This window comes from Chrysoperla carnea, chromosome 4 (assembly GCF_905475395.1).
Source record: "Chrysoperla carnea chromosome 4, inChrCarn1.1, whole genome shotgun sequence".
NCBI lineage: Eukaryota > Metazoa > Arthropoda > Insecta > Neuroptera > Chrysopidae > Chrysoperla > Chrysoperla carnea.
The window spans coordinates 65,492,536-65,550,168 of record NC_058340.1 but is presented as its reverse complement, the minus strand read 5'-3'; the positions used below and the strand labels follow the sequence as shown (position 1 = coordinate 65,550,168).

General features: G+C 28.4%; 1 protein-coding gene and 1 long non-coding RNA gene across 4 annotated transcripts; both read right to left on the bottom strand.

Moving 5' to 3' along the window:
• Nucleotides 1–8,850: 8,850 nt before the first annotated feature.
• LOC123298538 lies at nt 8,851–9,686 on the bottom strand. The gene is made up of 3 exons (XR_006535277.1): nt 9,527–9,686; nt 9,362–9,459; nt 8,851–8,993 (listed from the first exon to the last, which is right to left on the bottom strand). It is a non-coding gene; the product is annotated as an uncharacterized LOC123298538 (long non-coding RNA).
• A 573-nt stretch (nt 9,687–10,259) lies between these two features.
• On the bottom strand, nt 10,260–57,097 carry LOC123298500 (ELKS/Rab6-interacting/CAST family member 1). Of its 3 annotated transcripts, XM_044880522.1 has the most exons (15): nt 56,744–57,097; nt 56,079–56,686; nt 47,023–47,172; nt 41,409–41,505; nt 40,997–41,052; nt 19,341–19,508; nt 18,006–18,173; nt 16,641–17,597; nt 15,848–16,000; nt 15,453–15,781; nt 11,758–13,975; nt 10,911–11,165; nt 10,646–10,851; nt 10,510–10,582; nt 10,260–10,388 (listed from the first exon to the last, which is right to left on the bottom strand). In XM_044880522.1, exons 1-15 carry the CDS (start codon nt 56,892–56,894, stop codon nt 10,353–10,355), a joined length of 5,625 nt encoding a protein of 1,874 aa, XP_044736457.1. In that variant the 5' UTR covers nt 56,895–57,097; the 3' UTR covers nt 10,260–10,352. The 3 variants fall into 3 exon arrangements, with proteins under 3 accessions (XP_044736457.1, XP_044736455.1, XP_044736456.1); XM_044880520.1 differs by having other exon boundaries at nt 56,079–57,097; XM_044880521.1 differs by having other exon boundaries at nt 11,758–13,954; nt 56,079–57,097.
• Between the last annotated feature and the right edge of the window lie 536 nt (nt 57,098–57,633).

Here is a 57,633-nt window from a genome sequence, read left to right as displayed (position 1 = left end):
AGCAAGCAACATATTTCACCTGTAGAGTCAGCGAGCACTATGGGCTAAATTTTATTTTCAAAAAAATTAGGGTTCCGTTTCAAAAAATTAAAATTCATAAAATTGTGGATAGCAGCTAGCGCCTTATGATCGAAATTTGAAATGAGGAAATTTAAGGTTGTTGTCTCGCTATGGACATAGTATCAGAAAATTTTATATATTAATTTTTGTACTTTTTAAGGATATTATACAATTGCAATAAAAACCTGAAATTAATTGACTGTCTCTAAATCGAAATAAACTTAATTAAAGTTTGGATAATTAGCCTATAGAGTATAGGAGGGGTTGTATTTTTAACAGGTTTTTTAACTCTAGAAAAAAACTAACCTTTAGATATTTGTTGTAAGATAAAAAAAAAAAAAAAACAAAACAAAACAAAATTATTGACCGTTTCATTACTGAGATATAATTAGTTAGTTTCATTACTAAAATATAATCAATTTTATTGTTGAACAGAAACGACTATCGTTAGAGTATTGTAGTTAAAGAGAGGTAACTATATAAGAGAATTTTAAACAACACTTCGTACACTATAGTAGCAGGGAGATAAACACCGTAATAAATAAATTAGAAAATGATATTTTGGAAAATGTTTTATTTAAACATGAATCAACTAATTTTTTTATATAATCTATATATATAATATATATTACAAACTTTGATATTCTCTATAATACATATTATATATATTACAGAGATATTTATAAAATTATTAATATAATTAATTATTCATAGGCAGATTGAATTTTACAATGGCCATAACAATGAACTTAACTGGTAACAATAATTAATTTAATTATGAACGTAATTGTTTTGTTGTTGTTGAACCACGGTTATAACACAAATCTAATTTATAAATATTGTATAATATATTTTTTTTATATATTTATTTATATATTAATTAATTACTTATTTATCTTCTATAATACATAATTATATACGTATGTATTTATACTTTAAGTGTAATTATTGTGCTTCAATCAATATTTGCTTTTTTTCTTTTTAATTATATTAATTTAATAACATTTATTCGATTTGCTCTTGGATATTTTTTTATAATACAATATTTTAAATAGTTTTTTATATATTGATTTTTTTTTATAATTTTTTATTAATCTATTGATATATATCAACAATTGTTAAAAAGTTTTGTCCATAAAATAGCATAATTATATCACTTAATATTTTTCAACTCTTGTTTTGAACCGGATAACAAATACGATTTCTAACATTCTTATAGTAAATTATTCTCTTTAACATTTAATTTAATTAGTTACTAATGTTTAAGTTGGATTCCTAGATGGAATTCATTCCAGGAATTTAAAAGCATACTTTTGTTGCTGACCGATTTGAACTTACCCTAAACTCATTTGAAGATATCAAAGTAATTATCCTTCTAAAAAATACGACAGAACATGAAAGAAGGATTTCCGCACTTGTATTGGATAATGACCTCATTAAAGATACAAGCTTTAAGGTTTCCATAGATGTGCGAGCGACTGACACGAATTTAGACTTTGTTTTTTATCGATTATAATGTCCTAAATTACGCAATTCTCAGATTTTCTTTCTTAAGTTATAGTCATACTCACTTTGCAGGACAATTTCCTTTTATTTTATTTAGAACCTTGATCCATTGATTTAGAGCTTTTGTAGATACAATACATTTAATTAAAATGTAAAAATTAATCATCGAACTTCAGCTTTTTAATGAATGGGCTTAGCATTTGACACACAGCCCTATAACTCCCGCTGTTTGTGTGAGTTCATCAATGTGTCGAATTCAACAAACTCGAGGCTCAAACCACAAAGAACTTATGGAAAAAGACACACATATTCAGTTTGGAAACAAGCAAACATGAATAGTTTCATGGGAAATCTAAAAACGTTAAAAAAAGAGGATCCATCTAAGAATCCAACTATTGGGATTTAAATCTTAATAATGCAGATTAAAAAGACAGAAAAGTAACATTGAGATCATTTGGATTGTTTTGTGTTTTTTTTTTTTTTTTTTTAAATAACATTTTTTGTTTTCTAATATTTTTGTCTTTTGTTCAACATGCCAATAACACTTTTTTCTACATTATTGTGTTTTTTTATAAACGATTCTAAAAATATTTTTAGGTACAATTTACACATGTGATGTATTTTGCATACAAAAAATGAGAAACAATATACACAAATATTACAGCAATAGTTTTTTTTTTTTTTTTTTTTAAATCTTCAGTTTACTCTCTTTTTTTTGGTACTTATATTTTTAATATGAATTTTTACATATTATTTGGTCAGTTCATCAATATAATATTGGTCTATTTTTTTGTAATAAAAAGATAAATTTTTATTAACTTTTTTTTTATAAATAACTCATATAAAAAGTTAAATAATATTTATATAATATATACAATATGTTTTTTTAGAATCAATTTTTTTTCTATATACTAATAAATTTCTTATATTTTGCCTTCTCAAAATGTTTAGCTAGATTAGAAACTTTTGTAGAAAGAAAAATTAAAATAATAATTCCAGCGTCAAAACGGATATTAAGTGTAATACTTATTTAAAACTCTTTTGTGCATTTCTTTTCAGATTCTAATTCACGCTGGTTACTGTTTCCATTTGTCTGCGCTTTTACCTAATTAAAGGTGGAGAATGATTCAAGAAAACCGCAGAGCTTTGAAACGCACTGATTGTACGCCAATCACGTAATGAAGCCTAAAACCTTAATCAAAGTGAAATTTATTAGAAATAACCCTAAAATGTTAGAATATAGAGAATATACCATAAGAGATCGAATAAGCTTTATGGAACCAATGAAAAATGTTAGGTCTGTTGGTAAGTGCAAATCGTGTTGGGTCACACTATGGCGTGCATGTATTTATGTACAGAGGTGTTATGAAAATGCCCCAAAATCAAAGTTTTGGTGTATTTTATTTATTTATTTTTTCAATTTGTCCTTATAATATTTGCATGAAATACTATAATGTCTCTGGACATATTTAGGTTATGTCTGTTTCACATTAAAAAAACACTTTGTAGAATAGAAAATATAATTATTTGTGGAACAAAAATGGTTATTAGCATAAAAAAAATTCATACTAAAAAATTTGAATATATATATTATTTATACAAATAAAAAATGTATTTATTTTGCGTATGAAAGTTAAAATTACATGCAATTTACAATTACACAGAAGTCGAAATCGATTAAAAATTTGCTTAGCTCTTTGTATGTATTCTTTTCTATTGTAATAAGTGAAAAATGAGATTGAGAATTTTGTATGGCCTAAAATTAATTTCTTATTTGTAATAATGCTAAAATTAAAAGATTATTATTAACCTTTTTTAAAAATGTTGGCAGAACTTTACGGGACAGATATTTGATTGACAGTGTATATTGAGAAAAATTGCTTGTTACTAATATGGCTAATAAAAAAACTTATCAGACGAAATAATTTCTAATACTGACGGATTAGATTACGAAAACTAGACTTTCATTTTAACTTATCTAAAGTGATTTTAGGAAACTTTAAAACTGCTCTATATATTAATTTTTTATTCGTAGGTAAGTCGTAAATTTGTTGTGGTTTGAAACTTGCTGAGCATTATTTAGACAGGTGAGTTTTTTTAAAAAATATTTAATACTGTTATAAGAGTATTTAGTTTGGGAATGTATAAAAGAAGCTTTAGGTAATTGGAGTTAACGAACTTGGAAGTTTTTTTTTTATCAAGGAGAGTAGTCTGTTAAATTTCATTAAGGAATTAAAATTTTTTCCTTGACCTAATTTACCTTTACGTCGAAATAAATATTTTTGGGTTTATCCTTGATCATAAAAAAATCTTTGGGATTCAAAATTAAACAACCATGTAGCTTTACGTTATCAAAATGACACGGAGTAACTAAGAATGGACAGAATATTAATGTCAATAGGCATCTTAAAAGAAAGTTGTCATTTTCAAAATACTCTTGATAGGTTTAGTACTTTTCAACAAATTATTTACATTGCATGTATTGAATTAAAGTCTTTTTTTTAAACTAGAATATGTTAATCACTTATTAAAGTTAAGAAAGAGTTTTAATTTATTACATAATCTCAGAGTATTGCCTATTTTCAAATGCCTATAAAGGTAATCATTATCCACAGAAGTATACGTACGCTGTTTATGTATATTGTTAATGAATTTTACAAAATATTTAATTAATTAATATTATTAAAATTAGTTTATTTTATCAATACGACATGTAAGAATTTATAGACGAAAATATGATTTCATTTCTTTAATAGAAAATACACGAACACGCACAATTATTGGGAGATACTTAAGGTACCACTCAATAGTATTTTTTATAGTAATAACATTTCCAAGCACCAATTGATAGATATCATTTTTTTTATATATAAAACGAGGACGCTAAAGAAGATATGAAAATAGGTAACTACATATGATTTTATACTAAGCGAATTTCAATAAGACTATCAAGGCCAATACTTTCGCCAAATTGTTAATTTGACATTTAAAAATTTTTAAATAAAAGCAAATTGGCTAGATAGCTCTATAACAATATGTATGAAATTTACAAGATCTTTACAATAAGGAGTAAGAACAATCTAACTACCAAGTAATTTATACACTTTAGAATTTTGTGGATTAATTGTTATGTTAGACATCAAGTATTCGATTATAATAATGAGCTATAGTTTATGAATAATAGTCAATGTTTATTCAAACACTTTTCATGTAAAATGTACCTAATTTAGAAAGCTTTTATCCAATCTCAAATGACATGACAATGAATATAACAAGATGGCAGTCTTATTAAAAAAAGACATTAAAGAACGCACCCTTTTTAAATCCATAGACCAATGAAAATATGTTACATTTTGAATAGAGTTACAACTTAGATGAACGATAGTACCTTTGCTCTAAAAAAAGCTGATGGATGACGGTACTATTAATTATTTATTAATTAAAAAATGTGTTTAAATAAACAATTCTTATCATTATTATAATTTTTGAGACTGTATCTCTAACAAATGAAAGCTAACGAAATGAAGAATTTTTTTTATTTGATTGTAACTTAATTTTTAAGATTTATTTATTTAATGTAAATTTGTGTTATATTAAGCCGTTATTTATGAAAAATCTAACGTATATCTTTTTTTTTTTACTCAGTTATTAAATTATTTATAATTATGTAATGTAGTATAAAATATATGCTTATTTTACAATTTTCGTATTCTTATCCAACTGATATGTAATGGCACAGTTATGGCAGTTTGATGATACGCTCTTTTTCCATGCACTTTTCTGTACAATTTTAATCAATAATTATTAACAGAATTTTATTTGGGGGTTAAATAATGATCAGATTTATTTCTTTTGATTTAAATATTCAAAAGGATTAAAAATCCCTATCTTATCATGATTGATGCTAGACTCTTCAAGACTTTGGTGTTAATACACCACAGTTAAGAAGATCTAAAGTGTCCCCGAGCGTCAACATGAAGATATACTCGAACGTTTTCGAATTTAGTTCAGATTTAAGAAACAGTTTTCAAAATGAGGTTAAATTTTCCATTTCTTAATCAAATCTATCAGTAATTTCTTAATTCCATTTCTACCTTATCATCATTCTAACGTAATTAAAAATTGTAAACTGATTCAAAGCGATATGTTTTTGAATTTAATTAAATTCTTCAATTCTTACATAATAAAAGTGATATTAATTATAAAATTTTTTAAAGAAATCAGACCAGAATAGTTGAAAGTATCTGTTCCCGCCCTTTTTTAGTATTTCCTGAAGTTATATGAAGATTAAAAATGTCGTAAATAACTACTTAAGTTTTTAGTTTAAAAATTGTCTACTGAAAAACTGGCTTAAATAATTCGTTTTGAGTTTTTATGTTGAAAAATTCGCCACCTACTCATATGGTCCTTTGTTTTGAAATTTCATTGATAAATTAATGAGGTAATAACCTTCGTTGCATTCCATTTTAAGTTTCTAAGGGCAGAACAGTATACTTTCCAGCAGAATTTAGTCTTCGATTCCATATTCGTGTTTGAATTTAGAATTTTTTGTTTGTTCATGAAAATCTAAATATTACTAGGTTTTATTGTACTAGCAGATTTTGGGAGGAATATATTTTTACATTTTCTTGAATTTATTGATGGTAGGATTTTGTGTTTGTCATAATTTTAGGAATTTTGGTTTAATATTCATAGAGACTAAAAAACTGCTTTGATGGGATATTACGAAGCAAAACACACAATTTGAATTACTATAAGAAATTTAGAAGTCAATAGCAAAATTGAAATATTGGGACGTAAAAATTTTCTGAAAATAATAACGTGACATTACATGTTTTTTTTAAATATTTATACTCATATTATGTAACTATATAATGTTGTTAAACATGAGACAATTATTATTTTTTAAATATTCTTTTTAAGTACATAAATAAAATTTGTTAACTTTTTAAATGTTTAACAAGAAAAGTAAGGCCAATTGAATAATATTTTTCTAAATGTTTCATTTATCTAAAGGGCATGATGATATAAAAAGTAATAATTTTGTATACGTTCTAAATTTATAATTACACATAGAATGAATATGATATTACACGAGTATTCATTATGTGGCGATGACGTTTGATACTTTAACATTTACTTAACATTTTATCTCGTTAGAACGCACTCCATTATTTTGGCGATAAAACCATTGATATCATATATTACTTCAAATATGTTATCTATGAGTGAAATTCTTTGAGTAAATGGATGGTATACGTACAGAAGTTTCAAGTTAAGATAAATGATTTCAAAAATGTAAATTTCCTTTGTTTACCCTTGAATATTGTAGACTCAAAGTTTGAATCCTTCAATATTTTTTTGAATTTATAACAAAAATAGCAGTGTAATGCTGTGCACTAAGCTATTTAAAAAACGATATGCTTAAAATCCAAAATCAAAACTTTTCAATATGAGACTTTTTTGTTATATAGTACGGATAGTAAGCGCCATCGAACTTGCAAATAATGATTGCGACATGCCGCTTTGAACGAATGTTCTATGGACTCAAATATTAATTTTCCCAAGCGGTGTCTGATGACAATCCCTGTTGGTGGGCAGGGGTGGATTTAACCCATGATTTTCAAGCTAGTTAGGTAGGGAAAAATAATTAATTTTTTTAATAGAAAATCCACCCGCTAGTCTCTGAAGAACCGTCATGGTGGCACCACCCCTAAAAATTAATGTTTGGGTCCATAGAATATCCGTACCAAGCGTCATCGCGGAATGCAGCATTGCTTTATTTTTTGGAGCTTATCATCCGTTTCAGTATACTTCCATAGGAGAAAAATAAATCTGAAAAAATCTCAAAAGAAGTGAAAACTCTTATGCATGAGAACGATATGATTTGATTTTTATCTTAAAATACTTGTTTACATTTAATAATTCGTCTTTACATAGACATACGATGACTTTTTGTAAGCATCTATACTTGTGACTTCAAATATAGCTATAAATTTTTACAGGAATATCTCATTTACACATTTATGCTTCATCAGGATTTTTTTAAAAATAGGGATAAGGAACATTGCGATAACATTTCTTGTGGCGTTCGAATTGTTTTTATCCCATTTTTAAGCTACCAAGCCATTTAAGCTTTCTAATTCTATCGTTATGTAAGTTAAATATTTAAAACTTTGTTTTGAATGGAGATGGTTGATCTTATGTTAACTTTTGTTTATTGCAAAATGAACATTCACTTACTTTTTACGAGGGGTCTATCTAAATTTATATACATTTTTAGGTTATATTATATTTGATTACAAACAGTGACGGATGAAAGCGGTGACTGTCAAAGTATGGAAAAATTATTTATAATTTTAAAATGTTTTGGCTAGGAATCATACATTTTAGTTGAATTTAGTAAATATAAAAGCGCTGTGTTCATTTATATTTACGTAAGTAATTTGATAGTCACCGCTTAATTTAGAATTTAAAAATGTATTGATTAATATTTCTTGATAATTAACCAATTTATCTAAACATAATATTAATTGGACTGAACAAAGGTAAAAGAGTAGCATAAATTTAATTATTTGACATTTTGACAAACAAAGTTTAGGTTATTACAAGAAGCTCAAAATACCTTCTAGGCCGTCTTGCAAGAAATCTTGCTTATATTTAAAAAGGCTTTTATTATGTTTAGATAGATTTTCCTTATTGGCTATTATTTGCAATGATGTTTATTGTGTTCAAATAACTATTGACTACTTTAACACAAGGACTACTTAAAGTGTATACCAATGGCAGATATTTTCATTCGCATACTGCTTGTGTAAGATTCTAATTTATACACTAGCTATTTACTAAATAAAGTGGTTGTCCATATTTACATGTAGACCAAGAAAACAAAATATAGTAATGACATTAATTTTCAATCATTTTTTCAAAATGCTTCCGTAGTATTTTTACAAAAATTAATTTTATCTTTTGGTTAATATTTGTAATGTTTTTATGCTACTCGAGTATGTTAGAAAATTGTAGCAACTTGTTCCAAAACACGCTCAGAGTGCGTTTTAAATTGAAGAAAATTTGTCGTGGACTATTTGTATATATAGATCTAATATTTGCAGCTAGATAATGAGTGATTTCTTACATAACAGTGACAATTTTAATTATATTTGAGCAAAATACAACTTAAAATATAGTTAGTATATAACATAAAAACCATACAAAAAGTCGTAAAATTTAATCAGAACTCAATATTAGAAGTCATACAATGTATTCATGTGTTCTTCTGTTTAATCTATACAGTTTACGCGAGAATAATATCAGGGAATGAATAATCATTTTTCTCCTCTAATTTTTCGAAGTCTTGAAATATTCTTGTTTCATTTTTGGTGTAAATTTCAGTAATCCATCCAGATAGAAGAGTAGTATGGTCCAGTCTATTAAAAAATAGAATAATTATTTGCCCATGATTTCAGTCTACTTTAAAAAGACTGCACATAACATTAAGGCTGTTATGGACAAATTTTTGATTTTGATTGCGTAAAACTTTATAATTTCTTTAAGAATCATCTTAAATATTCATTAGTGGAAAAAAAATTATAAAGAAAAGCGGTTTTCGAGATAAGAATGGTTAAAGTTACAATTTAATTTCAAGCACTCCTTTATTAGTTTTAATGTTATGCGCATATTTGTGTGCATATTGTATGCTCAAACTTATTGCCACTTATTAATTACTAATTTATACTCTCGAAAGCAGACGATTTATTTTCTCGAGCAAAAACTCCCTTAAATATTGTATACTTACTGAAATATGTTTAGAGGTTATGTATTAACAACATTTCCAAAGTATTTATTTTCCAATCCATTCTATCGTATTTATTGTCATTCCTAAGGCTATTAGTTCTAAAAATAAATATATTTTTAAATAACAGAAAGTAATCTATAAAAAGATCAAATACTACTAACTTACTTTAAGTATACACATTTCATTTAGCTTTTTATTCTGATAAATTTCGTAGCAAACATCCATTTTTATTTCAACCATTTTTAAAAATGGCTGCTGTACTGTGACAATCTGCTTGATACTTTCTCATTAGTATCCTTCATTGATAAGATTTATTTAACAAATTTTTTTTATTATTATTATAGTGGAAATTGTTTTAAAATACAAGAAAATGAAAGATCTTTGTGTTTAGAATTATTTATTGTGATATTTATAGGTTAAGTGTATGACTTAAATCACCTATATCGTGCCATTTGATCTTCATTTTTAATAATATTTTATTATAAGGATGATTTTGATGAAATGATTACGTAATGATGTTACGTGTGATTAGAATGTGAAATATTGTGAAATAACAGATAATAAAAAGAATGAACATCAATTAACAAAAAAAGAAATGATACATCAAAAATACGTACGGAAGCTACGAAAATGCATTCAACATTCTAAGCTACGTTTATATTCAAACGCTTCATACTTCTCTCCGCCATTTATGATTTAAACACTTAGCAATTCAGATTTTTTTTTATTAATTATTGAATTTGTCCTTATAATACTTGAGTGCTTATTTAACTATCATTTTAAAAAGAAGAAACGTAATCACATATTGTACTTTTACCTGTCACTTTACAGACAGGTTAGGAATGTTTTTATTTTTTTTTTTAAATTTTGTTTTTAAATCACCGTTTAATTAATTAAATTTATCATGAAAATTATTATTGTATGCGAATTATTATTAACTGAATCATCTACTGCATTGAATATATGAATATTCTGTGTTTGTGGAAATAATTTAAAAGAAGCTTTTTAAGAAACCAGCAGGTCCAGCCTTAGTAAGTGAATAAGTTATATACATTACATCATATTTGAAATCCAACGAAAATGTAAGCATGGTTTAAAAAAGATTTGATTAGTTCGAGTTTTAATGATATTGAAAAAAATGTACATACCTCCTCAGTTTTTCTCTGTTCAGTCATTTGTTGCTGTTGGCTTCGTAATTTAGCTTGCGCATTCTTAAGAGCTCTATAAATTTGGAAAAACATTAATTTCAAATGAGCCAAGACTGTACTTAGTGTAGGTACTTACTGTTGTAACTCCATAATCGTTTTCTCTTTACTATTCTGTTCTTCTTGACTCATTTGAACAAGTTGTAAGAGTCTTTCCATTTCAGTTGCTGAACGTTTGGCTTCTTCTTGAGCTTGTTGTAATTTTTGCCTGTGAGATTCAAGTTCTTTCTCTTGTTCGGTTAATTTCTTGTTTAATTCACTTGCAGCAGATGCAGCACCACCCACCTGTAATTACATAATCAGAAATCATACAAATCCAATAGAACAATAGAACATGTTATTACCTTTTTAAGTTGCTGCTCTAATTGGTCCATTTGTTCTTTACGTTTCTTTAATTGTGTATCTAATTCTGTAAGGGATTTTTCACGTTGCTCAACTTCTCTACGTTTATTTTCTACAGTTTTCCTTTGTTCGTCTAATTGTTTCTTTTGGGCATCTAATTGTTTCTTAATAGCGGTAGCTTCTTCGTTCTGTTTCGCGTTCATTGCTGTTCCAGCGTTCATCGATTGCATCTTCTTGGTGGCTTCGTGTAGATCGAGCTAATTTTAAATCGAAAAAAACATTAAAGTTTGTAGCTTATGACAAATGTTAAGTGATTAACAAAATGCTTAACGCTTACTGCATAGTGTGGCAAAGAAATCTAACAAAGTAAGTAAAAAATTGCCACAGTACGGTAAGTGAAATGAAATTTGCCACTAATAATGAAAAAATTATTTAATTAATAAGAAAAATGCTGATAGCTTTTTTAATTCACACAATAAATGCTGTTTTTTTTTCTATTTTAGATAAGAACTCCATAATGATTGGAATTTGAAAAATAAGCACATTGCTTTTTAAAGAAAACTCGAAGGCTAACTGTTTTTTGTGTGAAGTAGAGCCAACACGAAATATGAAAAAATAATAACAAAAAAAAATTTATGAATGATTGGACAACAAACATTGAACTACAGTGTGTTGGAGGATGCCCAAAAGAAATTTGATCACCAACATAAACAAAAACAAAGCTATAAAAATAAACATCGCGCAAAATAACATAACATGAACAACATAAGAAACACATGAACACATGACATTACTTTCTTTTTTTCAAAATACATAAAATATAATCTTGTGGGTGATCCTCCAACTAACCTGGTTCTTTTCCAGTTCTTGTACAAGCATTTCTAATTGTGCTTGCAGCCTTTCTTTTTCAACCGAACTATTCTTAAGATCGGCTAACGCTTTGTCTAGTTCTTTACGAAGTTTTTCGTCTTGACCTCCACCACCAGGTGGATGTATACCAGCTTGTTTCTGATATTGGGCCATTTGCTGAAGCTGTTGTTGTAATTGTTGTTGCTGTGCATGTAATTGTTTCTCCATGCCTTGTATATGTTTTTGTAATTCTGAAATAGTTTTTTCTGCCATATCAGCGCGATTTTTCTCTGTTTCAACAACTTTACGCCATTGTTCAAGTTCAGAATCACCACGGGCGCCAGTCTCTTGGAATTTCTTTTCAGCTTTTTCAGCTCTTTGCTTTTGTGTGTCACGCTCTCGTTGTAATGCTTGAATTTGTTGTTGAAGTTTAGATATTTCACGATCTCTATTTTCTAACATTTCTTTAGTACCACGTTCTACATCTTGTGTGATTCGACGTTGTTCGCCTTTTAGACTTCGAACTTCTTCGCGTTGTCTTTCAAGTTCTTGTTCGGATTGGGTAAGTTCTTGTTGGAAATTCATTAACATGTCTTGTGATTTCTCTAATTGCAAAACTAATTGATCTCGTTCCGTAGTTAATTTCTTAATATCGTTTTCATATTTCAAGAATTGTTTTTCAACGGAATCATCTTGTTTGTCACGTTTGTCAAGCATGGAAGCTAGTTTTTCACGATCGCGTACAGATTGAGCTAATTCTTGTTGAAGTTTAAGTAAGTTTTCTTGTGTTCGATGATCAACATTACGTTGTTGTTGCTCCACAACGCGTCGCATTTGTTGCAATTCTGCACGTAGTACATCACGTTCTTGTTCAATTGTTTTGGCATCAACCTGTAATCGTTCTGCCTTCTCTCGAGCACGTGTCAACTCAACATTTACTCTTTCAAGCTCTAATTTTAGAGTTTCGCTATTCTCAGCGGCCATATTAAGATTTTTATGTGCTTTTTCTAGTTCTTTAGCTAATCGACCAGCTTCCAATTCAGTTGCATCACGCGCTTGAATGGCTTTGTCTAAACGATCACGTAAGCGTTCAATCTCTAATTTATCATCACTCTTTGACTTATCAACAGAATTCATTTGTGTTTTGTATCTTTCAAACTGTCCAACATCTGCCTTCATTTTATCGAGCTCCTTTTCTACTTTTTCGTATTGTATTTTCAGTTTTTCATAACGATCGCGTACTTTTTCACATTCAATATGTGCACGCTCTGTTTCTAATCTTTGTTTTTCTTGCATACCAGTTAATTTTGCTATTTCTGCTTTGCTAATATCTAATTGCATATTTACCTCATGTAATTTATCTTCTAATTGTTGATTGCCTGTAAGTACTTTCTGTAATTCTTGTTGTAATTTTTCATTTTCAGCCTGAATTCGGCCAGTTTCAGCTGACCACTTATCATGCTCGTATTGATATTTACCTCGCATACTTTCGATCCGATCCAATTCAGAACGTAGACGATTTGCTTCTTGTTCAGATTTCCGTGCACGCTCTAATTCCAATGATGTTTTATCCAATCGATTCTGCAAACGTTCGACTTCTGCCTTTAACCGTTCATGCTCCTCTTTTGTACGTTCGTGTGTATCTTGATATTTGCCAAATCGTGATGCATAACGATCAGATTCTTCACGTAAATTGTCTGCTTCAGCTTTATAACGCTCTGCTTCGCTTTGCATCTTACGATATTCTATTTGTTGTTTATCTAGTTTGTCGTATAATTTTTCAATTTCAATTTGCATTCGAGCGTTCTCTTCTTGTGCTTTGTCATAGTTAGCTTGTGCCTTTTGCATTTGAGAATGTGCTCGTTCAACTTCAAATTCAAAACGTTCGCTTTCTGCTTGTAATTTCTCCTTATCGGATTGTATACGTCGTAATTCAATTTGAGTTTTGTCATATCGTTCACGAACCATTTCTAAATCAACAGATAATCGATCAATATCTTCTTTTGTTTTCTCTTCCATTTCTTTGGTACGACCTAATTGCATGGCTGAGCGATCATACATTTCCTGTAAGCGGGCAAGTTCTTCTTGTGTTTTACGTTGTTCCTCACGAGCCTTTGTTGCTAATAATTGTTGTTTTTCTACTTCTAACGCTAAACGATCCTTATCAGCTTCCAGTGTATCAATCTTGTTTTGTAATCTGTAGACATCATTTTGTGACCTATTTGTTAATAATAATAACAATAAACATTTAATTGACACTTAATTTAGACCTCATGTACAATAATGTCGTTTTGAATTTTGAATTTTGAAGTCGTCAAGCGGTTTTTATTAGAGTAGCAATTTTTTATGCCCCATTTAATAAGATACTAATAATAATACTAGTGAAAGGTAGGTCGAGGCTAGGCAAGTAGCCATTTCTTAGTTGCTTTTATAAAGCATTAAGAAACCCATCTCTCCAACCTCTCATATCCATCACCATACCTGGCTTAATGTCTCTAGCCATATGGTATGTCAAACCTATCTATCTCCTTTACGAATGACAATACAAAGTTTCACCCCAAATTAGTCTATTTTGGTACAGCCAACTGCAAGTTTCTCCTTTTGGGTGTGTGATGTTATTCAGCCAGAAGCTAAAAAGGCATTACCATTCGAGAAAATTTACGGATAAATTTCTAAGATTTTCGTATTTTTAATCAATTGGGTTAGCACTGAAAGTAAAAACACAATATTCTTGGCATCAACACCTGTCTTGAAATATAGACATCTTCGCGGGAAACGATCCCACGACCTCTTACATACCGAGCAAGTACATACTCCTTCTCTGAGCCACCAGATGATGGTGTATCTGAATCTCTTCAATCTATTTATTACTTTGTTTGAGTCTTTATGGAAGTCGAAAATGACAGTTCATGTTTTTAAGACAGAAGGTTAAATTTTGAGCAATCACGAAATGGTTTTCGTAGAAAAAGCCTCAAATCGTAGCGGTGAATTATCAGATTGTGCCTAAGTGCAGTGAGTATTTTGCCAAAATATACATCTGATAAGTTGAAATGCGACTTAATTGTAGACGAGGCCTTTTGACTGATATAATTATTTACTGAATTAAAACATTGTAGTTATCCACAACTGAGAACCATGGATTTTTTTTTAAATCATGGTTCTTTCGAATTCTTTTATTTAAACAACCCTAAAAGTTCAATCGATTTCAGTTCGTTCTGAAATTTATCGTAGTGATCCTTAAAATAGAAAATATTTTGTACTCAATGAAATCTGGTTTCTCGCAAACATTTACAAATTCAAATGATATGAAAGGAGATCTTATCATTCTCAAGAGCAGATCCAGAAACTTTTTTGGAGGATTCTATATTTTGCATAATACTTAAATTAAATGTTTAGACCTTTAGCATCAAAATGAGATGCTTTCGATTTGCATATTTTCATTAGAACTTGATATTGCATTATATTTCGAAAAAACGACCTTGATTTCGGATTTAGCGTAAAAAACTACGGCGAAAAGCATAAGTAGTTTCCGTGGAAGTCAATCGGTAACGAAAACCGGATCAGCGGCCGTATTAACAAAGATAAAACCGTTTAGAGATATTATTAAAACTAAAAGAAATGTTTTAATTCAGTAGGGACATGCTCACATAACATTCACAAACAACATCCAAACATTCCAAACACTCATCACATACCTATCATATTTCTCCAACATTTTTTCGAATTCTTTATTTGCCGTTTCTTTATCATCAATTGCTTTCTGTGATGCATAAATCGTTTTTTCAAGTTTATCTTTCAGTATATCAATTTCAGTATAAGCATCGTCACGTTCAATTTGTAATTTTTGATGAATAGCATGTGCTTTCTCCCAACGTTCTTTCAGCACATCCAATTCAGTTTGCATATCAGCACGCTCACGTTGTGCTTTCGATACATGACTTTGTTGTAATTCAATACGTTCTTGTAATTTCTCGCACTCTTCTTGGAATTGATCACGTTCCTTTTGAATTCGTGTTATCAAAATCTAATAAAAAAATAATAATATTAGATTTTCATAAATAGGGAGCCAATGATGTTTGTGAGATTGTACCTGTGATTTTTCGAATTTATCACGTAGTCTATCCGCTTCTAATTGAATGGCTTCTCTTTCTTTTTGCATTCTAGTAGCTTGACCTAGTGATTTATCTAATTGTGATTGTAGATTTTCATAATCGTAATTCTGTTTTTCTTTTTCTAATTGTATCTGGAAAATTTGAAACAATGAAATAAATTAAAGAATAAATTGGCTTAACAAATCTCAAAAAAGATGGATACTGTTTTTGGATTCCTAACACCTGTGCTATGAAAACCATCTTGAATACAGTCCGTCATCTAGGGCAGGTATGTCTATTGATGATAAGTTTCATTAGAGAGACGAAACTACAAATTTTATCTAGGCGAGGAAGGTACTCAAATTATGTAGGTGTTAGTTCAGTCGACATTGCGCGATCAAAAGACATTTCTCTGTTACACCCTTACCAATCATAGTCGCGGTAGTTACAGTTCTTAGTCTTACAGTTCAGTAGTCTAGTTATCCTCAACTTGAGAGAGTTTAAGTTGGCCTCTCTCGTGTCAGTTAGTCTGTCTAACGGGACAAAGTTACTGGATTGATGAAGTTTTTGAAGTTTTCTTGAACCAAGGAAGTATACACTTGCTACCATGTTAAGAAGATACTTTCTTGCAACTAGTACTTTCTTTGAAAATAGTGTATGCTATTAAATGCTATCTATAATTTAAGTTTTAAAAAACGAGAGCTAATTTGTATTGCTCTGAAAATTTGACCTTTTTAACCGCAGAACTTGAGTCCAACCTGTAAAATCAAGCTAACAAAGAAAATGTCTTACCTTTCTTAATTCGGCACAAACTTTATCGAATTTCTCTTGTAATTTATCAATTTCGGTTTGTGCTTTATCTAATGAATTTTGTAATTTATCTTGTTGTAATTGAGCTTTGCCAAGTGTTGCTTGTGTACGTTCTAATTCTTCTTTAGCCTTTTCTAATTCACTGATTGCTTTCTCTCGATCTGAATGTAATTTAGCAACATTCGATTGAGATTTCTCATATTCCATTCGCATACTTTCTGTTTCACCCTGTGCGTTTTCTAATCGTGCTTTCAATCTGTACACTTCGCCTTGTGATTTTTCTAATTTCTCTTGCAACGCTGCTGATTCGTTATGTGCACGCTCACAATCTGCTTGCGTTACACGTAACTCAGCTTGAGCTCGACGTAGCTCTGCTGCAGATTTATCAGCACGTTCTTGAATACGATCTAATTCTTGTGATGTCGATAGCGTACTTCGTCCGAATGTGGTTTGTGATCGTTCTAATTCATGTCGTAAACGTTCATTTTCTAATTCTAAACGCGCTAAACGTTGTTTAGCTTGTTCCCAATCAGCACCACTTCGACCCACTTCACTTGCTGCTTTGTCCAGTTCAGCTTTAGATTTGCCAAGTTCAGATTGTGAACTTTCTAATTTGGCTTCTAATCGATCCTTTTCTACTTGAGCTCGTTCAAGACGTGCACCCAATTTTTCAACTTCACTATCTAAAGCGTGTATTTTCATTTTGTATTCAGCTAGCTCACGTTCATGCAATTCACGTTCCTCTTGTTTTTCTTGTTCGGCTCGATCACGTTGTTCTCGTAATTGAGCCATTTGTTTTTCTTTATCGCCAATAGCTTCTTCGAGAGAAGATAATGCACCTTCGGAAGAACAGTGATGAGCTTGCATAGCAGTTAATCGTGCACGAGCCATATCGACTTGGTTGTCTTTTTCTTTTAATAAATCTTCAAGATTTTCAATCTGAAATGGAAATTGTCTTTTTATAATCTGTAAACACGCTTAATAATTTAATTTATTAAAAATTATTAATAATTATATAAATGAAATAATTAAAAATTTTGCTGAAGTGGAGTACACTGAGATTGGATGAGTAACTTTTCGAGAGTCATTGAGAAGATAAGCAAAGTTAATTTTAGGAATTTCTCGAGTAGCTTTTGGTATTGTTTTCTGCAAACAAAAATATTTCATGACAATCGAAAACATTTTCGACGGGAAATTCGTTATATAACAGGCACGTTACGCGTACCCAGGGCACTAAAACCCCTCTAGTAACAAGTTTGGAATCATTTTCATCACTATTAACCGAATTGTGCGACTATAAATATTATTCTCGAGAAATGACTGACCTGTCTTTTTGCTTGAACGTACCTTTCTTTGTAAAACATTGATTTTACGATCTTTGATATCCATATGATCTTTTAATTCGGTTAATTCGGTTTGCATACGATTTCGTTCTTGTGTTGCTTGCATTGCAATTTGTGTTTTCTTCTCAATATGACGATTTTTCTCTTCTAATCGTTGACGTAATTCTTCAACCTGTGAATAATAAATCAAAATATACTAACAAAATTAATACGAATTACAAAATAAATATATAAAATTAAGAATAAAAAAACATTCTACTTCGTGAATTTTCTTTACCTTTAGTTTATATGAAAAAAAAAATTAATCATATCTTACCAGATATCCAAATTGCTATCCGTTATTAAGAAAAAAATTTTATTAAGATACTGATTTTGGTATATTTCTACAGCTATTACCGTAGTTTTTTTGTTTGTAACATAAAGACAAAGACAAAACACCCAATTAAAAATAAAAAACGAATATCTTTTTGGAATCCAAAACAAAAAAAAAGTTTCTAAATCTAATAGACTGGGAAAATTCAGTTAGAAAACATACAAAAAAAATTGTGGAAGCGTTTGGAAGAGATATTATTAGTATTAATATTATATCAAGTAATATTTTTCCTTGCGTTTCCACCATTTATTTTGTAAGGGTCCAAAATCACTGTCAGTTTTTCCATCAGGTATGGCTTTAAATACATTCTGAAAGTACATTATACCGATGATATATATTACTTAGAAAAAAATAGAGAAACCCTTTGAAATTTCTCGTTTAATATAATAAAATGGGAAAATTATGCAAAATTATTTGCGATTTTAAGCAATGATAAAATGATTGCCTGGTAAAAACTCTCAGTGAATAATGAACCTAAAAGAATCTCACAGATAAATGTAAAATATTCGCTAATTTGATACTATGGCGGAAAATTGAAAAAAAATTGTTTTAAAATGAAATATTTTTCTGTGAAAAACTTTGAAAATATATCAACAACACTTGTAGAAGAGCTGAGAAGTTTAATATGAAAGCATAAATAAATATAATCTAGAGTGAATTCATTGTAAAATGACCGGAAATTGATTTTGATTTTTTCTAATAAAAAAAAAGTTAATTTTTGTATTTTTGATATATATTTAATTTTTTCTATGAAATTGGTTTTGAATCTGTTAAAAAAGGCCATATTGTAAAGTTATAAATATGTAGATATTATATCAAGATTCCACTTTCCAGCGCTTCCACATGTTACTCAACTTGTACATTGAAAAAAATTACAATAAAAGTAAAGTTTTATACGTACAAATTGTCACAGTAAAAACACAAAAATTTTTGTATGAAATCAATGTTAAAAAAAAATAAGCTTACATCAGCTTGAAGCATATTATAATGTTCTTCTTTAGCGCATAACGATTCTTTCAGCACAGCAATATGCCTTTGATAATCTTGATGTTGCTCCTCTAACGTTTTCATTTTAGCTGACATAGCCAATATCTCTTGATCACGACGTTGAATTTCCAATCGAAATTCATCCAACTAATCCATGTATGGTTTCAAACAAATGAAGCAGCCATTGATAAAGGTGTAATTGTAAAATTTTATTTCAATTCAAAAATAACAATGGCGTGCATTTTAGAAAAAAATCATAATTAAAACAAAATATTCTCATTCGGTTTCAAAAAATTTTTAATTTTTGTGTGTGTATATAAAATTTTTTCTGTATTAAAGGTTTTTTTTTTTTATATAAATTTTTTTTCGAAAATTCTAAGTGTTTTTAAAATAAAAATAATTTCGATCGAATACAAACGATTTTATTTCCATTGAAATAAAATATAACATTTTTACGGTCGTTGGTATTCTATCTAAGCTTAATAAATTTTAGAAAAAGTAAAATTTAATAAATTTTCTAAAACATTTACTTTTTCGTTGAGAAAAAAAATCAACAAACATTTAAAAAAAAAAGATTGCAATAAAATTGAAATAAAAAAACAGACAAAATCTATTTATACTCATTCACAATTAATTAAATTTTTGCACGCGAATAAATAATCGCATGTATCATAAACTGTTCATGTTCAAATCGAGAAAAAAATATTTAAAAAATGAAGCTTTTTAATAAATAAAATATATATAGAAGATATTTTTATTTTCGGGGATGAAAAGAAAATATAAAATATTTTAGTAAATACCATTCAAGTTTTTATTAAAATGTCTTTAAAAGAAAACAGCGCGTCCCGTAGGATGTTTAAGTAGACATTTGTTTCGTTTTCATTTGACAGTAATCCGACTTACTTCGAAAAATTAATACGTGAAATAGAAATAAAATTATCTTCTTTCAGTAAAATTAGTTACCATGCAATATCCTAGTATTTTTTGCCTTATACCAGTAATATGAAAATTTTTTTCGTTGTCAATAAAAAATGATTCTAAAAAAATTAAGTTAATAATTTTAATATTAAATTTTTTTAGTTTTTTTTTTGTACGACACAAAGTATGTCTGAAAATTCAGGGAATTTCATGCAAATAAATCACACAGCATGCAATAAACAAGTATGATTTTGATTTAACTGTTTAAGTTAATAAAATTTCGTAAATCCTACTAGATATTATTTTTATGGTTTTTAAGATATATATGAAAGTAAGGATGTTTGTTTGTTTGTTTGTTTTTGCGTTTTCACGCAAAAAATATCAAATGGATTTGAATGAAACTGTACAACAATGTATCATCATACATCAGAATAACACATGAGCTATATATTAAAAAAGAAAAATTTAATTTAATCTGATATTTTACTGCCCCGTCTATAATCATTATTTTGAACCGTAAATTAAAGATTTCTGTAAAAATATAAATAGTAAATGTAAAACAATTCATGGTCATCTTATCTGATATACCTACTCAATCAATTATGACTATTTTTAACTTCCAAACAAAAAAAGGGGTGTCTGCCTGTCTGTTAGAGTTTCGCATGATTGAAAAGGATGTATAAAAATTTCGCTTTCATTAGTTTTTAAAGGTTGTGTGAACTTGTTGCTAGAAGTGACTAGCGTCGTTCTCATCATGTTTAAGTTTAGAAGTGGTATGGTTTTTTATGCAATGATTTTAATGAGCAAATTTTTATTTACACCATAATATCTAGTAAGCTTTCGAATACAATTAACCTCGATTTTTTAAGTTTATTTTTTTAATAAAAACCATGCGAAAATAATTATTAATACTAAAAAAAAAAATTCACTAAAAAGGGTGTGAAAATATAGTATTTGTCAAATAAAATGAATACAACAGAAAAATATGCCAACATCTGTATTTTAAGATTTTAATAAAAGTTTTCGAGATTCATATTATATGATAAATACTATATTAGAAACAGACAAATATATATAAGAATCTATTAGCGAGAGAGAAATACATAAACAGAGTGTGTGAGATGGTGTTTTAATAAAAAATTTTATTAAAAACAAAACTGTAACAAAAAAATAACTAAGGTGGTTTTAATTAGTTAATATAATAATTATAAAAAAAATGATTAATATTCATAAAATAACAAATAAATTAATGAAATGCGAATTAAATTAATGTGTATAATGTGTGTTAATGTGTTTTTTAATAATTCATTAATATTTTTTGTAATAATTTTTTTTGATAATTTAGACTGTGTTCGTTTATTAAAGGGATCATGATACCATTACGATATGATGTCATCGAAATAATATGAAATTCATGGGAAAGAAAGATTCAACGCGTGTGACGGCATCATAATGCCATTAATAAACGAACGTAGCCTTAAATGTGTTTGAAAAAATATAATTTTGCGATTTGATAATGAAATAATGATTTTTGTGAAATGAAACCACATTGGGGAATGGTTCTAAATTATAATGCGTTGATATTCTTGGAGATTATTATTTGAAAAGTTTCGATCGTAGAAGCTCGAAAGAACATATGTTTGAAATAGTTTTAGAAGCTCGAAAGAACATATGTTTGAAATAGTTTTTTATAAAGTTATTAATTTATAAAGTTATACAAACATTTATTTATTTAGGCAAAGAGCCAAATCATTTTTGAAAAAATGCCAAAATGGGGTAGACAAGTCGACGCTTCTTTTGTGTCTTTAACAATAGTATTTTTCTTCACTTTTATTCCCTTATAAAAAATTTAATTAGCCATTTTGATCAACTCTTTTCTGGGTTATTTTTATATGGAATGAACGTTAAAATGGTAGAAACCCCAAGAAGAAAAAGAAAATTGGAATTTTATTATAATAGTTTAAAAAATACTGTTTCCCAGCGCTCTAAACGCAAACCTGTTTCATTAAATATTTGCTAACGTTAAGAATTATTCTTTCGAATTTTTACGAAAGAAATTATTTTAAAAAATAACCTCGACGATTATTTAAAATCATCCTGTATACAGTACAGTTTTCAATTTAAAAGAAAATCAACGAAATGATATAATGAAAATTTTTGAAAACTATACTAACTATATAGTTGCTAAATAAACTATTTAGAATTTATATTAAAAAAATGATTTCGAGAACTATTTTAATAATTTTTAAACGATTAAATGAATTTTAATGAAAATGATTCTGAAATTTGAGAAAAAAACGAAAATATTTACTTTTTTTTTTGATTTTTGATATTTTGAGATAAGTTTTCCAAAACTATAAAAACTTTTCTGGAAATAAATTCTAAAATAATATATATATGAGCTCCCAAAAAACAAAAGAACATTATTTCAGTTTTCATTAGATTGAATTTATTTTTCCATTTTCTTTTATCTATGTACAATTTTGATTTTCGACGAATTATTATTTATTATAAATAAATTAAATAGAGGTTTTATTTTTTTTATACAATTTAATAAAAATAATTAAAAATAAAATTAATAAAAAAATATTTTTGAAGCTAAATTCTTATCAAATTTAAGGTACTACATTCTAAAAAAATATTTTACGATTTTTTTTTTGGTTAAAAGTAATTTTCTCTTTATTAAATAGAAAAAAAGGATTTCTCCTTTTTTTTTTTAAAAATTTTTCTATTCAGGTACTTAATGATATATAGTGATTTGTGGAGTTTATTTTATATATAGGTTAGTTTTCAAAAGTGCAATTTTCAATGAATTTTTGTTGTTGCGATTTTTATATTTGGATTGTGTGGACGATTAATTAATAAATAAATATATATATTTTTGGGAATTAACAATATATAATTTTTTTCATCTGTTATATAAAATATTAATAGAATTTTTTCTTTATAGACTATATAAATTATTATTATTAATTGAAATTTTGTAAAACTTTAATCGAATTTTTATTGGGTTATTTTTGCAATATTTTTTCATTATGGGGTGTAACAGAAATTCAAAATTTTTTGCCGAAAAATGAAGGTTAATTTTAAACGATTTTTCCTGTTACATCCAATTTTTTTATGGAGAGGAGATAATTTTTAATTAAAAAAATGTTTTTATTGAAATTGGGTTTCAATTTTTTATGTAAAAAAATATTTTCTATACGTTTTTTTTAAAAAACTTTTTAATCCTAATACTAATTAATAACTTCTTTTTTTTCTTCAAATTAAGGTAGTTGTCGTGGTACAATATATATATAAATATTATGGAATATTCGCGATGTAAAAGTATACGAGCTTGTAGCTAAGTGATCCATAATATTTAAGCAAGAAGCCTGTACTCGTGGAGACGTTACACATACAATATTCATGTGTATTGGTGTCATAAAACACCAATTCTAACATTCTTCTGTCTGACTCGCTACTATGTATACTCGATACTACTTCTTTCTGTCTGACTCGCTACTATGTATACTTGCTTATAAATTGTTGAACTTTAAACCATTTTTTAAAAATAACTAGACGGTCAAAAATTTATTAAAATTTTTAAAAAAAATCGAAACAAATCAATTAATAGACTGTTAGTTTTTGGAAAATATCTGACAGTTAGTTTGTTTTTTATAAATTAATAACTGATGCAAAAGTATAAAGAGTGTATACCATACATGTTAAATATCGAACTTTTAATTAAATTTATCTCGGATTCTAGACAGTCAATTAGATTCAAATTTTAAGGGTAATTGTATAATCATGTCTTTAGTAAGTATACAAAAATTTAGAATTTTCTGACGCTACTCAAATATCGCGACAACAACCTTAAGCAAAAAAAAAGAACATTTACGAGATTTGAATTTTTACGGAGGCTTTAAAATTTGTTTATGTAAGAGAATTGAAAACCGTATTTTTATTATGTCATCGTTTTAAAATAAAATACGTTTCTTTTTATAGCGATATTATGAGAGTATTAAGAAAGAACGTGGGGATTTTTTCTTGAGTTTAAACGATGCCTATAAAAATAGTTACGTCATCGAAATGTATAAAACGGTGGTTTTTTTTTTGTTACTTATCGAAGATAGTGTGGTCCATAACCCATATATTCGTAATGGTATTATTTTTCTTTTGGTTTTGACACATTTATTGTGATTTATTTATTTTAAAACTATTGTTTGTGACCTTAATGTCTGAATCTCTGAATACTAAGATTTATTTATTTTTTTGTTATTGTTTTCTTGTACACATTTATTTTTGTTTGTTTATGTTAAATTTGCTTGTTTATTTCGAATTGTTTTCGAATTTTTTCCCGATATTGATTTCCTATTAAAAGCTTGAAGCCTCAGTATAGCTGTATGTTCCAAAACGATTGTATTGAACCAATTTTCGCAAGAGATTCACCCAGAAAATTTCCCAGGGACTGAATCTTTAATTAACTTGAAAAAAAAAAACGAAAATCTGGTTGATTTTTTCCATTAAACGACGAGTTTCTTAGATTTCGAATAGAATTGCTCTGGGATATCGCCCTTCAAATTATTTTTTTTTCAGCGATATTTATAAAAATACAAGTTGAAAGTTACTCTCTAGAAAATGATTTTAATCCGAATCAAGAACAAAATAATTTGTTGGTTACTCCTTAGAAAAAAAATTGAGGAAATTTTTTTTCGGAATTTTATGAAACTTGCTGTATAGCGTAATTAATTTCGGGTATTTACTACCTTTAAAGTAAAAAATTCGGGTCCATTTCATGATTATTCGAGTGGTTTTTGAGGTATTCTGATGAATTCTACCGGAACTTTAATTAATTAAGAGGCTTTGATTGCTGCACAATTTTTAGGAGAAGAACTCATTTTTTCTAACGAAAATGATTTTTTCCTGGTCGAAAATATGAGTGATTTGAAAAAGTTACTAATACATATAATTTTTCACCGTATACCGTACATTTATCATACTCAAATAAAATCCTTAAATCCCTTCATTTTGAAAGTTCGATATTTTCGACGTATTATGGATTATATTTACATTATATACATTTATGATGTATTATCGCTGATACAGACTGATTTAGTCACGATATATGAATTCTACGCAGTCTAAGAATGAGTTTTTAATTCGTTTCTCTTACCATACACCTTAATTACCTCCTTATTTCAATTCGAAGAAAAATTTCAAAATATATTTATGAATATTTTTTTTAAAATTTAATTTTAACAAAATTGGCATTATTTATTATTTTCAAAATGGCAGCGAATTGTTAATAAATATATATTTTCTATAGCTTTTTTTTAAAAAAGTAGTATAGCTTTTGAAAAATTCAGAGTTTATTTTTTTACGGAGTGTGCACTTTAGTAATGAAAGCTTTCTTTTTATATTTGAACATTTAATTAGTTTTAAGTTATTTAATTGGCATATATTAAATAATTGTTAATGTCTTCGAAGATAGCTTTTTAAGAAAGCATTTTTAATTGGATAACAGCGACGAAGATTTACTACTTTGAAAATAATCAAGAAAATCGTTAATTTTTTTTAAAGTTTAACTATGTTAAAGTTTAACTATATTAATTTTCTTTTATAACATTAAAATTTTCTCTTAAAGTGCAAATTATTTACGATTTTATGTGGTTTTTATCATTATTTTTGTCCATATATTTTTTTATTTAGAAAATAAATTATTCGCATTTGAGCAAATAAAATTTCTCTGAACGTGTGTTTCTTACGATTATCACTACAAGTTTAAAGCTGAATGTTTGTTTAATAAATTCTTACATATGTTCCATTTAAAATTTGAGCAACGATCGTCAAAAGTTCTTGGAAAAAATAAATTTTTCTCAATCGTGTAGCCAAGACTTTTGACTAATATATATTGCAATTGATGAACAATCCGTTACAAAAATATACAGGCCATCTTTTTTTTTTTCTTGCAAAACTATATTTTACCTATCAAAATTTATTCTCTGTTCATCCAAAATATATTCTACATATGTAATAAATTTTTGTCTGTTACGCAAGGATAAAGAGAATTTTTATTAGTACCATATTTTCTTACAGTCAATTTATTATAAGCGCACTTATGTTCTGGGGGTACACTCTAATACTTTTTTTTTAAATTTAAAACTACCCTTTGAACTATCACAATCAAATACTTGCGACTAATTATTATTTAATTTTTTTTTTAAATATTTAAGTTTTCGAGATTCTAATAAAACATTTTGAAATTATTTTATGGGTATTTTCATAAAAGATATTTAACCTACTCTAAAAACAAGTAGGTATGCTGGTTTTACACATTTGATGTATGCCCTTCGATACAGTAACTTTTTATACTTTTTTATAAAGGAGTGTGTTATAGGAAACACATTTTAATCTATATACACTCTCGAAAAATGTGAAAAATAAGGATAACACATACCTAATGTATTGGATTTTTATTGTCCAATTAAATTTTATACCAGGTTTACTGACATTGTGAATGGTAAAATTTTTTGATTTCTCCCATTTTTTTTTATTGGTACCATAGCCATATCTCACAAGTTAGGCCTCAGATCAAAATTTGGCAAAGAACTTTTTCGTTCGTCTTGGTCAGATCACTACAAGATTGAGGCGTTCTGCAGTCAATAACAGAACACCCTGTATATAAAAGAAGAAACTGGCTGAATGAGTGATCGATCAACGCACAGTGGAAACCGCTGGGTCTTGATTCATGAAATTTTGTGCAACGTTCTTTGACGTAAGGGTGCACTAAGAAGACATTTTTGGAAATTCATCTCCTAAGGGGTTAAAAGGAGTGTTGAAAATTTGTATGAAAGTTGGTCTCTTTGAGTTAGAAATGTAAAAAATCATATATGACTTCTTGGTTCAAAACAATAGTTTACTGTACGAATATTTTCAAAAAATCCATTCATTGTATCGTTTCGCACAGATCAAATGTGTAAAAAATTAACACAAGGTTAATACCTAACTTGAAAATGATCCTTTAAAATTACCCATTTTTATTTTTCGTAAAGAAAGGCTACAGCTTTAGTGGAATTACAGGGAAAATTCCACAAAGAAAAATACTCCCCTAAACTAGAGATAAATAAATAAAAAAAATTTAGCTAAGTATATTCAAGATGGAAGTTATTGAAATATATAAGCGATATTTCAAATTTTTAATCTAATTTCAGGGGTTTCAAAAATCTGAGAGGTGTTATTGGATTCGATTCGTGGCAGTGACAATTTGTGTCAATTATGTATATAATTAACAGTCGTAAATATAGTTCGAAAACTGTGCTTTTCGGACGCTAGATAACACAGTTTTTTATTTTGTTTGTAATATATTATTTAAAGATGTTCTAACGACGCGATTATATTTATATTATGTACATTGAATTAGAAATTATTGGTCGGTCTACGTTCCGAATTACCTCAAAGAATTTTGCCAAAAAATGGCCCTTAGACACTTATTAAGAACATTTATTTATTATTATTTATAATAATTAGACAAAAATAATTTTTTATTGCTAAAAATTAATAACGTTGGAACTTAATAATGAAATTTAGTGAAGACTCAACAATTTCTGGTGATTTCTAAATATGCGAAACTTTTTTAAACTTGAATAAAATCCACAAAATGGAAAAGAGGTGGGACTCAAAGATCTATGAAGGGGAGAAGAACAGATTGATATACTGATATTATAGTGCCTGTCATAGACATGTAAAGAGAACCTGGGCAGTTCAGATGCCGTCCCATATGACCTTAGCAGGCCTCTTTTTGAAATTACTTAACGGGCCTCTTTAGTGGCCATTTTAATAACCGACAGAAGAATTTCTTTACAACAGGCATGGCAAACGTGGCTTAGAGAAGACCCTCATACTTCTGTACCTAAAACACGAGTAAGACTTGTCACTGTCTAAGACAGAGAGACAACACTTTTTTCCACTTATCTCATTACTATAAGAGAAACTGAGATAGGTAGAAGAGTCGTATACCCGTCTCGTTTCCACCTCTATGAGCAATGCGGACTTGGATAAAGAGACCCACAATAAAGTTTATGGCACACAATAAAGTTATAACAATCTTGACTTCGACTTAAAAATAATTGCCTGCTTTACAAAAATTGATGTAATTTACATCACGAATAAAGTAAACAGCATTCAACATGTCTTTCGTGAGAGCTGTAAAAAGTTGGGGATAAAATGTATATAATAAAAGAAGTACTTTTCTTACCCAGTATGCGTGGGAAAAATAGTTCAATATCGCTCTAGTGTGATAATGAATTCATTCCCGCACAATGGATTCAGTTACTATTATTTTTTCCCACTTTAAAATAGACAAAGAGTCATTTAAGAAAATTAGATCAAAAGAAAATTGAATTTTTTAGCTAAATAATGTGAATTAAAGATGTATCAGGGGAGAGAAAACCTGTATCAGAATAACTGCAGCAGGATAAAGATGGAATTGCGGTTTGCCTAGTGATATTCTACTAAAAAAAAATATTCGCATATTTTTGAATCACCTGTATATGAAATATTATTTTTTTATTAATATAGCAATAATTGTTTGGTGTTTTTGTATAATAAAGAGAAAATATATAAATATATACTTTTTAATTTACATATTCGATTTTTAAATATTCGATTTGCATCAACACGTCACGTTTTTAAAAAAATAGAATTGAAAATTATTGCTAAAAATCTAGCTTCAAAATAATAGAACAACAATAATTATATTTATATTTATTTGGTAAATAGTTTTTTTTTTTTTTAATAAATTGACGATTTGTATTTTTTTTTTAAATGCTCAGCTTTGTATTTGGATGATAAAAAAATTTTATAATTTTTATTTTTTGGTTAATTGAATCAAGTTATTGTCGGTTTTATAAATTTTTTTTCTACACCTCTACGAAAATTATTTTAACGATAATCTATACACACGATTTATGTACAATTACATATAAAAATAGTTCGATCACCAAATACAAGTCTGGGCAATTAATTTTTTTTTTTTTTGAGGGGGACAGACAATTCAGAGTCATCATAAAGCATACAAAATTATATTTTTATTTTAATAAAATTTTGACTTTTTTTTTCTAGATCAGTTGCCAAAAAATAGTTTGGATTAGAAATAGTTCAAATTGGAGTTTATTTTTCGTAAATTAAATTATTTTAGATGTTATTTTCAAGCTTTGAAATTTCCATTCTTCAAAAAGTGTGTACGGGGTGTTGTTACAAAGATCTCTTTTTCGCAAAATATAATTCTAGATCATTAATTTCTTGATTTTTTATTCTCAAAATTAAGCTTCTAAAATTTTTAAGGGATCAACCCTTAACTAACAGATTTATTAAGATCCTTGTCTTGTACAGACGAACATCATTTAATCCCCTCGTTTCTCTAAACATTTTTTGAACCAAATTCTTCTCGGATCTGTAGGTAATAATGTGTAAGTACCGTCAGGACCTAAAAGTTTAATAATTCTTCAAGGGCTACGTATCTAAATATTAAATTTTTAAGGGCCCAAATCACGTTAAAATCTTCTACTTTGTCTTCTTCTAAAAAAAGTCTGACAAAAAGTTTGGTAAATAGCTTATAATAAAGGATGTATGGGCGTTTATGATCAAGTTATTTCAGGTAAACAAGCCCTTTCAACCATCTTTCTATTTGCTTTTAAACTAAAATAATAATTAAAAACCACGCAATGTCAATTCTAGGTCAATCCCATAAAAAAATTACTTCTAAGGAAAAATTTTGTTTGATTTTTTATAAGCTTTATTGTGAGCTTTTAGACTTGCTTCTTGGACTATGAACTATGCATTTTTTGTTGTAAAGGATAAAATTTCAGAATGTATTTATATAACACCTTAAATAATTGCTTTATGAAAAAAAATCTTTTATCGGAATTATTTCCAAAATTTACCCGGAAATTTGAATTTGGCGTCTGATCTGGTATTTTTTTTCGCTTAATAAATAATTGTTATTAAATTCTTGTTTTACATAATTACTGTCATTTTACCATCTTTACGTATTTGAACGTTGTTTAACAAGAAACTTACTTGCCGTTTTAAGTTAGTTTCCTGTTTAGTGTAGGATGGTGCCGACACCAGGGCCGGCGCTGGTGGTGGGGGGAGAGCAGGGGCTGGCGGTGGAGCCGGCTCTGGCGGCATACGATTTATTAAGTCGGAGCCAGGTGTCCATCCGGCAGATTGTGCAATCACTGGTGAACTCAACAATAGACTCTCACGTAATGATAATGCACTTATACGAGCACGATCTAATTCTTGTTCCAATAGATTTACTTCTTTTTCCAATGTCGCTATTCTAGCGTCTTTTGTTTCCATTATTGCTGTAATTGTGCTATTACCAATCACTGAACCAGAATAATGTGTTGTACCAGAATGCGTATGTAATGCTTGCTCCAATTGCGTTTGTAGTGTGCGAAGCGTATCATTGGTGGCTCTTAGCTCCTATTAAAACATAGTGAGAGAAACAATGTCTTCAGCGTTATTTTGTTTTAAGTTTTATTCATTTTTATGTGAGAATCCACAATATTCCGTTTGACGAAAGAAATATTTCCGCCGCCCCTGCATTCCCCAATAATATATTTTTTAATCAAATGTATTAATTTTTTTTTTGCCGATCACAACACAGAGAGTTTCTTTCTACTAGAAGAAAATAAATATACTTAGAGAACTGTCAGACTTTCATGAAAGGAGAAAGTTAATAATTTATATTTGAAATGCTTTGTGGCATTTTGGTTCGATGCCAAATACTATGAAATTATTCAATTTGGCTAGCATTTATATATAAATGTTTTCACTTTTGTTCCCTGATTTTCTTCTTATATCCTGGAATGATAATAATTTTAGATGTTTTCCACTTTCAAACACATCTAACTCAATCGCTTCCAAAAAACATTTGGGACGTATTTCTGAGTATGAATAAAACTTCGTAAATTCATACTCAGTTTACAAGAAATAACACCACTTATCGAATTGTCTGTCCAAAGTCTTCAGTTTAGGGAAATATTCTGCTCAAGAATTTTTTTTTTCATCCATTATTTATTGATTTAATAAAACTTCTTAAAGCAAACCAAATAAGTTATTTATTTATATTTTTATTGTAATTTTGAATAAAATTATTAATTTTATTTATGTTGGTAAAAAACAAAATATTGTTTTCAAAACAAATAAAGTTTTGACCACTATAATATAATTCCACGAAACGACTTTTTAGTTACCATAATCTGTAATCGATATCATGTTTACTCATGTAAAAAACGCACGCAAAGATTCGTTTTTATATAACTTTTTTCCTGAATATAATTTGCAATTTAGATTCACTCCACGAAAAATAGAAATAGGTTTTATTTAAATTTTGAAAACACTTTTTACCTATCAAATCAAATTATTACCTTTTTTGATTTTTGATTTTTTGACACTTTGTAATTCCGTAGTTAAAAAAATAATTAAAGAAACGATAATTTTGAATTTTTTGAAATGAATCGTCATATCGATTTTTTAAGAATGTTTCTGATAATATCCGAAGAATCCAGTTTAAAATTTTATTTTAAAGCAATATAGCTACCTAATACATTGATTCGCGTTGCTTCATTCTTAACTTGAATGCGAGTGGCTCCTGTTTGAACCCGCTTGAACCCGTTTGAACCCCGTTTGAAAATTTAATAAACTCGAAAAAAAAGTCAAATGTCGAATCCAAATCTATAAACTTGTTTGGCGTGCTCGCCCGTTTTTTTGTATTAATTTAATTTGACGATTTCCTTCAAAAAATTCATAATTATTTTATATTCTTTCATTTTAATAATAAAAAAAATGTTTTCCTAAACGCCAATTAATTTTAGAGTTAAAGAACCAATTTAAGCCAGATTGATATATACGAATTTCTTCTTCTGTTTGCTTTCCTGGAAGACCATAATTTTCCATTATAAATCCTGAATAACTTCAATAGGATTACTTTGTACGTCCTCGACTTTTTGATTCTTCAAAAATTCCAGTTTTTTTAATTAAATTTATTTTTGCAGTTGAAAATACAAATAAACACTGTCAACCATTAATTAAATATGAAAAATTATCCGCTAAAATTTTCACAAAATAAATGAAAAATGTCCAAAATTTCACTTGAAAAAAAATCACTATAAAAAAACATAAATTATATAATGCATTTTTTTTTTTTTGGATGACTGATGAGAATAATTATTTTCTGAGTATTTGAGAACAGTCTGTGTATGTTTTTCAATTCGATGTTCGATCTTTGAGATGAATTATTTGTTATTAAAAATTTTTTCTTGAATTCAGGCGGACATTTCTTTCGTCAAACTTTTGACTTTGCCCATTTTTCTTAATGCATTTATTTCATTTTTGACACAAAAAATTCACTTGGAATATTAATTTTTTTTAAATCACAAATCGATAAATGGACAAGAGTCAATTAAAGTGGTGTTTATTTAACAAAAAAAAAATTCTAAATTTTTCTAAATTATATAGATTTTGAGGTTGAACTCAATATTCTACATCATGATTTATGCTTCTTTTTCGAAATGAATGATTCGAAATGATTTTAGAAAAATGTGTTAACGAAATCGGAGTAATTTTAGTAAAATGGCTAGGTATATTGATCATCACTTGAACATGTTTGAATACAATTTCTTTCACATTTGCAATTCTCTAAATCGATCTTTAGAGATTTAATTGCCAATATAAAAACCATTTTTGTCCAAAATTACAACTTTAATGCAAAAAATTTAAAAAAAAAGTTGTTAAAATGTACCTACATAATAACGGTCTGTCGAAGACGATCTTGGCTTCCATGTGATGCGATGAAATAAATGTAAGTGAAATTGAAAAAGAAAAACAAAAAAACGATATTGATAAAAAACCATAACCCAAAAACAACATTTTTTGTTGTTTCCACTATGATTCTATGGTTTTTCATCTATTAAAAAAAAGTTAAATTTTAAGGTGGATGAAATTAATGAGCTAGACATTAAAAACTATTTTACCACCTGGTTAAAGATCCATTTCGTAAAAATAACTTATCTTATCCACAATAGGATAAGATTTTTTTACACTTTGAGATGGATCTTTAAACATTGAGAAAGCAAAATTTGATCTAAAAAAATAACACTCTGTTCACACATATCTCTTACACGCTTATTGTAAATTTTATTGAAAGGGAGTGCATTTTTTGATTGTTTTTTTTGATATTGGTAATATTTTGTTCTAAAATTGTGAGGTTTTTGGTTTTTTTGAAAAAAAATAAAAAATAAAAATTGATACATTACTGGTTTAAGTAAAAAAATTCGATTTTGCAGGAACTATAAATAGCCAATTTTAATCAATAAATTAATAAAATAAATATAGTTTAATGATAAAATTACGATAAAATATTATGTTCATATATTTCTTAAGAAATTTCTAAAACTTGTGTGTTTAAACCAATTTAATTATCAATAAAAATCAAATTATTTACAGATTTTCTATTTTTTTTGTATAACTTCTGATTACACAAGCCAAGTGTGTAAAAATACGAAAGGACTTTCATTCAATAAAATAAATTAAAATATTTGGCGCTTTTTGGAAACTTAGCTCTTCTTAAACATCCAACATTGTTCAAAAAGGACTTTTTTGTCTTCAATTATTCAAAGGCAATTTTCTCAACTCGAATAATGAGATGAAGTAATTTGTGACTCAAGTAATCTTGAATTGAGAAAATTTTTTCATTTAGGACAAAAGCATCTTACTTAGAATCAAATAAAACCGTTCAAGTGCGAGTTGGACTCGCATAAAAAGGATTCTGTCCCATGTACTTTTTTTTGTAAAAGACACAAGAGAGGCGCTATAACATCGTACTATATATGTTTACTTATGCAACACACTCTACAAGTATGCATTATAAGAAAGCTACCATATATAATTATTATAATTCTTCGCATCCATTTTTGGAATGATTTGTTGTTATAGTGATTATAGAAAGATACACTCTCCCAAAATTTCCTTTAGTTACCCGTCGGGTACAGAATTTTAATTTTAATAGTAATTGTTTGATTTTTATTGAATTTGAATAAATTGGTTAATTTGAAACTAAAAAATTTTTCTATTGTGATCTAAATCTATTCAATTTTCTCTAAAAGTTTATTCTATTTCTATAAGATCTTGCGAAGGATCCTAATTTTCTTTCTGACTGAATATTATAGTTTATCCTTTTTAGCAGATATTTTATGTAGTCTGGGTTCTCCGATTTTATTAGTTTTGTTTACTGAAGCTAAATTTTTATTTCCCTTTAGACAGCCTAATATTTCTTTCTACTATATTTTTTTTTATACATTTTCTAACATATCGTAGGTCATCTATAAAAATAATCACGGAGCTGCATATATTATATATAATAAGCTCGAGGGAAGCAGTAGACGTAGAAGACGAAGATAAAGAAGCAGAAACTACTATACTTCTAGTAGTGTTTTTTGGAATAAAAATATTTTTGTTTATATAAAAGATATTTTTTATTAGATATAAGTGTTTATAACTCAAATCAATTTTACTATAGCATGTTTGCATGTGAGATGTGTATAATATGTAATATAAGTCTAGTATCAAACGTAGTATTTGACATTCATTTCAAAATGGCTGAGAATTTTAAAGAAGACTTTCGCATTTAGTCTTCTTAAGAGTCCTTCTGGATGTTATTTTACATGTCCTGACACTTTTGGTCCATTTTGACCACCGCAGGGAGCGTTTTTTTAAAAGGCTATGTGAGCTAACCTTTTGTTTAATTTAATAAAAACACAAATTTGATTTGATTTGTGAGATTCAAAACTAGAAGAAAATAAACCTTTAAAAAATTAATTCCTATTTGTTATTTTTATGGTTTTTTACTTTTTTATGAATGTTGAATGTTTTAAAACTTCAAAAAGACTATTTTTGGGGTGTGAATTTATTCCTGTATAAAAAGTTTTTTGTTGCTCTTTAGAGATTTAGACGTTTATCTAGCAAAGCAAATGCATTTCGTGGAGGCTAAGCCCGAAAACGTTTTGCTGTGACTTTGTCTGTTATTAATTATTAGGGGAGTAAATAAAAATATCTCTGAAACACATTTGACATTTATATAAATTTTATCTCTTTTTTCATTTATGTTCAAATATTTCCGTTCCCATGAGAACATCGGGATACAAAGTATGCATAATCCATCGATACTTTTCATACATACGCTATACAATGGGTATAAAAACTGTTATAATTAACAAAAAGACAACAACACACAATGTTCTCAAGAGTTCTAATGTAAATTAGCATATAGACTGATAAACACATTATCACGCCTTTCCAACGCGCAGTCGGGTAAAAATAACAAGTTATAAAGTTATCCAAAGAGGTTATTAGCTCATAAGCTTTCATCTTCAGCTTGATTAATGTTATCTAAGTATTATACAAAGCCCTGAACCGGGATATTCAACGTGGTATGTATGTCATGTGATGTGCATTTCGCTTCCGAGGTGACAATTCAAATCATGGTTACCACTAAAATTTTTACCCTCTACTAAAAAATTATTAGAATAAAATCGCTTCACGCGGTTTAAGAAATTTTCAAATAAAAAATTGAACAAAACCTTGACAAAATTCTCCCAAATTTCAAGCCATTCTAAAATTAATATCAAATATTCCGCTTGGCCCTAGATCTAATATGAGTACATACATACATACATATGTATTGTACATAATAAAGAGAAAGGCTCTGTAAATGTATTCTAGCAAGCTTTAGCGTACAACCACCGTACGAGTGTGTTATGCTTTTATATAAATGTTGTATATGAAGGTACATGAGCTTTTTGTAGGTCACAGGAGAGCTATATTTATAACCGTATATTGAAAAGTACTTTATATTAGGTATGTACAAGAATGTTACAATTTGTACTGACAAAAATGTAGGATATATGACCGAATGTTTCATATACCCCATATTCATGGATGCTGTTTTGACCTTTTTTTAATTTTCTTTGGAATTTTGATTCGTTTCTAACAGAAATTATCGAAAGTCTTAAAAAAGATAATAAAAAAGATTTTAATTGAGTTATAGCTTTAAAATATTTCATATGACACATTAGAAAATTGAATTTTGGTGAAAACGACGCGAAGAGTACACACAGAACCAAGTGAAAACAATTGACTGAGTTAAGTGAAATACCCAATATAGATAGTGTTGAATTTCTAGCTGTCAATTATTCTAGTTTTCGAGGTAACTTCTAGAAAATAATTTCTAGTTAAAACTATCTACAAATTTTCATCTGTTATAGTTGTTTTAAAGACAAGATTTTGTTCACACAGGGGTCTGGAAGTGAAGAGTAGAAAATAAATGGTTCTTCTAGTAAATAAGTAGACAATTAGACTAATAAAGAAAAGTGAGAATCCGATTGAGTAAAGAGAAGTCAATCCTGCCTGGGTTCCCGGAGACAGTCACATGAAGTTGCGCATTAGGGGTAATCACTCACACCAATACGTTCATTATAAAAACTTGAGAGAACAAACTATACAATTGAAAACAAACACAGTCAATCGTTTTTAAAGTGTCACAGAGAAAGCAGCGAAAATAGAAGTCAAGACGATAATAGATTTAACTCGAAACTGTAAATGTTTCATATCCAGAGACGAAGGGTAAATCTATACGAAGAAGTCCAGACTTCTTAGATGTTTTTTGTCTTTCGTTGCTTATAGAGCACTCTGTACATGTTTATAAATAAAGATAATGTATGGTCGATTTGAGAGCGCTCAAAATAGGTAAGTATACCAAATCAATTTGACAAATAATTTATCTATGACTTTTAGATATTATATTTAGACATATTGAGTGTTTAACAGAATAATATAATTTAGCTTTTTGACATTTTTACTAAATCTCTTCAATTTTTTCTTTAAATTTTGTTGAGTTTTTCCTTGAATAGAAAGATAATAGAAATTCTATCATTATAACTCACAATATCAATTTGTTTTTCCGCCTTTTTCCAATTATTTAATAAATATTTTATTATTACTATCTTATCTAAGATCATGAGATAGAATTCAATTTTCTATCATCATTCTTATATAAAAGTTTTTAAGAAGTAAAATTAGTTTTATAAAGTCTACACGTTGAGTTGGCTTTTTAGAATAAATCAAATATTTTTTGCAGTTTTTCTAAGCATTGTTTACAGCAAAGACTCTTGTATTTTTGGAACGCAAATTATTGTTCTGATTCTGGCCAAAAAAAAAAAGGTAACAAAAAAAACGACACCATAAATCGATCGGCCTAGGTAGTAAGGTGGCCTACGAAGGTACTAAAGGAACATAGTTCCTACCGGGCATTCTACGATACCTCTCGTTTTTTTTAAGGTGTATATTAATAATAAGATGTTATTTTCGGCAAAAAGTCACGGAAAAAAGCATTTTAAAATTTTGATCGGATAGTTGAAATTTTATTCTCGTTTTAAAAGTAATCATGAAGAAATATATGACTACCAAACTTTTTCATTGATTGAAACTTGTTAATTATTTCAATATTTTTTATAAATAAAAATATTCTTTGAATGTAATTCAATATCAGTGCCGTTCCTGGCAAGATATTTCGTTCCTGGCAAGACTTCTATAGTAGAAATATTCTTTTTCTGGTAATCGAAGCAATGTCAGCCGCGAATCTATATATATAAAAAGAGAGTGTTTGTTTGTATGTCCCCGATTTTCCCTAAAACTAACCATTGACCTTCGGTAGGGGATTATGTCATTGGGTAGCCCTTAGGCTCCCATTGTGAATAAGGGAGTTTGGTGGGGGTGGAATTAAAAATGATCTAGAAATTCATAGAAAATAGATTAAAAAAATAGTTCTAATAGTACAATAGGCCCCACTGTCAATAGTACAATTTTCACTAGATGGCGCTACTGGCGCAAATGTCTTTCGATTTTTCTCGAAAATTCTGGAATGTTCCATGGATTTCTATCGAATTTTCTAGAATTTTCTCGAACATTCTGGAATGTTCTATGGATTTCTATCGAATTTTCTAGAACTTTCTCGAATATTCTCGAATGTTGTATGGATTTTTATTGAATTTTATCAAACTTTCTCGAACAATCTGGAATGTTCCATGGGTTTCTATCGATCTTTCCCTTACTTTTCCGTACACACAGAGAGTGTAGACATAATATTGGGATCGGGCAAAAAAATCTTACTGTTCCGTACACACAGAGAGAATTAAAAAAAAATCTTTCATTTAACAATTTTGATATTTAAATGTGCAAAAACAACCCAGCGAAGCGGGTTTAACAGCTAGTGATTGTATAAACAGTACAGTGGGGCAGATAGTTTCTGCAGATTTTTGCAGTGTGCGAAGCAATATCTGCAATGAAAATCTATTTTCATTTGTACTTCCAAAGAGACCCAGAAATGATCGATTCTTAATTGAATTCTAAAAATATTCTTAATTCGTCATAGAGATTTGAATGAATGAAATAGTTGGTAGAAATTCGTTATTTAATTTCAAGGCCAGGGGTTAATGGGATTAGATAGTATTTTTATCGATTGAAATTTGATACATATTTTCAAGGACATCGTAATACGAGAAAGATATAAATGTTTGACCACTGTAAAACCTTAATATGCTTGCTATTGCTAGTATTTACATTTCGGTTTAGTGTTTATCTAAACGTACTATATTTGGATAAAATAAATACGCTTTAATTGAATTAGTTTTGGCAGTGAAGTTTTATTTACTCTATTATGACGTGTGTATTTACTAAATACTAAATAATAATGTCACCTATATGCATAAATAGTGATATATGCAACAGCAACACTTGTTGAAAATATTATTTTGGCAACTAGTTGATTAGCAAATGTTTTTTCAAACAAATCTAAATATTTACCTAAAAGATTGTCCATTGATAGAAATAATCGTAGATTACTATAAAATGCCGCATGTGTCATATCCGCATACACGGATTTTCACGAAAAAATTGAAGTTCATTTTGAGCATGATTTTTTTTTATTTCTAAGAATTATATAATAAATTTTGGATCTTTATAGAATTCATATTTTAACTTGTCAGCACTCGCACTATGAGCATTTTGCTTACGGTCGATTTAAAACATGAATCACTTTTATTTTTCAAATAATAATTTTTATCCAATTTAAAAAAAAAATTGATACCCAGCCCCTCCTAAATAGCTTTTCTAAGAAAAGGTTTGTTCTAAGTTTACTATGGGAATTTTCGAGTGTCATTACATAAAATGAATCAATATTACTTAATGTGTTCATGCTAAATTAAGAAGTATGTTTTTCGTCAGTTAATTTAACGATAAATTATTATGTGAATAATGGTACAAGATGTGCCAGGATAATCATTTCTTAATTTAAAAGTGGTATCTATTTTATGAAAATTAAACGCTAAATGATTATCAATTATTACTTTTATGATTATAGCATGCGAAAATATTTCGATATCAAGACGGAAATAGGCGCAAAACGAACGTTGCCATTTTTTATTTAGTTTGAGTATTTTGACTGATTATAATTAGGTTTTAAAGAAATGAATTACCGCTCAAAATCAAACCTCGATAACACGTGTTTTTTATTTTAATGAACCATAGAAAATCTCTGTAATATGATTTCATTATTTAACTCTATACGCGTATCACGGCTACCTGAAGAATGATTTGCCATGATATTTTTGGTATCGAAATTGTATAAGAATTAGTTGAGTCAAAAAGTTGTAAGGCATTGAAACTGCAAGTAATATTCATCTTGCGCCAGTCAGAATTTAAACCAGATCTATTTTTTAACACAAATTCATAATTGACGATCTTACTATAATAAAATCTATTACTCGGACGCGTTGTACAAATTTAATTCATTAATTTTATTAGATTTAGATCTACAATAAATTTACTTGTAATTTAATTTGAAAACTTTTATAGAAAATATAAACATAAAAATTATTTCAAAGTTTATACGCTTTAAAATGGATTTTAAAATACTTTTGAAAATGAAAAACGATGAACATAAAAGAAATAAATAAATAAATAAAAATAAATAATAATAACAATAAATAAAGTTAATTAAATATTGCAATGATAATATTACGATGGATTTTCAAAAAGTATCGAACCTCATCAGATCTCAGAAATTAAGGGCATTAGTAAAAGTTGATCAAGATTATTTTGTTCCAAGGGAGAACATCTTTAATCTTTGTGGTTTTAAGTTATTCCTTATAAAATTTACTGTCAGAAATGATTTTTTTAAAATCCCATTATTCTTTTTATCTGACTTTTAAAAGATTGATAAGGGTGAGTTTAGTATTCAAGAAGTTTAAGCTTTTAGTTGTGGCACGAATTTAAAACTGATCGGTTTTTTTTATAAAGAATAACTTCCGTCTCTCAATTTCCAAATTATTCTCTATTTTTAGTTCTCTATATTAAAGTGGTTCCGATACTTTTTAAATACCCTGTATATATGATTTACTACGTATATTTAAAACTAATTAATAAATGTATTTACTAATTTAATTAAATTACTCAATTTAAAAATATCCAAAAAAAAGAGACATTCACACAAGTTTTAAACGCAATTAAACAACATTTTATATAATAAATTAATTAATATGATTTTTAAGTAGAAATGAAAATTAATATAACTAAAAAAATAATTCATATTAAAAGAAATGAATTAGTTAAACCACCTGTTTTTGCGCCATTGCCTGCATCTGTTGAAACATTTGACGTTCTTCTTCTTTACCTAAAACATAAAAATAACTTACATGGAACTTTCATATTTCTTGATAGGATATTAAGTGTCTAAATCTACGGGGCCTAAATCTATGCGGATTTTGGGGATTGAATTACGGCAATCATAACAATTTTGATAGCATATATCTGACCCCTGTTCTATCGTTTGCTTGATTGACCGCAGTATGTGTGTGTGCACAACTACTATAATCAATCCTCAAATGCTTTAGAAAATTCAGAGAATTTTTATTGGCTTGGCTCTTCCATTATAAGAAATTAATTTTATTTTTGAACTTTGATAACAAATATTCAACACCTACTAATAAAATCTTAGAGCAGGAAAATAGAGTTAAAAAAATTACTTACCCATTCCCTTATTTTGCAACATTTCCAATAATTTTTTGATACTTTCATCGCGGGCTTGTAATGTTTGTTTTTGCGTTTCAATACGAAGTTCTAATTCCTGTAAAAAAGAAATACAAAATTTTAGTATGTTTTATAAAATGAATATATTGGAAAAATCGGATAGTACACTTGTAAAACTTTAAGGCTATAGGAGGATACACACTAATTCATAATTTATAGCTTTCTTCCAGCTAAATTAACTGAATTTTCGACTTGTTTTTGTTCTAAGCATCGAAAAGAAAAATAATGAACAGTTTTGAAGTTATTAAACATTTTCTCCACTTATATTAAAGCAATATTTCATTCACATTTCAATATAAGTAGTTCTGTCAATAAAATTTTTGTTTGATTGGGTTTTGGAAAATGATATTTTCATACTGGCATGAAAAAATTACGGTACACTCAAAAAAAGTTCAAACTCGATTCTGAAACTGCATCATTTTGACATGTGGCAGAAGATAGCATGATACAGAAAGATATTGATCCTATTGCCTTTGTATAATAGAATAATTAGATATTTATATTTCTTGCCATTTGTACAAAGTTTGACTTTTGCTTCAAATGTTTCCATCATGATCAATCACAGTCCAAATTACATAAAAAATTAATTTCATAAAATATTGAAAAAGTTCAATAAATTGTTCGTTTAATCAAGAAAAGAAAAGTTTACTATATACGCTCTTAAATACATTTCCTGTACTGTAATTTAATATAAACCTTTATATATTTAGAAAGAGGAAAGTCAATATGAGCTTTTGACCTTTCACGGTAGTACGAATTGTAATAACAATCAATAAGAGGCACTTAATCTATTGTCTATGAATGAGTAAAGGTATATAGTATTGTATGTACAATATATCTACTTACACGTACATAGACACTTAGTTCATACGCTACAATACAAAATATTGATATTTTTACTGTTAAAGATAAGTAGCTTTCATTATTGGAAAAATCATTTTTCCATTTGATATTCGGTACCTTGAAATATGATCATAGTTCTAAGTTAAATATTAAGAATGAGCTTATTTGCCAATTTATAGAAGGAAATCGATCACCCTGTATGCTTGTGCAGAATTTCAAATCGATATTCCTATAAATAACGAAAAGATGAAGGTGTCTTCATCATAAATGCGACACAATTCAAAGCGTGGAATGGTCGATATCTGTCATCAATTAGCTAATTTAAAGAATGAATGTAGTGAGCACCCCACGCCTTGAATTTTACATTAGGTACAATTAAAACTATTCACCACTTTTTATTGCAATAAAGCGAGTTTTTTAGTTCTTTAAACTATAAATTATTTACATCTAAGCAAGTTTCACGAATATAATGTTTAACAATGTCCGCAAGGGAAAAACGAATGTATATAGCAAGGCTTTAGGCTTTTGCCTAGGAACTATTCGGCCATATCACAAATAAATGAAAAAATATAAATAAAATAGAAATGGAAAACAAAAAACAGATGTCAACCACTTCTCTCTTAGATAAGAATAATAATATTCCCTTTTTTTCATTCCGCCTACGCTTACGAAATGTATGATATTGATACTACCACGCTCATTTTATTGGTAATTCACAATAATGGAAATTACCAAACAATCTAGACAATGCGGCTAGTCTAACCTTGACAATATTTTTCTGTGTGTACAGACTATGTGTAAAAAGTCTATTCTCAGTATACTATACTATAATAGAACATCTCAAGATGATATGGCGTCAGTCTTTTGACAGTCGCCACTTTGACTATAAAAAAGTCAATAACGCATACAATTCTTCTATGTTCGTCTGTAAGAATGTATGTACGTATGTATCTATATAGATTGCTCCAGCGAAAAAGATACGCAGGGTATTATAAATTTAATGAAAATTCAACTTTTTTCTGTCTATCTCAAACATTCCAGTGGGAGAGCGAATAATTACTTAGTCATGTTTCTTGTCCGAAAGATGGGTCTTTTTATAGTCGTTCTTAATAATTTTTGAAATTGTTGCACTGTACTTTCGCCTAGAGGGTAAAGAAATGAAAAAATTTTATCGTTGTATTTCGAAGTAAAAATAATGAAAATTATCGGAGTAGGACATAAATGTTTTAGAAGACATTCTAACAAGAAGACATTCTAACAATATTGATACGAGTGACGCTGATTGCTTATCTTCTTACAACTTACATAAAAAAATTCAACTTTATTTAAAATAAAACTTAAATAATGATTCTGTAAACCACACCATTGAAGCCGCGGGCACAGTTTGCAAACAATAAACTATTATACATGAAACTTTTCAAACTTCCCAATATATGGAAGACATTTTTATATTCTTATCGTTCATGTTTTGTATCCCATAACACTATACTACAGTAGAATCTCGATAACTGGAATTTCACATTTTTCTCTTGAAATTACAGTAGAGCCTCGATAAATCGAACTCAATAAAATCAGGAATGTTCCGATCACTGGGAAGGTAGGGAGAAATTCATTAGAAATATCCTTTTAAAGGAATTGTATGTATTTTAGCGAGACTGTACACACAGAATTAACGAGTGTAATTGTAATGCTATTGTGTTTTTAGAATAATAACAATGAATCATATTAGATCTTTATACAAACAAACAATATTATTTTTGAGTGATTGGTAGAGATTAGTGTGGAAAGTGCGGAAGTGCGAAAAGTGTTGAGTGTTCCGATTTTTGAGGCTCTACTGTATTGAGGCTCCGGCTAACTGATCTGTACTTTTAAAGAGAAAATCCGCACGAGTTTCACACAATATTTTTTTTTGTACAGTTCGGGATTAGTCACACAAAAAACAGTGCAAGAAGAGAGTACTTATTTGAATTAAAGAGAATTGTTTACGCCTTTTATATCATAATTAAAACGTCAATTATAATCGAGAGACTTTGATGATTAATAAATTTGTATACAAGAGTTTAGTAAACAAACAAAAATAATACATACTTATTCTAAATAAGTAAAGAAAACGAATTTTTTTTACTGCAATTGATGCATACTTTATTCAGTTTTTAGGTGTACAGTTTTGATTTTACCAAAACATTTTAGATGTGTTTCCTATAAAGTTATGCGTATTATTTTGCTTTGTCAAAGGACCACCCCATATGACTATGTAAGTTATCATCACATAGTTTCGAAATAAGATTGTGCGTCTTTTGAATAATTCACATATTTAAATTCACAACTCTTCTAACACTCTATTTCTCATATTCTAAGTATTTCCTCCGTTATATACATTATACAAATATATCTCTATCTTTATTTATTCATTCGTGTTTGATAAAATTGTGGTGAAACTGTGTGAATACGTCGATTGTAGTAAGAATCGTTAGTTTATAATAGATCTAGTATAATTGTAAACCATCGATAGACCCCTTTATAATCGATCTAGTATGATTGTGAACCGAGATTATGCACGAATAATAAGATTTGCAATCTAACGGTTTTTTTTTTTTTTTTCGTAGGGTTATAAACTAACAATAGCTAACTACTAGTTTATAATTTAACGATTTTCAGTCGTTAGTTTATAAACTAATATGCACGCTATCGTTCAATCACTGCTTAGTGTATATTATTATAGTTTATTACACAAGTGCTTAAGTGCTTTGAGTCTAAAGTGAATCAAATCAAAATAAATAGTTTGAGAGATTGACTACGGAATATGCTAAATTTATGAAAATAAAATTTAAAAAATAAATAAATGTATTGACATATTATTGTGTCATTTCTAGTACCACATAGTAAACAAATCAAATTACTTACTCAAATTACAAAATAAATAAAATAAAGTTCGAAAACTAAAGCCCCGACTCATGTTCAGCTGAAATTATTATGATCAATAAAATCGTCATTACAGTCGGGGGATCTCTAAGATTAAACAGTTTTCTACAGTACGTAAAAGAGGTTCCCCGAGTGTATTGACGATTTTACTGATCATAGCAATTCCAGATGAAAATATTTTCTTGTTTTCATACTTTTAAAAGCAAGATTTTGTAAGAGAGTCGGGGTTTTAGTTTTTGAACTTTCATTTTATTTAGACTATTTTGCTGTTATAGTTTTGTATTAAAGTATTACAAAATATATTCGAAAAGTACTAATTACGCCCTTTCAACACGGTATCGTTAAATTATAATTTGTTTTTCGATCATAACTTTATGTCCTCTAGAAAGCGCCATATTCAATGTAATATGACGATATCTCATTTGTCAAATTATGATAAGTAGTTTGGAAGTAGGTGCGAACAGATGAATATTGCCATATTCGCCATTGTATAGTCGGGGTAAAAAAGGTCATTTCTTCAAGTGAATTTCATATCGTTTTATTTAGTGTCAATAAATAAATGCAAACATACATATGTTTCATTTTTTATTACGTCAAATAATCAAGTTATTATCACATTTTATTTTCAGACTTTAGTTAAATAAATATTTATTTTTAAACTTTGTCAAGGCTTTAGACAAATAAATATATAATTCATAAAAAATTTTGTAGTTCTATGGGAAATTGTTGTTTATTTACAATCTTTCTAGATTTATTATAAACTAACGACTTTTACACTAACCCGGTGACATATAAAAGATTATTTGTTCGAGGTAGTTCGAGGTTAATTTCAAAAAAAAATAATAAAAAATATAAAATAAAACCACACGATTCTTATTGCTTTATGCTTGGCTCAAAACTTCAATTTACATAAATTGTGCAGAAAAATATTTGAATAAGATCGAAATATAGGCCAAATGTTTTTAGGAAAATGATTTTAATTTGAGAAAAAACAATTTAATCATTGAAATTGCATCATAGACTAAGATTTCTATGTGATAGATTTTATTCATGAATTTCTGCTTTCGAGAGTAGATATATGAAATTTTTGCAAAAGCTGATATAATTAACAGAATATTTGGGAGAAACCCGCATGAAAATGATCCTAATTACTATTAATTTTAACTATTTTTAACCTCCGAATCAAAAAAAGGGATGTTGAAAGTTTGACAGCTATGTGTGTCTGTGTGTCTGTCTATGGTATCGTAGCGCCTAAACGGATGAATCGATTTGGATTTTTTTGTTTCGTTTGAAAGGTAATTTAACGGGAAGTGTTCTTAGATACGTTTCAAGTGCAAGATTAGAGCTCCGTTTTCGTAAAATTTCTCAGGCAATAAAATGGAATAGAATTTTCGAATTCTTTAAGCTAACAAAGTCAATGCGGGATCAATTTTTTTAGAAACTACAAAAATTCCTTAATGAATATTTGATCGTTGAGATGTTAATAACTCGATAAGTTACAAAAACGATCATTCTGAGACTTCCTGGACTGATGGCTTTCTTTTATTAAATATTCCCAATTCCTGGATGAAATTTTATTTCATAAATACTTAAAAGAGGATAATTTTAATTTATAAGTATTTTCCAGATTTTTAACACCATTTATCATCAAATTATCAAATAACTTTAAAATTATTATAAAACCTTGAAGAGTTATCGTCCCACGGGACAATCCAACCCTGTTTACACAAACCTAATGTAATACATAAAAATATAAAAAATAAAATATGAACACATATATAATACTCACTTTAATCGTATCACGCAATATGGCAATTTCTCTTGTTAAATGTTCATTTTCGCTAAATAATACTTCCATTTGTTGTTGCATTTCAATACTTGGTGCACGCATTCTCATACGTAATTCTTCTTCTAGTTGACGCACTAGCATTGCTTGTTTCTGAAACAAATGAAAAGAATAATTTTAACACTTTCTTTCACTCGTTGTCACTCATCTAACTAAGATCAAACTTGACACCAATCTTGCCAAGCCGAATTTTTTAACCTTGTCCCTGACTAACTGTAAATTCTTCCGAGGGAAAATGACTTATGATGTCAAGCTGTCAATATGACAGTCATAATTTAAATTGTAAATAGCAGTGACTGCTATTGAAAGATAAGGGTATTTTAATTAGATAATTCATTCATAAATTTGAACAGTATTGCGACAAATTACTATGGTTTCTTAATATATACCTATCTTTATCCAATAACTGCAGAAACCCAGATTAAGCCTGTTATCGTATTTCTATTTTAAACTATTGTCTCATGGAAAAATGATTGTTCCAATAACAATGTCTAGATTATTTAACTTGCAATGTTCGATTGAAACTTGCTTTTTATCAGATTCTTGAAACTTGTAGACTTTCAAACTTTCAAGCAAAAGTTTTTAAGCAGAGGCGGACTGGTCATACGGGAAAATTCCCGACGGGCCAGTGGCTTCAGAAATGGAAAACGGGTAGCAATGGAAAATATCTGCCAGCGATTCACTATATATTTCAAGCGTAAGCCGTTTTTCTACCTCGAAACTGAGGCCCAACGTTGTGTAAACGAAAAATCCCTATAATTAAAGACTGTAGTCTATCATGTATATAATATTTAATCACCATAAAAAGCACACTTTCATACTTTACCAATAAAAAAGCTACACAATAAAGTCGTTCCATTTTTCTTTTTTTGCTCATCGGATCGACCTTTTTATAATTTTCCAGTGGGCCGCTTTTAAGTACTCATCTTTTTGATCTAGACTTAAAATGTTGTTCTCGCGTATAATGGTATAGTTAAATTCTCAAATTTTTATATTTTATGGCTTGAAAAATCAAATTCATGAGCTCAGAATAACAACACACTTTTAGTGATATTTTCGCTATATTATATATCGTAACCTTATTATTGATTATCCTTCGTTCTGTAATGGTTTCATTTACACGATATGTCGTGTAACATTATTATTGTTTTTATAAAATATTGTATTTAATGGTGGAAGCGCAATGAATTGTATTATTGATATATGTCTAACATTGATTATACTTCTTCCTTGCGTTTCCACCATTTTTTATATACATTTATTATATATCTTTGAATGTCATTGGTAAATACAAAAATAATTTTGTAATTATTCGCAATTCTAAGAGAATATAGAGAGTTCTTTAATGGCAGTTGACGAGGGTATAAACATAGAACATATAATCTCTTTTTCTAATCATTCACAACACTAGTTCGTAGGCCATTAAGTAGAAATTCACTTTCTATGCTGTTTAATGATATGTTCTGAGCTAATGTTTAAACCGTCCTCTCGCTAATTCTTATAAAATAAATAAATTTTTTAGAATTGATTATTTTATACAGGATATTATAAGTTTAGACTATAACGTCTAATAACGGTTGGAATATTAATAAAAACAAATCAATTTTTTTCACCAAATGAAGGTAGTTCATTTCAACTAATACCCAAGAATACGTACTCAAAATTTTAAAGATATAAGTTCAAGAATTCTTAAAATTGGTCTATAGGCTCTGCTATAATCTATCTTTTAAAAAGAAATAGGAAAAATAAAATAAAAAAAGCTTTTATTTTGAAAAATCAAATAACTTTTGTTTATTCAGAATATTTAAACATTAAAGCCTGTTAGTTTTAAATGTAGCTTAAACCAGAACTAGCCCTTGTGTTGGACTTGGCTTCACTTTCGAAATATGTATCTTTTAAATATTCTAAGGCGTTCAGCCTATTAATTTATAAGTTCTTCTCTACCTATATTACCCTTAGGATTAAACTCATATATAGACTCTATGGGCATCATATCCATCTTTTGGTCCAAGAGAGAAAGAAGGCGAAACAGGAATTTTTAGTCTAAAAAGCTGCTTTTGGATAAAAAATTCTTAAAATTTAACAAAATTTTATCACAAACACATTCTTTGTCAATTGAATCAATGATAAATTCAAATCCAAGGAGGACATATGGCCAATTTTTTTAGGATTGTTTATCAGAGTCTCGATAATCAGAAACGATCAGTAATCGAAACACTTTTCGCCCGCCCGTACTTCCTATACAACTCTCTACCAATCAAACGAAAATGATATTGTTTGTTTGTATATACATCTATATTCAAACTCATTTTGAATTCCTAGCTAAATACATAAAAATGATAGGTCATTGGGGAATATTTTATGAATCACTTTTATATTTTATCAAAGTTTATGAATCACTTCTGTGTAAAAGCATTAATATTTGAAAATAAATTTCCTGAAAAACTATCTCTTGTATTTATTTTTATATATAAAAGTTAAAAACAAAAAAGCTTCTATTACATAAACGAGAAATAATAAAATAAAAATCAATATACGTATTTTTATAATATTTGACATAAATTCTGTGTGATTCGATTGGTCTGAGAGCCAGTGATTTGGTAAACTTATTACAGTGTTTTTTTTTTTAACCAAACTTAAATATATTTTGGTCAATTACACTCTAATACTCGCCGAATATAAATTAGGGATTCATTTTCTAATCTTTGGTATTTATCGAGTCAGTCAAATGAATAAAGTCAGTCACATACATATTAGAAAAACGTAAAATTTCGAACGAGTTTAACGTTATAGTGACCGTGCTTTGCTTTAATGTGCGGACTTGGAACCGTTTTAGGCGTTTTTGACTGTTATTTTTCTTTATAATAATAGAGTATATCCTAAAGTCTCACACTATCAAGACGGTTGGATTTTGGATAAGACGGTTGGATGGTTGGATTTTAGATAATTCTTTTCTTATTGAACTTTTAGGTATGAAGTACGCCTGGCACCTGGGAAGATTCCGTTTACTGCATTTACGAATGCGCATTCTGGAAAAATCCCCGGAAAATTTCTAATTTTAATAATATTCCAGATTCTGATTTTAACAATATTCTAACAATTTAAAAACCACGTTTTCAAATAATTATAGTGTGACTGTAATTTTAATCTTATATATTATTTCTATAGCTTGTTTTTTTTGTCACATCGAGAGATCTTGCTTATTCCTCTATAAATTTTTCTGTTTTATCTTCTTTTTAAAGCTTATCGTGCTGACTAATGACGAAAAATAGGCTCATGGTCTAAAAACAAACCATTAAAAAAAAAAATAGGCTAGAGAAATTATATTAAGATTTAATTTTGTTCAGTATGCAATTCGTATATCATATTTGCAATAAAATTGCCTATAAATAAAAAGAAAGTAAATTAGTGTTGATATTTATCACTAATAGATTATTTTTTTAGCCTGTTTTTAGCCACGCCAATGCGGAATTTAGCACGGGTCTAGGTAGTATGATGTAGTTTTATAATTAAAGAATGTAATTCCGACAGAATGTCTTGTTTCATCCCTACTTTAATTCAACAAGGAATAGAAAATCCGAAATTAAGCAGTCCTAAACATTAGTCATTACGTAAAATTCATTCGAAATTTTTCGCCCTGCTAGTGTGATTCCGTGATAACGTAAGATTTATCCACTTATAAAAATGTGGACGCTCATTTCTTGTCATTTCATGAACAAGAGAGTTATTGGCCAAAATATAAGTAGGCCTTGTTTAAAACTGTTATTTTTTCACTAGCTCTTAGACTATAGTACTTCACTTTAACAATAATATTATTATAATAATAATTATTATTATTGTTACAAATAATAATAAATTATTTATTCTTAATGAATTTTTAATATATTTTTTATTGATTTTATTTTATATATTATACAAACTTTTTGTACCTATATAGTCAGAGTCATAGGTAGTTGCATAATTAAATTTATGTATGTATGGTTATTCGATTTAATTATGAATTATATAATACCTACATTTGTATAAAATATATCCACAAATATATATTTATTCAACCCTAAAACGCTAATTGGGTGTGTAATTATTCTATATGAAATCAACTAATAAATATTTAATTTTTAACTTGAATATCTATCGCTATCGCGTAGGAAAAGGAATATATATTTAATTTTTATTAAAATGTATGCGTAGGTTTTTAAAGATTATAACTACCTACTTCAAAAGGTTTTATCAAGGGATCTATTTTTATGATGAAAGTCATAATCTCTTACAGCTTCCTTTTTAAAAAAAAAAGTTTATGTTATCAAAAATTTTATTAAACCGGTGTGTTTCTAAAAAAATTTAAATAAAAAATACTTTTTAAAGGACAAGCTTTTATTGTACTTCAAAGTAGAAAATAGTTATTTCAAATTTGAAAAGAATGGCCCAAATTTAGTAGGATTGCATACTTGGTTTATCAAAATTGGATAAAATTTGGATGTGATCGAGCAAAATTAAATTTTTTGGATTCTGATGACCTCATTAAGTTAAAAAAATCGATTTTTTGATAGCAGAAGCAAATTTGATCCGATCTTATTGGAATTTTTTTTGAAACCCACTAATTTTGGGCCATTCTTTTCAGCTGTGATTTCAATTTTTCGCTAGCTATCGCTTCTGTGCTTAATTCCGGGACCAAGACTTTCTTGAAACAAATTAGAGCTAGGTTAATTTTGATCACAAATTTGAAAAGAATGGCCCAAATTAAGTAAGATTACATACTTGGTTTATCAAAATTGGATAAAATTTGAATGTGATAGAGCAACATTAAATTTTTTGGATTCTGAAGACGTCATCGAGTTAAAAAAATCGATTTTTTTGATATCACAAGCAAATTTGGTCCCATCATATTGGAATTTTTTTTGAAACCCACTAATTTTGGGTCATTCATTTCAGCTGTGATGTCAGTTTTGCGCTACCTATAAATTATTTGCTTAATTCCGGGACCAGGACACCATATTCTTGAAACCTAAGAGAGCTAGGTTAATTTTTATTACAAATTTGAAAAATATGAACCAAATTTAGTAGGATTGCATACTTGGTTTATCAAAATTGGATAAAATTTGGATGTGATAGAGCAAAATTTAATTTTTTGGATTTTGATGACGTCATAAAGCTAAAAAATTCGTTTTTTTTATAACACAGGCAAATTTGATCAGATCTTATTAAAATCTTTTTTGAAACCCATTCTTTTCATTCTTTTAAGCTGTGATGCCAGTTTTTCGCTAGTTATCACTTATGTGCTTAATTCCGAGATCAGGATTCCACAAATATGAAAAGTATGTATATATACTACCATGAAAAAAGGACTGTTTTCAATAATTAATGTTTCGTAAATCGTACAGAGAATCGACTTGAAAATACAGAAGACGTATTAAATACTCATTAATTGACACACAAAATTTCATAGTTTTGGTAACACTTTCGTTTTGGTATCGAAACGACTTAAGTGGACCTTGTATGATCTGTACCTTACAGGTACATTGCCCATATAGGTATGTAGAATTGTAGATATACATTTATTATGAATAAAGTGTAAACAAGATATTGACCCTATAAATTCAATAAAGGACAATTTTCCTTTTTTAATACATTAATTATTTAATAGAATAAAAAAATGTTGTCTTTTTGGGTAAACTTTTTAATACAAATTACATAGGTGGGAAAAGGGTGGACAAAAAATGGGATATTTCCAGAGTTTTATTTTATCTTATTATTAAATATAACGGTATACGTGTTCATAAATTCACCTCATTAGTCCATTTCCGATTGTCCGTCTGTCTATGATAACGATAACTCAAAAACGAAATGAGATATCAACCTGAAACTTTTGTAGCGCACTCAGGACGTAAAAAGTGAGGCTAAGTTCGTAAATGAGCAACATAGGTTAATTGGGTCTTGTGTCCGTAGGACCCATCTTGAATACCGTTAGAAATAGAACAAAAGTTTAAATTTAAAAATAAAACCAGCCATTTTCGATCCTAGAAACTTGAATAAAAATCAAAAATGTACAGAATTACATCAGGTAAGCTTTTGTATGCAATTTTGTATACATCAGCTAAGCTTTTTGTTCTTTATTTTAGTGGTTAAATTTAATAGTTCCCATAACTCCTGAACTAATGAGTTTTGGACAAAAGTTCAAAAGGCATTTCCGACTTAAAATTTTTCAGAGAATACACTCTTAAGCTATGATCATCGAATCACGGGACACCCTGTATAGTCTATACAGACAGTGTATATGTAGGAGCTGTGAATCTCATCAGATTAAAAGAGATACGGAGCAGAACTTCGGATCAATGAACTAGTTGCTGCACATATAAAACAGTACAAAATGCATAGTAGATAACATACTGACCTAAAAAAAAAAAATTAGCAAAAATAGGGAAATTTTACATCCATTTGACTGTGATGTGTGTACTCACTACTCTATATATGAATATAGACTCAAATCACATGGGATAATTACAGGATCTCATTATTATTTTTATTATATCCTGTCAATGGGAATGACAAAGACAACCGTTCATTATAATAGACCGTTATAGTGTATAGTAGAAGATATACTCTATGGCTTCCTGTGTCCTACTTATTAAAAATAACAATATTTCCTTTTTACAAAAAACCGAAGAAGCATCTCCGAGTCAAACCAGCACTGTATGCAATCTTTTTTAATGAATTGAATAATTAATTTAGTCTATGATTATTCTGTCATAATAAATTTTTAGAAAAAAATAAAAGATAATTATTATAAAAGAACGAACTCCCTCCAGATGAGTGTTGTGGTGAAAAATATATTTTTTAAGTAAACCAACTGAAAAAAAACAATTTACTGAGTTTATTATTGTAATACCCTGTATAAAAAGTGTAGAATGTCAGTGCTTGCATTATTTTTTATAAATTAGAAGAGTTTAAAAAGCCAACACAATTATGACGGCCTTTCGGGCCTTATTTATTTGTTTTTCGAAAATTTCAAAGGTAAATTTTAGTGATTTACAAGGCGGGTCTTATTTATGAACCCCAATTCACTTTTTACGTCCTGAGCACGCTATAAAAATTTCGACTTGATATCTCTTTTCGTTTTTGGGTTATAGTGTTCAGGCAGACTGACAGGCGGACAATTGAAAATGGACTAAGTAGGTGCTTTTGTGGACACTTCTTTAAGCGTTACAAACTTGGGTAGTATACCTTGATATATATTCATATGTACAGGGTATCCCTTTATGAGGATTACGATCTTCGTTGTCATAAGCGTCTCAAGCTTTTATTTAAAGTGTGCGAGATTCAAGTAAAACATTAATTTTCTAATTTAAAGCTCATGACGATTAAAGCTTCTTTTTTGAAAAATTATTTTTGTCATGAAATTTTTGTTCAACTCTTAAAGTAGAGACTAAATTTTTATGGCTTTTGAGTCATCTTTATATGGACTCAGTGTATAAAAAAAATGAATACACTTTTTGTTAAGCTCATCTGCTTTTTGAAAAATTGAGAAAAGAAGGTATGTAATATGACTAAATTAATAAAAATCGAGTTTTCTATTTTCGTAAATCTAAATTAATAAAAATGATAGGAAATTTGTAACTATCGAAAAGGTTGCAAAGCGAAAATTATCAATTTTCTTTATTACCAAACTTTTCTTTATCAATCCTTCAAAAATAATGGTAAAACAAATCATGAAATTCTTCCTTGATTGTAAACTAACGGCCCATTAATTTAAGACTTAAATGAATTAGCTTTTTATGGCCTCTACCATATTCATATTATATTTTATATATACTCTTCAAATCGCTTCCACCATAATTCTTTTTCATCAAAAAAATAACTTTATAGTTTTATATTGTCATCGGTGGCAAAACTTATCACAGCCGAAAAGAAAGACGTTGATGAAAAATCTACATTTACGAACATTGCAAGTTAAATAAAAGTCTGTAAAATTCCCAACTACCCTAAATATTTATTTCATTTTCTCTACTTTTCTAAAAAATCAATAGATTGGCACCTCGACTTTAATTCTCTTTCGAAAAATTTCCAAGATCATTTTCTTAATAAATAAATTTTCAAAATAAATTTTATTTTGTATATACCTTATGCGTAATTCGATATATTTTGTCTCTATAAGGAAATGGAATTTAAACCGAAAATTTTGAAAACCTAAATATTCATAAAGGGCATTTTAGAAAAGTTGACTGCAACAAATTTCACTTTAAAGAAGATTTAGGTGAATTCGAAAATAATTTCAATTTTGAATTTAATTGAATATTGAAAAATGTAGTTACATTTTCGCAATAATTTTACTAAAAAACTTTCAAGGAAAATCTTGCAATAAATATTCGCCTAACTATTTGGTAAATATTAGGCTATAAATTTTAAACTATTATATACGGAAATGCTAAAATCTATTACCGAAACAAAAGGAAATTAAAGTGTCATTTGCTTATCTGATTTTAATATCAAATTTCGAAATGAAATATAAAGATCTTATCTCTTATCTAATTATATTGTTAAAGTAATAGTTGTCAAAAAAAAAAAAAAAACTATAATTTTTACCTTATTACCTAAAAATAGGGAATGGGTAAAATTATTTCATTTTATTATACTCATTACCTTTTTTTACTGGACCGAGAAATATCAGTGAATTTAGATATTCAGATACCATCAATATGGCGGACATTAACCGATTTAATATCGATTCTACAAAAATGTTTATTGAATATTATAAATATCTTAAGATATCAGCATTAACATTAATTAAAGTTTTCATAAAAGTAATGTTTGTTGCCCTTTTAAAAATAGTGCCAAAGGTCGTGCATTAACCTAATATAATGATTGTTCATCTATCGTGAGATCTGAGAGACATCTGCCTATGGTTGTTGACAGATGAACAAACTAATCAGTAAAATTCCCCCTACTCTTTCCCCCACTACTATAAATACTATTACTACGAATAAAATGAAATGAGTAATTACCTGATTTTCATTATTTAACAATTTCAGTTGATCGTTAATTAAACTGTATTTAGCGGATTCTTCTTTACGCAACGCACGTTCTTTTTTCAATTCTGGACTCCAAAATGTTTTAATGCTGTGCATACTGGAGCCTAATTTTTGATTTGTTAATTCTAATTCTTTTTTCAAATTACCAAGCTCGCGTTGTAAATCATTATTTTGATGTTGTAATTCTCCAATGAATGGTTCGCGTGATGATAAATGTGGATTTGGTGATTGACGTGCTGATCTTGCTGATCCCCCATATAATTCTTCCTCCAAATATAAACCACGCTCCAAACTACGATCACGACCACCCCGATCCAGCGATCGTTCACGTGGCTCTCTGATTGGCATGAATTCACGTTCATGAGCCGAATCGCTCAAGATTCCGGTTGCCCGGTCCAACGATTGATATCGTACATTCATTGGACCTACGCCCGTGGGTCGTGTCGCACTACGTGATCTATGATGACTTCCTGGCCCTGTTGATCGGCCACGCTCGTCTAACAGCACCGGACTGGCAAGGTCATCCTCACGACTGTAATATGGACTCCCCATTGTTTGATGATGATATGATGAACCGTAACCTGTATGATCTGGAGAATTATTTCCTGAACGAGTTTGTCTAACAGCTGATTTTCTACCTAATGGACTACCGCGTCCTCCTGTTGTTGCAGGATAACTGCGTGACGGTGAACGATCTACAGTTGGAAGTTCAGCGATTCGACGAACACTACGTGGAGATCGATTTCCACCACCACCAATACTGGAACTACCATAGGGATCGCGGGACATTTCACCGTTTTCTCAATAATATACACTTCCGCTGCTTCAGTTGCTGCTTCTGCCTCAATTCACGGTGGCCGACTTTTCCACCCTTCCAACCAGATACAACGATCATGCTTTCCAGATAATCATTGAAAAAATAGGGTCAAAATGCCCCTTAGGCTATTCCAAAGAAATTTTTACTTAACGTAAGAAAAATTTTTGGATTTAAAAAAAAAATCACTTGTTTATTTTAATCACTCTTTCGGAAACATTTTTTATATCAAGTTACTTCGTTCGAATTTAATATAAAAACGAAATCCAAAACGCGACGCATACAAGAAATTACTTACTAGAAAACACACAAATTTAAATATTATTCGAACTTTTTATTTCTTAAAAAAATTAATAAATTATAAAAATAATAAAATTAAAAAAATCAGGCACCATTTAACTAAAAAAATAATATGCTCTAGTAATTTTGTAGCGACTCTTCGAAATAGGTCATCATTCGACTTACAACATTAGAGTTTACTATAACACCCATAATGCATTTCTGACTTGATTCCTTCATTTATTGAGATTATTTCCGGGTTTGCAACTACACTTACAGATCTATATTCAGAGTTGACAGGAAATGGTAAAGAAAAACTCAAAAAAAATAAAATTTTTATAGAAAAAAGAAGAAAACAGAAAAAAATGAGAAAAATTTCACTTCAAATTTGAACGTTTCGTTTCGTTTATTTAATGAACACAAAATCGAGATGGT

What these genes read in the sequence shown, in the direction of transcription:
- LOC123298500 (XM_044880520.1), bottom strand. Translation starts at nt 56,894, where the DNA reads ATGTCCCGCGATCCCTATGGTAGTTCCAGTATTGGTGGTGGTGGAAAT. An exon ending in AGGCAATGGCGCAAAAACAG is followed by an intron (nt 19,509 to 40,996) that starts GTGGTTTAACTA and finishes TACATGGATTAG; the next exon opens with TTGGATGAATTTCGATTGGA. An exon ending in TAGAGCAGCAACTTAAAAAG is followed by an intron (nt 10,852 to 10,910) that starts GTAATAACATGT and finishes ATGTAATTACAG; the next exon opens with GTGGGTGGTGCTGCATCTGC.